The 72089-nt window shown below is 38.6% G+C and overlaps 2 protein-coding genes and 1 long non-coding RNA gene across 6 annotated transcripts; all 3 read left to right on the forward strand.

Annotated features, from left to right (window-relative positions):
• Window positions 1-10321: 10321 nt before the first annotated feature.
• On the forward strand, window positions 10322-23099 carry FABP9 (fatty acid binding protein 9). Of its 4 annotated transcripts, none has more exons than XR_011421201.1 (5): window positions 10322-10476; window positions 12532-12704; window positions 13195-13296; window positions 13457-13578; window positions 22960-23099. XR_011421201.1 is itself a non-coding variant. In XM_001489404.5 (4 exons), the coding sequence occupies exons 1-4, from the start codon at window positions 10404-10406 to the stop codon at window positions 13505-13507; spliced, it is 399 nt and encodes a 132-aa protein (XP_001489454.1). In that variant the 5' UTR covers window positions 10322-10403; the 3' UTR covers window positions 13508-13637. The 4 variants fall into 4 exon arrangements, 1 of the variants encoding a protein (XP_001489454.1); XR_011421200.1 differs by lacking the exon at window positions 22960-23099 and adding an exon at window positions 16982-17616; XR_011421202.1 differs by lacking the exon at window positions 22960-23099 and adding an exon at window positions 14506-16706.
• Window positions 23100-23106: 7 nt separating this feature from the next.
• On the forward strand, window positions 23107-30386 carry LOC100050470 (myelin P2 protein). The gene is made up of 5 exons (XM_023648391.2): window positions 23107-23125; window positions 25468-25567; window positions 27463-27635; window positions 27851-27952; window positions 29362-30386. The coding sequence occupies exons 2-5, from the start codon at window positions 25495-25497 to the stop codon at window positions 29410-29412; spliced, it is 399 nt and encodes a 132-aa protein (XP_023504159.1). The 5' UTR covers window positions 23107-23125; window positions 25468-25494; the 3' UTR covers window positions 29413-30386.
• Window positions 30387-34334: 3948 nt separating this feature from the next.
• LOC138915360 (uncharacterized) lies at window positions 34335-36996 on the forward strand. The gene is made up of 2 exons (XR_011421203.1): window positions 34335-34480; window positions 36810-36996. It is a non-coding gene; the product is annotated as an uncharacterized lncRNA (long non-coding RNA).
• Window positions 36997-72089: the final 35093 nt, after the last annotated feature.

Consider the following 72089-nt stretch of genomic DNA (forward strand, 5'->3'; position numbering starts at 1 on the left):
CTTTCAAAGTCCAAACCTTTACTTTCTTCATTTTTTACTTGAAAATAATGCATCAATTTTGTGTAGATGTCTTAGTTTAGAATAGTGATTTTCACCCAAGTCATTGTTGTGACTTGAAGCCTTGTGTGGTATGTCACAATAAGTTACTACTAATAATAAAGTACCCAAAATTTGTGAGTTATTTTAGTTTTAAAAATAAACTATTAAAATTCAATATTATCCTGTAAAGTATTCTTTTTCTTATTTCTTTCTTGAGTGGGAGAGAAAGAGGTTGAATTATCGCTCATACCCAAAGATTATTCAAGGGTTTGTGAAGCACTGCTGAAACCCTTGCTGCAGAGGAGAAAAACAGACTGTGAATTCTTGACTTGGAACGTGTAAGCCTTCCAGATGGCCTTCAGGTGGTGATGTTTTCCATCTTTACGGTCTAGCTTCTGAGCAACGTGTTTCTAGCACTCCTGACCAGAATCTATGGGTGCAGGAAATGGCACGGGGAGGGAGTGAGGGACAACACTTGGATAGCTTATCAGTGAGCATCCCTCTGGTCAGTAGTATGTGTGGAAAAAACCGTTTTGACCTCACATCCAATTACGGATCTATCCATCCATTTGTACACCGGCCCCATCTCAACCCAGAACTCATTAAAATGGGTTGTATATAGTTAAACAAACAGAAAAGGTTAGGCAACAACAAAAATATCAGTTATCGAGAGCATCTCAAAGGCAAGGATTATGTGGTATATTCCATGGACTGAAGGAAGCCAGAGGCGAGTAGGACCACTGGGTGCTGGAGTAGTCAGGCAGGTTTTCAGTCTAGAGGATGCATTTGAGCTGGGCCATGAAGGATAACTATAAAATTAATCAATTGCTGATTAACTTATTAATTGCTTATTAATTAATTTTACAGTAGAATAACTTGGCAAATATCATCTTAACCAAGTGATAAAAGTTAACATCACTAGTAATTGGGCAAATGAACATCATGTGCCTTCTGATATGACACAATGAGAAGAACACAGAATCATCACTATAATATTCTTGCCAAAAATGCATAACCTGAAATGAATCATGAAGAAACATCACCCTACTCCAACTGAGCTGTGTTCTATAAAGTAACCAGACTGTATGCTTCAAATCTGTCAAAAGAAAGACAGACATCATCTGTCTCCTCCATGTTGTCCTCCGTGAAAGACAAGGAAAGGCTAAAGATATGTTTCTGATTGAAGGAGACTAAAGAGCTGAATGCAATGAATGGTCATGGACAATTTCCTGGACCAGAAGGAAAAGGGGGAAAAAGAAGGGGTTTTTTTTTTTGCCTTGTGGCAAGAGGAAAAACTGTTGGGACAATTGCTAAGGTTTGAGAAGAGTCTGTGGATTGGATGATGATACTGTTATCAATGCTGATTTCCTGATTTTGATGAATGGTCTGTGCTAACATAGAAAAAGTTATTATTTGGGGAGTAGTGGGGCAACATTTCTGCAACTTACTCTCAAATCATTCAGAAAATGAAAGTATGTATATATGTATATATATATATATAAAATATATATGTAAATATATACATACATGTAAATGGAGGGCAAATGTGTTAGAATGTTGATAATTAGACAATCGGGGCAAAACCTTTATTTTTTCTGTTGTTCTTGCAAATTTTCTGTACCTTTGAAGAGAGATAAAAATTAAGAGCAACCAGAGAAACACATAAAATGACAAAAATTATGAATGTTAACTATTGCATCTATATAAAATTTGACAATTGAAATTTACTGAGAAACATAGTAAGGAATGTGATACTGAAGGGGCACCAATGTATGAGCAAGTAAAAATCTTAATATACTTTATAAAAACTGTGTGGAGAGAGGATTCTAGGAAGATGGAAGAGTATGAAGCACCAGAAATCTGTCTCCCCATCTAGAAAACAATTGCAGCAGCACAATCTGCCTCATATTTTGGAATGCTGGAGTCTATCAAAGGCTTACACTTTCCAGAGAAAAAGATTGGAGTATAAATGTGGTTAAATCCAGTCATTCAGCTCTTAGCAGAGTAACAGCCAGTCATACTCCACCCTTCAGCCCCTTGGCAGGCAACTGTGCATCTATTCCTGGAGGAGCTTGCACACATCTTGCATGAACCAGGGTGGGCCGTGGGGACCTTTTCCTCCAAGTATCAGGGATCTGTGCTCTAATCACTGCTGCTCCTGGTCACAGAGGTGCAGACAAAGAATTTGCAGCCATTGTTCTTGCACCTCCTCCCAGGTTGCAAGCTCTTTCCCCTCTGGCTGAAGTGACTTTCAGGGGATTTAAAGCCTTGGCATCTTTCTCCTCCTTTCAATTTTGCTTTTTCCTCCTTTGGGAGCCAGCCAATAAAGACTAGGACATTCAAATGCAACTGCATATACAGAGGAAATTAGAAAGTCACTGTGCATGCCCAGGGAAAGACATAGGCTCAGAAAAGACTTGAGAAGATGTTAAGTTTATACTCTAGGCTGAACCTTGGCATAGAGACAGCCTACAGCAATCAAGAAACAAAACAAAAACAGCAAAAGCTGGGGAAGGGGAATAATCTGATTTCCAGAGTTACTGCATCATTAGATTCAAATTTCCAGTTTTCAACAACAAAAATTACAAGGCTTACAAAGAAACAAGAAAGTATGGCTCATTTAAAGGAAAAATTAAACCAACAGAATCTGTCCCTGAGAAGGACCTGATGGTGGGTCTACTCAACACACAGTAAAACAAGTGTCTGAAAGATGCTCAAAGAACTAAAGAAAGATATGGTAAAAGTCAAGAAAACAATGTACGAACAAAATGGAAAATCAATAGATAGAAAACCTGAAAAGAAACCAAAAGGAAATTCTGGAGTTGAAAAGAACAATAGCTAAAATAAAATATATACTATAAGGATCCAAAGGCAGATTTAAGCAGAAAGAAGAAAGAACAAGGGAGCTTGAAGATAGGACAATGGAAATTATCAAATGTGAGACATAGAAAGAAAAATGATTGAAGAAAGTCATCAGAGCTAAAGAACATGTGAGGCACCATCAAGAGGACCAAGACATGCATTGTGGGAGTCCCAAAGGAGAAGAGAGAGACCAAGGGGCAGAGAGAATATTTGAAGAAATAATGGCTGAAAACTTCCAAAATTTGATGAAAGATATGAATATAAACATCCAGGAAGCTCAACAATTCCAGTCAGGCAGAACTCAAAAAGGCCTGCACTAAAACAATTAAAATCAATCTGTCAAACCCAAAGACAAACAGAAAATCTTGAAAGCAGCAAGTGAGAAGTGATTCATCAGTCAATAAGACTGTCAGCAGATCTCTCATCAGAATCTTTGGAGGCCAGGAGGGAATGGGTATTCAAAGTGCTAAAAGAAAATATGGTCAACCAAGAATCTTATATCCAGGAAAACTGTCCTTCAAAAGTGAGGGAGAAATTGAGACATTCCCAGATGAACAAAAGCTGAGAGAATTTGTTACCACTAGACCTACCCTGTAAGAAATGGTAAAGGAATCCTGCAAGTTGAAATTAAAGGACAAAAACAGTAATTCAAAGATGCATGAAGAAAATAAGATCTTAGTAAAGGTAAATACATGAGCAATTATAAAAGCTTGTATTAGGGGCTGGCCCGGTGGCGCAGCAGCTAAGTTTGCATATTCTGCTTCTTGGTGGCCTGGTGTTCGCCAGTTCGGATCCCAGGTGCGGACATGGCACCATTTGGCAAAAGTCATGCTGTGATAGTTGTCCCATGTATAAAGTGGAGGAAGATGGGCATGGATGTTAGCTCAGGGCCAGTCTTCCTCAGCAAAAAGAGGAGGATTGGCAGTGGTTAGCTCAAGGCTAATCTTCTTCTTCAAAAAAAAGCTTGTATTATTGTACAATGGTGTGTAACTTCTCTTTTTGTTTCCCACATGATTCATTGATGTTAGGATGTTCAGGATGTTAAATGTAATCTCCTTGGTAGCTACAAGGAAAATAATTGTAGAATATATACAAAAGGAAATGAGAAAGGAATTGCAGTGTTTCACTACAAAAAGTCAACTGAACACAAAAGAAAATAGAAATGCAGGAAATGAGGGACAAATAAAGCTGTAAGATATATTGAAAACAATAAATGACAGAAGTAAATTCCTCCTATCAGTAATTACTTCAAATGTAAATGGATTAAATGCTCCAATCAAAAGACAGAGGTTGGCATAAAAGATTAAAAAATAACGACCCAACTATATGATCTCTGCAAGAGACTCACTTTAGGTCCAAAGACACCAATAGGTTGGTATGGAAAGCAAAAGGATAGAAAAGATTTTATGCAAATAGTAACCAAAGAGAGTAGAGGTGGCTATACTAATAACAGACAGTATAGACCTATATTAATAAATGCTTCAATACAGCAAGAAGAGTTAATAATTATAAACATTTATATACCTCATAACAGATCATCAAAATACATGAAGCAAAAACTGACAGAATTGAAGGGAGAAATAGCTTTACAATAATAGTTGGGGACTTCAAAGCCCCTCTCTCAAAAATGGATAGAACAGTCAGATAGAAGATAAGTAAGGAAATAGAGGACTTGAAACACAGTAAATCAACTAGATCTAACAGATATATATGGAACACTCTGCCCAACAACAATGGAATACACATTCTTCTTAGGTGCACATGGAACATTCTTCAGGACAGAACACAAATTAAGTCTCACCAAACTTAAAAAGATCGATATCATACACAAGTACCTTCTCCAATCATGATGGGATAAAGTAAGAAATCAATAACAGAAGGAAAGTTGGAAAACCCACAAATTTGTGGGAATTAAACAACACACTCTTAAAAAACCCATGAATCAAAGAAGAAATCACAAAGGAAATTAGAAAATATTTAGAGATAAATAAAAACTAAAACACAATATACCAAAACTTATGGATGCATCGAAAGCAGAGCCAAGGGACAAACCTACAGCTATAAACATTTATATTATCAAAGAAGAAAGTTCTCAAATTAATAAGCTAAGTATACAGCTTAAGGAAAGACCCCTTCCCTCCCAAAAAATGTTAGAACCAATAAATGAATTCAGCAAAGTAGCAGGATACAAAGTCAACACACAAAAATCAGTTGCATTTCTATACACTAACAATGAACAATCTGAAAAGTAAATTAAGAAAACAATTCCATTTACAATAGCATCAGGAAGAATAAAATACTTAGGAAGTAAGCAAGGAAATCAAAGATTTGTACAACGAAAACTATAAAACATTTCTAAAAGAAACTTTAAAAAGACATAAATTTAAAAACAGACACCCCATATTCATAGATTCGAAGACTTAATATTGTTAATATGTCAATACTACTCAAAGCAACCTATGAACTTAATGGAATCTCTATCAAAATCCTAATGACATTTTTCAAAGAAATAGAAAAACCCATCCTAAAATTCATGTGGAATCTCAAGTGACCCTGAAGAGCCTTAACAATCCTGAAAAAGAAGAACAAAGTTGGAATACTCAAACTTCTTGATTTCAAACCTTACTACAAAGCTACTGTAATCAAAACAGTGTAGTACTGGCATAAAGACAGACATATAGACCTATGGAACAGAATAGAGACTCCAGAAATAAACCCTTGCATATATGGTCAAATGATGTTCAACAAGTGTGTCAAGACCATTCGATGAGTAAAATACACTCTTTTCAACAAATAGGGTTGGGAAAATTGCATATCCACATGCAAAAGAACCAAGTTGGAGCCTTACCTACCACTATATGCAAAAATTAACTCAAATGGACCCATCACCTAAATGTAAGAGGTAAAACTATAAAACTCTTAGAAGAAAACATAGGGCAAAAGTTTCAAGCCATTGGATTTGGCAATAATTTCTTGAATATGACACCAAAGGCAACAGGCAACAAAAGAAAAATAGACAAATTGGACATCTTGAAAATTAAAAATTTGTGCAACAGAAGACACAGTCAACAGAGTAAAAGGCAACTCACAGAATGGGGGAAAATATTTACAAATCATATATCTGATAAGGGATTAATACTCAGAATATAGAGAGAACCTGTAAAACTCAACAACAACAAAAAACCAAACGACCTGATTCAAAAATGGGCAAAGGACTTGAACAGATGTTTCTCCTCCAAAGAAGATGTATAAATGGCCAACAAGCACATGAAAAAATGTTCACTATCACTAATCATCAGTGATTATGCAAATCAAAATTACAATGAGATATCACCTCACACCCATTAAGATGGCTACTATAAAAAAAAGCAAACAGAAAATAACATGTTGATGAGGATGTGGAGAAATTGGAACGCTTTTGTACTGTTGCTGGGAACATAAAATGGTACAGCTGCTCTGGAAAACAGTATGGAATTTCCTCAAAAAGTTAAAAATAGAATTGTCATGTGATCCAGTAATTCTACTTCTGAGCATATGCCCAAAAGAATTGAAGGCAGAGTCCACGCACCCACGTTCATAGTAGCTTTAGTCACAAGAGCTAAAATATAGAAGAAATCCAAGTATCCACTGACAGATGAATGGAGAAGCAAAATGTGGTATTTACCCACAAAGGTATATTATTAAGTGTTAAAAAAGAAGGAAATTCTGAGATATGCTACAACATGGATGAACCTTGAGGATACTGTGCTAAGTAAAATAAGCCAGGCTCAAAAAGACAAATACTGTATGATTCAACTCATATGAGGTTCTTAGTGTAGTCGAAATCATGGAGACAGAAAGTAGAATGGTGATTGCCTGGGGCTAAGGGGAGGGCAGAATGGGGAGTTAGTGTTTAATGGGTAGAGAGTTTTAGTTTTGCAAGATGAAGAGTTCTGGAGATAGACGGCAGTGATGGTTGCACAATAATATGAACGTATATAACACGACCGAACTCTACAATTAAAAATGGTTACGATAGTTAATTTTATGTTATATGTATTTTACCTCAAAAAAATAGAAAAAATCTAGTGTGGCACCAGCTGAAACATTATATGTATAGCAGTAAGTTACCTGACATATTTCTGAATACTTTTGTAGCTTCCAGTATATACTTATCCTTACCAGTATCCCTCACCAATGGATAATGTAGCAACTCAAACTCAAAATTTATTAAAAACTACTTAATAGCTAAAACGTTACAGGAAAGTTAGCATAGAAAATAAGATATTAGAGAAGGATGTAAAATGAAATGACGGAGAAATAAACACTGCAGCTGTCATGAAAAGATGTGTAACGGTTCTATAACAAATTACTGTATTCTAGTTTCTTTACAAGGATTAATAATTCAGAACATTCAAAACTTTAAATTTTTTACTTGAGGAAATGGTGCTTTTTTTTTCTTTTAATAGTCAAACAAAGGTGGCAGGAGCTGGTAATGGGAGCAGCGGGAATAGCAGAGAACTTCCTTAATTGAGAAGGGAGCCTTGCAGGGTCATGATGAGATGCTTAGCAAAGAAGGGAATCTGAGAACCCTTCTTCCATCCGAGGACCACGATGGAAGGCCTGTCCTAGGAGCAGGGCAGGAGAGAAGAACGTGTTAAAACTTTGTGTTTAGTCACTGTTAGAGAGATTACGATCAGTAATGAGGGAAACTGTCAGTTAAAAAGAAGTAATCAGAGGCTGGCCTGCTGATGAAGTGGCATAGATGTTCATTCAGGGACAATCTTCCTCGCCAAAAAGAAAGAAAGAAAGAAAGAAACCCTGTTTCTTCCTTTTGTCATTCATTCATAAAACATTTTTTGAGCACCCACAATATACCAGGCACTGCCTGAGGGATATAGAGATGAGTAAGAAATATTTTCTTTGCTTGGCCCACTCATAAAATAGCTCAGGGGACAGCTGGAGGATAACTGGTTGCCACACTGTGAGAAAAATTCTCTAATATACTGCTCTTAAAGTGTAACTGTATCACACAGTGGGGCTCCACCAGCTCTGAACCAGTTTCACGGAGGAGGAGGTGTGAGTTGGATCTGAAAAGACGCAAGATGCTGTGCACAAGGCCAACGTCATAGGATACATAAAACTGGTTGTTTTAAGAGTCCAAATTAATCATATAGGGGAAGCTATTTACATAAACATATCAGTTACGAAGGCTTAAGCTGCAAGTAACAAAAACCGAGACACAAAATTGTTTAAATAATAATGGAACTTATTAAGTCACATAAAAATTCCAGAAAAAAAGTGGTCTTCAGTTGCTCCCCACTTTCCACTCTGCCATCTTCGGTTTGGCTTCCTCTTTGAGTTGATAACACAGTGGCTGCAGCAGTCCTAAACATCATTTATTAGTGTCCTCCAGTCCATTTAAGTCGATTCTGATTCTTTGCGCCCCTGTGTACAGCAAAGCAGAACCCTGTCCGGTCTTTCTGCGCCATCCTCTCACCTTCCAGTGCCGTATCAGACAATGCTCCATTGCTGGTCATAGGGTTTTCATGGTCAATTTTTTTGGAAGTGGTGGCCAAGTCGTTCTTCCTAATCTGTCTTAGTCTGGAAGTTACACTGAAACCTGTCCACCATGGGTGACTCTGCTGGGATTTCAAACACTGGTGGTGCAGCTTTCAGCAACACGCAACCACCACAGTATGATAGTCGACAGATGAGCGGTGTGGTTCCCTGACCAGGAAACAAACCTGGCCTTGGTGGTGAAGAGCAGTGAATCTTAACCACTAGGCCTCCAGGGCTGGCTTCTAAATATTATAGAAGAAAGCAAAACGTGCAGAGGAGAAGAGAGACCATCCCTCTGGCTCTCTCTGAGGGGTGAGGAAATTTTATAGAAGCCAGAAATTTGACTTTCCCTTTTGTCTCATGGGCCAACTGAGTTCTAAAATGGGGCCACCGGATTGATTTCTGAATCAATCAATGGCAAGAGAATTGGGACAAAGATGGTTACACAAATGGGAGACGTTTGTCACACTACCCCACTGGCGGTCATGCATAGCCATGTACGCTTGCTCTTTTAAACAGAGAGTGCATACACATCTAGAACCAGTAAAGCAAGATCCAGTCACTTGCTCTTTATTTGAACGTCACCTCTGAGTACACTGTCAATTGCTAAGGCACTTATTTTGAGCACGTCTCAGTTTTCTATTTCCCCTAGTTTTGCTCATTTTTTGTTCTCCACAGTTTCTTCCAGTTTTGCCTCCCCTGTTTTCCCCTCTAGATATTTTAATAAAAATAGAATGCTATAAAGATATTCCATTACAAATTTCTTCTTTATGTGTTTTCATCAAAAGAAACTCTTTATCTCACTCAAGTTATAACTTTGTGGTGCCAAGACATAAAACTTTTTTTTAAATTTGTTTTTTTCTATGAGAGGTAGTTTGAATAAGTATCTCTTTGAATTGAAGGAATATTTGCCACAGGCGGATAATAGTATAACTATTCTTCTCCTGGTGCCTGGCGCTCTCATCTTCCAGCCTTCTTCAAAACAACAGGAGCTCAAAGCTGTGATATAAATCTACGGCCTCTGAATCTAACCCTTTTTAGTAAATGCAGTACCCGCAAAGCCCACTGCCATTACTTGGGTTGCAGAAGACGATTTCAGAAGTCATTGCACAGAGGTTTGAAAGACCTGCTGCTTTTTTGTTTCTTTTAGAATGCAGATATCAAAACATCATATTTCTCCCTAAAACTTTTCCTCACAATTTCCGGTGCTACCTTTTAATATCAAGATTACTTTGTAAGCCTAAAAGAGGAATTTTCCAAGCATTAGTTCCACCTCCGTTTTAGGGCTTAAATCCCAAAACACTATTCAACGATAATTGTTACTTTTCTTCCCAGTCCACAATTACTCTTGATTAATAACAATGATAACGTTAATAATACCCTACACCTCAGTTCCAACAACTGCAGACGTTTCAGTTACATTAACTACTATCAGTTCATCAACCCTGCAAGGAAGGGAGGGGACGATATTATTTTAATGAAGAGGGGATTCTGGCACTGTGACCTGTCCAAACAAAAAACAGCTGAGGTGGACCACGCAAGGATGTTCTTGTATTAGGTGGGAGAACACCTCAGTCAAGTGTTCATTAGACACTTGTCCAGATATTCCTTTGGAGTTGACTCAGCAGTCATAGTTCAAAAGGCTGTTCTCTTTGAAAAATGTCTCCATTCCACAAGCAATATTTATCAGGTGACTCTTGGGGTGTAAACATCTTTGCTAGAAGCTATAATCATTGACTTAAATTCAACTTCACATGTTAATTTTCTGTTTCTTAATTTGGAGGTAAATAAAATGAGTCAATACTGGTGCCTGGAATCTTTGGTCCTGCTGCTGCCCATTGGCCATTTCAGAGGAGTCACGTGACAAACATGGCTATTAAATTAAGATACTGGGAGCACTGTATTTCCCAGGTTTCTTTGGGTTTTGCTTGTGAGTGCCTCTTCTCAGCAAGCTTTCCATCATGATTGAGCCCTTCTTGGGAACCTGGAAGCTGGTCTCCAGTGAAAATTTTGAAGAATACATGAAACAACTGGGTGAGAAATATCATAACAAGGTTTGGAAACTGGCAATGCATATTGTGATGTGGCTGGGTTTGCATTTTCAATGAATTTTCCTAGAATTCTTTTTTTCTTTTGTGATTCTAGGGCATGTTCATATGAGATTAACAAAGTTTATGTATCTACTTTTGCTTTTTTTAACTATGAGTAATAATTATCTCTTTTTGGAATAATAGGCTCACAGATACTTCCTTCTAGTCATTATCCATATATTTAAGCCCATTTACCCTTTTCAAAAATACTTCATCCTAACACCTCGATAGAGTTTCTTTTTAGCTTGGCCGTTACATCAAATAGCTTTTCCAAGCTTCAAATTTATAGACAGTAAGAACCATCTATAATTAAATTTACCAACTAAATTTGTTTCAAGGTTTTCTTTAAGTTATAACTTCAAAAGAGCAATAGCAACAAACGGAATTTCTAGTTGGTTAATTTTTAGGTTCTGCTATATGTGGGAGATACTGTCAAAGCATTATTTTGAAGAATTTCACACTTTTGATAGGAGAGATGGAACATTTTTCCTTGTGGAATGTCTCAACAGTGGATATTTCTCAGAAGTATAAACCCTATCCATCTTTAGCTCTTAATTGAGTTGATTAAACATCAGTTATAATGGCTCGGTTCTGACAACTAAATTATTCCAGAATGCTAGAAGAATGGTAATTATTTAATATTTAATTAAGCAATTTATAATATTTAATTAAGAGAAAACTTCCTTGCAATAAAAACTGTATAGAAAGTCAAGAATTTTTTTAACCTTACTTTTTTCTTTAACTTGGCAGAAACGACCACTGCATAATAAGAAGTCAATGTGCTTGTAGTGTAATATTTTTTCCTTTTTCATAGTCTGCATTAACTGTCTCAGGGAGTAATAGGGAACATATTTCCCTACCTCTTCATAGATTCACAGACGCACTGTTTAGGGTTTAAATTTGGGAGCATCTAAGAAACTTGGGGCTTATGGTGAGAGTAGCACTTGTTTGCATTGGGAGCTGGGCTTTGGCAGAGGGCAAGAGGGAATGAGCCGAGAACCTGCCATGTACCACTACAACGCTAAGTCCTTTTGTTTAAACTCCCAACACACCTACGAGGTGAGTACTGTAGTCATCCCCGTTTTACTATTGAGAAAGCTGAAGGTTAGAGAAGGGAAATAAGATCCCACGCTAGCATGGACGCCCTGGGTGCAGCCTAGGTTTTAACCACCTCACCGTTCACTCTTCTGTGATCCCCCTAACACTGCTGTTCTGCAGTCGGATGGTCCTGGCAGTTCCACAATCTGGATGTGAAATCAAGTTTGATATGGAAACAGAGAGGGTCAGCTCCTCCGCCCACCTGCTGCAGGAGTCAGGTTTGACAAGGGACCATCCCCAAACTGAACAACGGGGGTCATGCTCTAATAAGCCAGACTGTCCAGTTTGCCTACCTCCTCTTGACTCAGCCACATCTGAATTTAATCTGCAGATAAGAGAGGAGCTTGGACTTCAGAAGTCATATTCTTTTTATTTTGAAAGTTGGATTTCTTGTTTTTTTTTTAAGAAAATAATATGCCGAAGTTCTTGGAAATTAGAAAACTTGTGTTTAAGTCTCAACTCTGCTACCTACCAGACACATCACCTAGGATTGCCCTCTCTGGGACCCTGTGTGCTCATCTCTAAAATGAGGACAATAACACCCTGCATGTTGTTGTAACGCTTCACGAGGTACAGCTCAAGTATCTGATCGCCTGAGAGACACTATACAAATATACGTTTCAGATGAAGCACAAGCGCCTCAAAGATTTTAGATAAAGCACAATAGTCTCAAAAAGTGAATTTAGCTTTCAAAATGTCAAGTATAATTACTAGACATGCCTTCAGGTTGGGAGGGTCTGGCTTAATCCAACTAATACCAAGAGGATTGAAGAAATTACGACCCATTATCCAAAACTTCAAGGGGGGGAGGTACGTGCCCTTTTTAAATTGCTTTCCAGAATGATCTTAGCACTTCTTCCTAAATGACTTAAGAAGGTGTGGTGCTTTTTCTGCCTTACAGGAGTGAGTGACACACTCCGGAACCTGGCGGGGTTAGCAAAGCCGAGAATCATTATTAGCGCCGATGGGGCCGTGGTGAACATCAAAACAGAAAGTTCTCTGAAGAACACGGAGATCTCCTTCAAGCTGGGAGAACAATTTGATGAAACCACGGCAGACAACCGGAAAGTAAAAGTAAGAACTAAATCATCCTGATGTTCCACAGTCAGGAGAAGAACTAGACAGCGGTTATGCATGGTTTATTCGTATCTAATTTGATTAATTACCAAGTCACTCTGGGCTTGTTTAGTTCATTAACATTGCACATCTCTAAAGGCAATCCTTTCGCAAATTATTCTGATGGTAAACAGGGCCAAAAAACTCAACATGTTTTCACTTTTTTTCTGATCTCTCTTTGTCATTGTCATATAAAAGAGCATGTAGAAAAGAATAATTATTCACAAATAATTTAGGTATTGTTTGCCCGGGGGAGGGGAGCATAAATTGAATAATCTCTTGAGACTTCTCAGTTTGATGGTATTAAAATATTATTTTGACAAAATTGGTGGTGAGGATTTTGGAGAAAAGAGTTTTAAAATAGAAATTAGAAAGTAGATGCCTGGTCTTATGTAGGTTAGAACGCAGTGAATTGCTATTTCTAACTGATTCCTTTATGCATTTATAGAGCATCATAACATTACATGGTGGCTCAATGATTCATGTCCAAAAATGGCTTGGCAAAAAGACAACAATCAAGAGACAAATTGTAGATGGAAAAATGGTAGTGGTGAGTTTTCTCCAAATTGCATTTTTTAGATGCTCCTATTCGATGCATGCCTTTCAGATTACTCAGTTGCTTTGCATCTTGAATTGAGGGTCTGGGGAAAGAGGGCAGAGCAAGTTTACCTGTCATCTACCTACTCTAATAGATCCCTCTTTGCTTTTAGGAATATACCATAAATAATACCGTCAGCACTCGGATTTATGAAAAAGTGTGAAGAAAGTGTCTACATCAGTGAAAGCCTGGTCACTAGCAGGAAACTGGAACTTGAAGAAGATATGCCTCAGGGTCAGTGATTACAAAAAAATGGCTTAGCATAAATTTGCTCAATAAAACCATCAAATTAAGTGCAGTTTTGGAGCTATGCAATACTGAGGGTTAGTGACAATCTGATAAGTTGGTGAGGCAAGAAGCTACTTGGCTACAGTATTACTGTACGAGCATCGGAGTCCCCTTAGCCTCTGCCCACCTGACTTGCACAGTCCTTGAGTTCCTTCCAGTGGACCCACTCCATTTAGGTCAAGGCATTCTGTCCAAGGGCGCTCTGTTGAAATTCATGTGACCTCAAGGCGGGAGGCGTTAAAATCATTGGAACCTACTTTGGGCAGCACAGATTCCGAAAACCAACACTGCTGACTTTTTATTTTTGCAGAAGGCTGGCCCTGCTTAAAGTAGTTAGCATAAATAGATAGACAGATCGGGGTAGGTAGATAAACAGGGTACAAAAAAGAGCCTGGACATTATACCTTGTGGTTGAATTATTGTAGAAGAACATTGAAAACAATCACTGTTTTATTTATCCACAAACCCATTTAAAATAATCAGGCCAGTGCAACTGTCACCACTGTTTACAACTTAGTCTTTGCAGAATGACGTTATTAAATGCCAGACCTGAATTTCTAGATGCCTAAATAGAATATAATAGTCAGAGCTACACAGAGTCCATTATAGTTTCACTAAGTACTGCTGCTAGGAAGTACTCTCAGGGCTTAGAGCAAAACAGAGTAATATGGGTAAAATTAGAGAGTGAATCCTAAGACACTGATGGTATTTGTAGCAGTTGGAGAAAGAAAAGGAGAAAGAGGAAGAATTAGGCAAATATCATGCTGCACCTTAAATTTAAAAATAGATGGTAATGGGCCAAAAATAAGTCTGGAGAATTGTGTTTAATATGTGCTAAAGTAGACTGGCCACGCAATTTGTCCTCTAAACCAGGTGAGAAGTTGAAAGGGATGCTATCGATAACTGCACCTGGACAACAGGCACACCATGGGACTGTCCATCGCAAACGGAGGCGTATGGTCACCTCAGGAAGGATGAAATTGAAGGGTGATTTAGAAAAAGACTGAGCACAGGGTTGAGGCAAGAGCTGAATCCCTGGCCAAGGAAAGGAACCAGGGCACTCTTATTAAACTCGGAGACCTCTGAGCATACAGCTGTGCACCTGAGGAGATGGGCTTGGTGGTGGCCACACAGCTGCTGGATGTGGGCAATGACAGTTGTCCCCACATGACTTGTTCCTGTCCTTCCTAAAGGACTCACGTATGTACAAAATAAGGCCATGCGTGCTCTCCAGAAGTCAGAGGACTTCAACCCCCAAGGTAGTGTCTGTTCACAAGGGGAGCACAGGCCACTGCCTCCTTAATCAGAGGACAGTCTCCGTCCACAAGAGGCTGCAGGTGACAGTCCTTTAGCAACACCGTGGATCAGGGGTTGAAGTGCTTTCCTCAACCATTAGGAAGAAGTCTGTACTCTAAAATGCACCAGGCACTTACTCATTTAAATCTTTGGCTCTACAGACGCATAATTAAGAAAAGAATAACACAGTTCTGAATTCTTAAGACTTACTCGACTTCTCATAAATGTCACAGCTCAAAGTACAAAGAGGCTAAATGAGAAAAAAAATCCTGATGTTGAGTCTTTGGTAGATGGATTCAAACATACTACTCCTGAGGAAAGCATTCATTCAACAAGTTCTTACTTAGCGACCACTGTTTGTTCAATACCATATTGGGGGCTAAGAAATAGCTATGGCTCAGACGTGGAGTTCCCAACTGCCTTGTGATGTTACAAGTAGCAGAGGGCTCTTGAAACTCTATTGCTTTTATTTTTATTCTCAGTAAAATCATGTCAAAATTTCTAAGAAAGAAATTCACTAAAGTTTACACTTATAATCATTAATCTTTCCTAAAGACTTTCACATGATCAGTCTCTCGTCATACGTGACTTGCCTTCAAAAGTCATCATCTGTCTGTATATAAATGACAACAAGGCATATTTGTCAAGTAGTATTGGAAATAATGGAACTTTTCATTGTAGTTGAGCAACAAAAATCCATTATTTATTCACTTTCCCAAAAGTTTTGAAATAAAGGGAATGAGAGTCGTTTTTATAAGCCACACAGAAAATAGATTTTATTTTTGAAAATTTTAGACTGAATAACTTAGTAGTAAACCATTATATTTCAAATCCACACTAAAGTTTGTAGGAAAGTATTAATTATCCAAAGATTAATCATACTAAAACCATGATTAGTTCTATTATCAAAGAATAATTCACTAGATTTCTTTTTTTGCTATCCAATACTATTTAGTACATCACTGACAAAAAATAAGTTATTTTGAATAGTCTTAGTGTATCTAATATTTCATACTTTTTGCACAAAAATGCAATAAACATAAAAGGACATGCTTTTCTTTGCTGGCCATAAAAAGACAACTGACTATCCAAAGACAGTAACCAAAAATAGATGGAAAATTAGGATGAAGTATTAGGACATAATCTAATCCCCAAGTTACAGGTTCTTAAGATTTCTTCTTTGAACATTTAGAGGAAAATATAGTCTGTCCTTTTGGAAGTTTGGTATCTAGATCCCGAGTAAATTTTGGAGAGGGGCAAGATGGGGAGCGACTAGCCATCCACCAGCCCCATGGTAGAATGGGACTTTGTTGCCCCGGAGACACACTGCAGGAGAGTGGACTGAATGGGGTTTGAGAACCAGTCCTAGCAGGACTTGAATCCCACTTCTGCCATTGACAGCTATGTGAGCATGCATGAGCAGCTTAACCACTTCAGTTTTCTCCTTTGCAAAATAAAGATTGTCTACATCACAGCGTTGTGGTGAGGGTAAATGAGACCTTATGCAATGGACCAGCACAAGGAATTTGTCATGTCTTCTCGTGTTTCCCACATCTCCCTCCCAGATTACAGGCACACCTCAGAGATACTGTGGATTCAGTTCCAGATCACCACAATAAAGCTAATGTCACAACAAAGCTAGTCACATTAATTTTTTGGTTTCCCAGTACATTTAAAAGTTATGTTTACACTATACTGTAGTCTATTAAGTGTGTAATAGTATTACGTCTAAAAAAAATGTACACACCTTAATTAAAAGACACTTTATTGCTAAAAAATGCTAACTATTCTGTGAGCCTTCAATGAGTCATAACTTATTTTCTGAGAGATGTTGATGGCTGCTGACTGATCAGGGTGGTGGTAGCTAATGAAGTTTGCTGCACCGTTTGACTCTTCCTTTCATGAACAAGTTCTCTGTAGCATGCAGTGCTGTTTCATGACATTTTACCCACGGTAGAATTTCTTTCAAAATTGGAGTCAGTCCTCTCAAACCCTGCTGCTCCTTTCTCAACTAAGTTTATGTCATATTCTAAATCCTCTGTTGTCATTTCAGCAATCTTCACAGCATCTTCACCAGGAGTAAATTGTATCTCAAGAGACCGCTTTCTTTGCTCATCCATAAGAAGCAACTCCTCATTCATTAAAGCTTGATCATGAGATGGCAGCCATTCAGCCACATCTTCAGGCTCCACTTCTAATTCTAGTTCTCTTGCTATTTCCACCACATCTGCAGTTACTTCCTCCACTGAAGTCTTGAATTCCTCATTCATGAAGGTTGGAATCAATTTCTTCCAAACTCCCATTAATGTTGATATTTTGACCTCTTCCCGTGAATCACTAATGTTCTTAATGGCATCTACAATGGTGAATCCTTTCCAGAAGGTTTTCAATTTACTTTGCCCAGATCCATTGGAGGAATCACTGTCAATGGAAGCTACAGGCTTACAAAATGTATCTCTTAAATAATGTCTTAAAATTCAAAATTACTCCTTGATCCATGGGCTGAAGAATGGATGCTGTGTTAGCAGACATGAAAACAACATTAATCTCATTGTACATCTCCATCAGAGCTCTTGGTTGACCATGCGCATTGTCAATGAGCAGTAATATTTTGAAAGGAACCTTTTTTTTCTGAGCAATAGGTTTCAACAGTGGGCCTACAATATTCAGTAAACCATGTTGTAAACAGATGTGCTGTCATCCGGGCTCTGTTTTCCCATTTATAGAGCACAGGCAGAATCTATCTAGCATAATTCTCAAGGGCCCTAGGATTTTCAGAATGGTAAATGAGCATTGGCTTCCCCCTACAGTCACCAGCTGCATTAGCCCCTAACAAGAGAGTCAGCCTGTGCTTTGAAGCTTTGAAGCCAGGCATTGAGTTCTCCTCTCTAGCTGTGAAAGTCCAAGATGGCATCTTCTTCCAACAGAAGGCTGTTTCATCTACATTGAGAATCTGTTGTTTAGTGTAGCACCCTTCTTTATTGATCTCAGCTAGGTCTTCTGCTTGCCGCTTCACTTTGAGCTTTTATGTTATGGAGATGGCTTCTTTCCTTAAACCTCATGAACCACTACTGGCTTCACACTTAGCTTCTGCAGCTTCCTCTTCTCTCTCAGCCTTCGCAGAACTGAAGAGAGTTAGGGCCTTGCACTGGCTTAGGCTTTGGCTTAAGGGAATGTTGTAGCTGGTTTGAGCCTCTATCCAGACCACTAAAACTCTCTCCAAGTGAGTAACAAGGCTGTTTCACTTTCTTATCATTCGAGTGTTCACTAGAGTAATACTTCTAATTTCCATCAAGAACTTCTCCTTTGCATTCGCAACTTGGCTAACTGGCACAAGAGGCATGGCTTTCAGCTTATCTCAGCCTTCAACGTGCCTTCCTCACTAGGCTTAATCATTTCTAGCTTTTGACTTAAATTGAGAGATGTGTGACTCTTCCATTCCCTTGAATACTTAGAGGCCACTGTAGGGTTGTTAATTGGCCTAATTTCAGTACCGTGGTGTCTCAAGGAATAAGGAGGCCCAAGGCGAGGAGAGAGATGGGAAACAGCCAGTCAGAGCAACAGTCAGAACTCACACAACATTTATTGATTCAGTTCACTGTCTTATATGGGTGCCCCCAAACAGTTATAACAGTAAAATCAAAGATCGCTGATCACAGATCATCATAACAAATATAATACTAATGAAAAAGCTTGAAATATTGTGAGAAATACCAAAATGTGTCACAGAGACACTAAGTGAGCAAATGCTTTCGGAAAAATGGCGCTGATGACTTGCTTGATGCAGGGTTGCCACAAACCTTCCGTTTGTAAGAAATGCAATATCTGCGAAGTGCAATAAAGCGAAGCACAATAAAACTAGGCACCCTGTATAGGGCAACTGGAATGCAAAGAATAGGAACAACGTAACTGGAGGGCCGGTGCACGAAACCAGAGGGCAGAACAAGGTGGAGCAAAGGGCGTCTCCGCAGAGATAAGCTTTGAACAGGGTCTTGAAGCAACTAATTAGTTAAAAATGGGCTTTGAGGAAAATGAGCAGGAAAAATGGATTCTGGTTTACTTTGTAAAATAGGGTTCAGATTTCAGTAGATGCTCATTAAAAGTAATGCCTTTCAATATATAAGTTACAAAGCAATTTCACAAAGTGAAATATGTAAATTATACTTTCTCTCAAAGCCTTGATACCATCTCAATTATTGAAAAAAATTTGTAAGACATAATCAAGGAAATGAAGCAAGAAAGACAGGAGGCTCCCTGGATAGCACATGATTAGAAAATCACCTGAATTTTTATGAGTTTATATCTGTTCCTTATGAAATAAAGCTAAACACATGCACACTTTTCACTATGCTTTGCAAGTGAATTATTTTTAAGGGTTTCCTCTCTTCCATCAGCTGTAAAGGAGCAGGTGGCTGAGTCCTAAAAAGCATTTCCTACAGCTCTGTGTGCTAATGCCTGAAAAGTAGAGCCTACTTTAAAGCTGTTAATGGCACTTTCTCTCTAAGAGGAAATGCAAATGGAATAGAAAAACTGTGGCCAGCTCAGTATACGCTATAATGACTGGAGAAAGAAACTGAAATGCAGAAATTCAGTCCTCCATTTCCTCCCCAGTGAATGAGTAACTTCCATTCTCAGGTGTTCTATTAGGAATAATGATTTGAAATCTTAGACTAGACATTGGAAAAGACACCATGTACATTAGAGCCTAGTAAAAACAAAGCTAATTGCATTGTTTGCAGAAATCGCAACTACTTCTTCCCTCTCTTTATTACCATTCAACAAAAGAAAAGCTATTAACTACCTTTGGGCAGCGTAAATGCAACTGTCACCATAGTAACCAAAAGATCAAATATTCACTGGTGGCTAAGAAAGTTACAAGAAACGGTTTTCATTAAGAAGGAAACTTTTTGTATTCTCAGCATTGTTAAACTTAGAGAAAAACATTTATTTGAAACATGAAAGCAGAGGATGTCAAGCCTGAAATGCCATTGTCATCCTCTGTCAAATAGCAGTCTATGCTTTCTCCTAGTGCCTGAGTCCTGAAGATAAATCAGATCATCAGTCTCATGGCATCTGGTATCTAAGAAACCCCATAACATATCTTCCTATAGTAGTGGTTAATTGGCTTTTTAATGGCATTCTATCTCCATCTGCAAATGATAAAAAATAATAATTGGATATTCTAGATGTTCTACCATGTCTCTGAATGTTTTTTTAATGTCCACCTTCCTAACCAGAGTATAAGGTCCATGAGGGCAGAAATCGTTTCTGTTTCATGCTCCATGTTATTCCAGTGTTACCACAGTTAAATAAATTCATGCTAATTGTCTGCAGTAATGCAGGTGAGAATATATACAATGAATCGTGGAATTATCTTATTGCCCTTTCCTGGTGTTACAATAAGATCATGTCATCTCAAACAGGGAAAGAACCACCTGCTTTTACCAGCAGCTAAAGAAATGACCAGATAAAGGAATGAGTCTTATAACTAAGTTTCATACTTAGGTATGACTCACAGTCTTTGCTCTTTCCGTGCCTCCAGAGAAGAAAAGAAGGAAGGAAGAGAAGGGAGAAGAGAGGAGGAAGTTTAGGAGAATAATAATATTATTGATCATAAGTAGTAATTTTAGATGCTTTACTAATATTTATTATCTGATTTAATGCAAACAATAAACCTCATAAGTAGAAATTTTTATTTTGTCTTCATTCGTTCAGTCAGTCAACAAATGATTACCTACTGTGTACATGCTTGGTGTTAAGTACTTGGGACAAACACTACATGGGTAAAATGCCATGTTGTCCCCACTCACTCAAGACTTTAGTGTTTGATATACATATTGATCAAATAACATGCAAAATTAATAAAAATGGCCATTGCAGTAACTATTAAGTGATGATATACTAGAAAAGGTTAAGAAAGATGATCGAGTTGAAACCTAAAGGATGTCAACACAAAGGTAAGAAAGAATGATTGAGCTGAGATTTAAGGATTAAGCATATGGGAGTGGTTGGTAATGCTAGTTGGAAATTGCTACCTTCTTTCCTACTCTCTGGAAGATTTTCTGTAAGATCGGTGTTACCTTTTTCCTTAAATATTTGTAAGAATTCATTGGTGAGGCCTACAGTTCTAAAGTATCTTTGTGGGAGAAATTTTAATTACAGATTCAACGTTGACAGATTTGAGAATATTCACACTTTTTACATCTTTTATTATTTTTGGTAAGCTGTGTTTTCTAGTGAACTTATAAATTTCTTTTAAATTTTCAAATTTATTGGCATGAAGTAGTACTTAATATTTTCTTACGATTTAAAAATAACTATAGGATATATCAATACAATCTTTTTTATTCTTGCAATCCATAACTTTCACCTTTTCTATTTTTATATCCATCTTGCTAAGATTTTGTCAATTTTATTAGTCTTTAAAAAACTTGTTTTGATGATGTTTTTTGTAATATGCTTGTTTTTATTTTATTAATATCTGCTCTGTTGATCATCTGTTTCTGTTGTCTATTGTTCCTTTTGCTTTTTTTTTTTTTTTTTTGAGGAAGATTAGCACTCAGCTAACTACTGCCAGTCCTCCTCTTTTTGCTGAGGAAGACTGGCCCTGAGCTAACATCCATGCCCATCTTCCTCTGCTTTATATGTGGGATGCCTACCACAGCATGGCGTGCCAAGCGGTGCCATGTCCGCACCCGGGATCCGAACCAGTGAACCCCGGGCCGCTGAGAAGTGGAACATGCTAACTTAACCGCTGCGCCACCGGGCCGGCCCCTGTTCCTTTTGCTTTTTGAGCATATTTTCCTGTCTCTTCTTTTTCTATTTATTTTTGATTGGCAATGTGTATGGAAAATTGTAGACATAAATTTAGACCTCGGGTGGCATTATCTTCTTTTGGAGAGAGTTTATGCTGATTCTGACTGGTAGCTGGGTTCACCAGCTGTCCAAGATCACACTAAACTAATTTTAAGAATTGAATTGATATTAGCACGGGGCTACTCCCAGTTCATCTTTTCTCCTATGTTGTAGCCTTTCAAAATCTCAAACAAAAGTGTAGTGGTCGATCAGAACTCTCCATCATTGTCCCCTAACCCTTAACTCTGTCATAAATCTTCCTCAGACTTTTGCCCTTCACTGGCCTCTTTCTGAATTCGTAGATCCCTAGAGGGGCAGCAGCCTCAAATATTGGGCCTGTTTCTCTGGGCTTTCTTTTTTCACCCAAATCCTAGACCCTTAATTTTCTCTGCCTTTTTCTCTCTCTGATGCCTTGAAGAATTTTTTTCAAACTTCATCCATCTTTTCTAGTTGTCGCAGTTGGGAAGCTAGCTTAATTTCCTCATCTATAAATATTCTAAGAATAAAAATTTTAAGCTTCACTTTTATTTTCTCAATTATTTTTTTTAAATAGCCATTTTTATTGGTTAATCCTCCTAGTATTACATGGTAAGCTTGTCCAGCCACCAGTTATTATCAAATGTGTCTATTTTACAAATAAATTCAGACTCACTAGGATTAAAATTTCTTGCTTCAAATTTTTATCAGATCATGAGTAGAATGTAAGTTCCATGAGAACATGAAATTTTGTTCAATGATGTTTCCCCAGAACCTTGAAGAGTTCCGAGCACTTCGTGGGTTCTCAATACTTTTGCAATTAAATGGATGAAAGGCATGGACTCAGATTTTGGCATTTAAGTGGAGAACCATGAATTCTTTGTTTATGTGCTACAGGATGGTTGATTATAGCTTTTCCAAATACACAGTTGGATGTAGCTTGAAGATAATTTGTAAAGGATATTTACATGATGTCTTATATAGAGCGAGCTTTCCTTATCTATTTTGGTTGGACCTCTGGATGTTCTTTTCACTGTGTGGTTCAAGTAGCTTCTTTTATCTTGAGAATTTACATAGGCAATAAATCAGTGAAAGGTGAACCCATACTGTTGAGAGACTATGTCCATTTTATGAACATATAGTTCAAGTCTAAATATATGTGCCCAGTTATAATGTTTATTATCCATCCTTCCTCACTAGGATATTGATGACTTTCTTAGCAAGGAGTGACTTAGCATCTCAAGCCTGGTTCAGTCTGGATCTTGTCTCGTTGCTTTGATCTGTGCCTTCGATTCACATATGGGCCTCAGAATTTCATCTTGGTCCAAATACATCTGGTCAGTTCCAGGAGTCAGGTACATTGCTGGTAAGTCTCAAATAAAAAATTCCTTTCTTTGTCTAAAATTGCTTCAAAGTTATAAGATTTGCCAATGTATATCTCAACGTTTACATATTTTTCTCTAAAAGTAGATTTAGTATGCTTTTTGTTTGTTTTGTTTTGTTTGCTGGGAAAGATTCACCCCAAGCTAACATCTGTTGCCAATCTTCCCCTTGCCGTTTTTCCTCCCCAAAACCCCAGTACATAGCTGTATATACTCTAGTTGTGAGTCCTTCTAGTTCTTCTACGTGAGCCACGGCCACAGCCTGGCTACTGACAGATGAGTGGTGTGTTTCTACACTCGGGAACCAAATCCAGGCCACTGAAGCAGAGTGTGCCAAACTTTAATGACTAGGCCATCAGGGCTGGCTCTCAACGTTTATGTTTTAAACTCCATGGCTGTTCCTATTTGCAATACAGGGATTACTGAAAATTCATACAGCTCTCCTGTACCAGTCCCTCTGAATACAAGGGCTCAGCTCTAGTGAAAGGTTTGAGAGTCCTTCATAGATTTAGGCAGAACATGTAAATTTTCGTAGGCACAAGTGATAGCATCATTCATTTTAACTAAGTGTTTGGATAAGAAAGTAACACATCCTCTAATGAAAAGCCCTTTCTTTCATAGCTGTTTGTTCTATCCCAGTACAATGTACTCCCTCCAGTTACATTCTCTTGGGTCTAGGATTGGGTTAGCTGGTTAGCTGAGGAGTTTTTCTAGTCATGATTTCATTCCCACTTTGAGTTACCAAGCATGAGTGATGTAAGATGAGACTTGGACCCACTGTACCTGATTCCACATTTTTGACCCAACTTGGACTCAAACCACATAATTGCAATGGTTATGGCATAGCTCTGGCATTGGTAACCCAAGCCCTTGAGGCCAGCAATTATACCCATTGTGAGCCAATTGATCACGGGGTATTTTCATTTTTGTGAAGAGTACCAACCTGTGTACTAAATATATAAAACCTGGTAATATCAGTTGTCTCGTGGCCAGGATTAATGCCAATGTGGAAAACCTCCTGGGAAAATGTATGGCAGCAACTAGCTATTCCCAAGAGCAACACTTATATTTGAAGCGGCTTTACATTTTTTCCCCCTGGTCAAAGGCTGAGCCCTGATGTACTGGAGTAGCTCTGGATGTCTCATCTCTGGATTTTCACCTCTCTTGACTTTGAAGCAGAGAATGACTGTCTCTATCCAGTCATGGGGATGTTAGTATTGCCTGACCTTCAGCCAGGGCCTCTGTGCACGTGTGGCATAGCAGGAGCAGTGTAAGATAACCAACCAGAGTTAGCTACGGGGGAACAATGCCAGGTTCAAATCCTACCTCTCCTTATTCGAGTTTTGGAAGCAAGTTACCTAATCTCCCCCAAGCTCCAGCCTTCTCTTTGGCAAATGGGTATAATAATAGCACCGAACTCTTGGAATTGTTGGAAGGATTAAATGGAATAATCCACATTAAGCACTTAGCACTGTGACTGGTTCATCGTGAGATCTCAATATACATTAGTGTTATTATCATAGAACATTCTTTCTCTTTACAAAACTGTAGATTTGCTTTAAAGGACTTAAACTCAAAGTTATATTAACTAAGAACCTGCTTAATTTGGACGTAAGGTTTTTTTAGCTAGAAATCTTTGCTGCGGTCAAAGAGCGTGCTATAGTTCTATTTCTTGTCCATCCCATGAATACAATTTCTGTGCTCTGTTGTAATAGACTGACTGTATTGTCTGCCTACTCTGCCTGCCTGGGATATGTGAACTATGCCAAGCCTCCCTTACCTATGAATACTTCCTCACACTGCTCCCCTGCATTTCTCTCCCACAACATATTTGAGGCGGTGATCACAATACTCATGGACATTTTCCTCTCTTTTTTCTTTCAGTAAGAATTCTTAATTGTGCAGACTCAGGACTGAGGGTGACCAAGATGCCTAAACACACACACACACACTCACACACATACACACACACACACGCATATTCCTTCATTCGTGCTTATATAATTTAGTTCAGTATAGGACTTAATTTAAGGAATCTTCCAAAGCAGTAAGGACCTAAGTACTTCTTAAAAATGTAAGATTGACCAGAAGGTTTTTAAAGGTTCAAATAGTGCTCTCATTGATTTCTATAAAAATTTTTGGAGACTAAAGGAAACATTATGTGAAGTTTTCTTTTGTCCTAATGGATGATTGAAGAGCCATTCATTGCCCAGTCCTGACACTGCTTTTCTCCATTGGGTCTCTGTGAGAGTCACATGCTTCGGACATCTTTGAAAAGAATCTTCTGAGGCTTCAGCATCTCATTTGTCTTCTGTATCTCACCTAGAACTCTGTTGAATTCTCACCCATCACAATGAGCAACAGATTCCTGGGCACCTGGAAACTTGTCTCCAGTGAGAACTTTGATGACTACATGAAAGCTCTGGGTAAGAGATGTTCTTTGATGTTTGGGTTGAGAAGATCCTTTTTGAGAAAGCTGCATGCCTATTTCCTTCTAACTCTTTTTCCAGGAGTCTGGGAAAATTTGCACAGGCTAAAGTACAATCCTATTCTAGAATTAATCTTCGGTTGTGTCATTCAGAGAGTTTATTTGCATTTTATTCATGGCAATTTTAATATATTTTAACCTAAAGGAGAGTTGCTTAAATGCATGGAACTCCCACCAATTTTAAAAGCAGTTTCATATCAATAGGGCTTTGGTTTCAGACCTGGAGGAAAGAAATCTTAGAAGTTCAGTCTATCCATTCTCTGACTTTCCTGAGAGCTAGTTTTGTAACAACCAAGGTGCTCATGAAATAAAGAGTTGAATTTACTAAAGTTAATAGAAAACCTCAATTTAAAATTTTGATAGTTAGCTAAACCAGAAGTTTTCTCTCTAGACCTCTAGGCTTTCTGTTATTACATAATTATGTAGACAGTTTTTAAAAAGTAAATGCTTCATAAATGAGGATGTTCACAGTCTAGGGAAGTTACACAGAGAAAAAGAACTGGTTTGTGTCAGTGAATTCAAGTCAGTGACACTAACATCAGGCGTTTCTGGAGTTGGAGCAGTGGATGAAGATGGAAAGCCCAGTCATTAATTACATCAACTTTATTTTATACTATTTTAGAGAATGTTCTGTAGATATGAGCAAAACAGGTGTGAAGAGTCTGGAAATTTCCAGATTTGTATAAATATAATAGAGAGTGATGCCAATGACCTCAGGTTGCCATGCTAGTCAGAGTGCCTGTAGCTTTACTCACTTGTTCAGAAAGCTTGTGAGAAAAGTTCTATTTTTAGATAAAATGAATAAAATCACGTCATGTTGCCTAGAAAACTATGAGAATTTATGGGGATAAATCCATACTATGAGATTGGTTAGATTTATGGACTTTACAGCTGAGGAAGAAGCAAAATATAGCAAAATCTCAATGAAAGACTCCCTGGGTCTGTCATTTTCAAATTTTAAAGTGCGTAAAAAGACCTGGGGGTTAGCAAATTCTCAGGCTCTCTGCAGAGATTATAATTTAGTTTGAAATACATTATCCTAAATCATATACAATAACACAAGATTAATCAGAATCAGGAGGAAGAATAGAGTTCACAATTCTTTATTAGCACTGACTCTTCACTTTTTATTTAATATACATATATACACACACACACACACACAAAACTGATACATTTTCTTAGTCTTGGTAGTAGTAGTAGTAATAAAACTTGAGTCTAATTTTGTTTTTCAAATGCATAAATTTTTTTAAAAGTCATTTTATTTATCTATGATCATCTGTAATTGGAGAGATCTTGAAGGGCAATGGATGGTTTTTTCCTACCAGCTATACTTAGGAGCCACAACAAAATTTCAGAAATGAGATTCTATCAAGGATATGGGGGGAGTTATTTTCTATACCCATAATATATTACTGAGAAAAAAATACAAAACAGTGAGTATCTGTCATGGACTCATTTAAATAATCTATAATATCTATATATACAAACTAAAATGTCTAGAAAAATCCATACAAAACTTTAGTGATTTTCAATGGAGTGTGGGATTGGATGTGGTAAAAGTGGGTGATGTGCACTCTTTAGTCTGAACAGTTTTATCTATAAAATCCACAGACATTACTTTCATAATAGCAAAACCTAAAATATTTGAATCCATGGACATGTATTTCCATTAGGTGGTGAAACCTAATTTCCATTAGGTCGTTAGTGGTAAGTGACGCTACCTGCCATCTGCACACCTGAGGCGCAATTGAGCAGGGACTGTGGCCACCCAGAGCCTCTCTAGGTAAGGTTTTTTGGGCAACATAATTCTACCACCATCTTGATTTTCAGGTGTGGGGTTAGCCACCAGAAAACTGGGAAATTTGGCCAAACCCACTGTGATCATCAGCAAGAAAGGAGATGTTATAACTATAAGAACTGAAAGTGCCTTCAAAAATACAGAGATCTCCTTCAAGCTAGGCCGAGAATTTGAAGAAACCACAGCTGACAATAGGAAAGCCAAGGTAAACTTCACTGTTTCTCTTCAAAGTTGGCTCAGTCTACCGCTTGAGAGAGAGGCTTAGTCCTGCTAGTGTTCAAAACGGTGAACTACTCCATTCTGTTGAAAATGAATGTGCCTCATAAGACATGCATTATGAAAACAACTCAATATTGAATGAACTGCTTCTTTAGTCAACCAAAGTCCAAGCAAGTCAATTCTGTGAACTTTTCTTTCCAGAGCACTGTAACCTTGGCAAGAGGTTCACTGAATCAAGTGCAGAAATGGGATGGCAACGAGACAACAATAAAGAGAAAGTTGGTGGATGGGAAAATGGTAGTGGTAAGAGTATTTTCACTTCAACTACAGTAATAGTGCTACTCAAATAGAGAAATTGGTTATATTATTTTCAAAATATTCTTTTTTCTTTGGAATACAAATGGGTCAGAATGGCTAAAAATAAAGTCAAAGTTAATGCCTGGATGATATTTAAACCATAAGGACTCATCTTCAAGTATAGGTCCAAGATTTTGGAAATAACAAAGCCTATTTGTTATTTTGGGAAATCACCACTCCTAAAAATGATAATAAAGAAAGTATGAATAAATCTCACTAGTTTGGATTCACAAAAAGAAAAGCAAATCTAAGTTTTAAAAGCAATTCAATACCCAAAACAAAGGATAATTAAAAAAATAAGAAGGCCAGCCCCAGTGGCCTAGTGGTTAAGCTCAGTGCACTCTGCTTTGGCAGCCCACATTTGGTTCCCCAGCACAGACTTACACCACCTGTCTGTCTGTGGCTGTGCTGTGGCAGCAACCCTCATACAAAAAGAGGGAGATTGGCAGCAGATGCTAGTTCAGGGTGAATCTTCCTCAGTAAAAAAAATGATAATAAATAAGGTATGGTATATTCATATTTGAATATTGTATAGCAATTAAAATCAAGTTTCCAAACAATATTTAAGGACGTGAATGAGCCTTAATACGTCAAAAAAACTGAATGTAATAAAAATCCCATTTGATTCAGAAAAATAAAATAAAAGCAAAACAAACCCTAAAAGGCTCAAGTGTAGAGTATTTGTAGATTTATAAGCATTTTGCTTTCAAGAATCTATACTAACTTAGACTAAACAATGTCAATAATTCAGGTTTGGCAAATTGGAGACCTCTTTTAGCCAGCAGATACGAGTGATGACCAAAGCTACATGAGATGACCTATAATGATTTTTTTAAAGTATTAAGTTCCGTGCTTACTAATTAAACACGTACATGGAATAGAAATAGATTCATATAACATTTTAAATGTTCCTTCCCTTTAGTTCAGAGGTTCCTATCCTTAGCTGCACAATAAATTTACAGGAAGATTAAGTCCCCCTGTGGGGGCCCCAACACAGATCAACTGAATGCACATCTCTTGGGGGAGGAGGGGCCATCATTATTTTTAAATGTTCCCCAGGTAATGCAAAGGCACAGATAGTTTTGAAAACCACTGTTTTAGTAGATTTAAATGCATGCAAATTAAAACTGGCCACTTGAAAAAATTCTTCTGCTGTAACATAGATCAACTTTAAAACCGTTTCTCCTATTTTAACGGTCGTGAATTCTGTACTACTGGAAACTGACACACTGATATTTTATTCCTTTCTAAATTTAATCTTATGAGTTCGCTCTTAATTTCCGTTAATATTACAAATTCGCTGTCCCCTAATTAGAGTTTTAGATGTTCAATTAATCTCTCTCTCTCTTTTTAAGGAATGTAAGATGAAGGACGTGGTTTGTACCAGGGTTTATGAGAAGGTTTGAGAAGATCCTCACTGAAGTGGTATTTGACCATTTGATGTTGGAAGTCAATTGCTTCCGTGCCAAGGCCTCACTACATACTGCAGTTTGCTTGTCTGTTTTTGCTTTTGTCTTAATAGATCCGATAGGCAAAGGCCTAAACTGAGCATTAAGCTAAAATTCAGTGTTATTTAAACATTTTCAATTTGCATGCACATCTTTACTATATTAAAGTATGTATATTGGCCAGTCCTCAATAGTTGATAATGTCGTTTAATTATCTGCGAAATTCTAACCTATGTCGTACTTTGTATATTTGAAATGACAGTAAAAGGAAGTCAGAAGACAGTAGAAGGAAGTAAATATATTGACCTCAAATGCTTTCAGGGGCCAGGAGAATAGGAGGGAGGGGGATCCGAATGAGGCAATCTAGAAGAAGGAGCTGGTTTAAAATGACGAGTTCTAGTTTCAACTAAAAGGTGCAGCCTGTACTATACTCCAGCCAATTCTTTTTAAATTGAGAGCTAATTTACAGACGGTGAAATACACCGATATCAAAGGTAGAGTTCCTTTAATCCATTGCGACAAACGCCTTCACCCATAGAATTCACATCCTGATCGAGATACAGTACATTTCCTTAATCCCAGAATGCTTTCTCTGCTCCTTCCCAGCCAATGTCCTGCCGTGTCCTACCTCCAACCAAAGCAAATGGTGATTTGGTTTCTATCACCACAGGTTAGTTTTGCCTGTTCTCAAACTTCATAGAAATGGAATCATACATTCTGTGTTCTTTTCAGTCTGGCTTTTAAACCTCAGCATGATGTTTTTGAGATTCACCCGTGTTGTTGCATGCAGCAGTAATTTGTTCCTTTTTATTGCTGAGCAGTATTCCATTGCATGAATATATCACAGTTTATTTACCCGTTCTCTTAAGACAACTGGGCTGTTTCCAATTTTTGGCTACTATGAATAAAGCTGCTATAAAATTCTTGTACAAGGCTATTGTGGATATACGAGTTTCTTTCTTTTGGATAAATAACGAGGCATGGAATTATTGGGTCCAGTTGATTTTTGACAGGCAGGAATAGGGGACCACTGTGCCTAAGCAATAGTGAAACTATTTCAGATGTGTTGATGTTGTTAGGAGCCAGGATTTTCACCGTGGAAATATGGAATGAGGGAAGGCAAGAAAGAACCATGTGAGAATGGATTGGAATAGATATAAACCCATGGTTTCTAAGGCATGTGTATGTGTGTGTATATAATTGCACATGCATACCTGCATGTATTTATGTGTGTGTATATATATGTATTTGTGTGTATGTATATGTGTATATACATGCATATATTTCCTAGCTCTATCTACCCAAAGAGCTTAGCTGCAAAGATACCTCAATAGGAATGAGTACATCTACCACCCAGATCTGGGTGTCTAATATCATTCCCCATTGAAAGGAATGAGGGTTCTTTGGAGAAATGGCTGATTCCAATGTGAAGGCAGGGTAAGTACGAGATGAGACTGAAACATCTCATCATACCAGAAAGTAAGATAGTGTTCAAAAAAAAAAAAAGAGGCACATCACCGAAATATGAGAGCCAACTTGAAGGTGCTCCCATTGGCCAAATCTGGAACAATTTGAGAAGAAAAATAATTAAGAAAAATAGCAAATTATAAACTATTAGGGGGGAAAGTAAGAATGCATAAATCCATAATGATAATGACCGAGAAAGAGAGAAGGGAGAAGGATGTATCTTCTTCACAATAGAACGCCATGGACTGACTGGTAAGTGTGGAAGGAGTGCTGAAATTGGAAAATCATCACTTTTTAACCATCACAGTAAATATTGGCTCAGTCAAGAATGATCAATGGATGCTAAAGCTAGGAGCAGGTTATTAGTTCGTCTTAAATATCTCCTCCCAGATTGCTTATTATTGTTGAGGAGAAAGACTTTTCCTCTACGGTTCAAAGGTTCTTTCGTCTGGTCTAATAATCAAATAGACATGAGTCAGAGTAATAGGAGAAAAACAGAGTTAATTTCATACATAAGGGGACCCCACACACATGAGAGGTTTGAAGATAGACAAGTAAAATGAAGTATACATGCCATCTCCAGCCAAGCAATGGGATAGGGACCAGGGGCTTCAGAGGACAGGAGGGTAACTCTCAGGACAAGGCAATAAGAAGAGCAGATGTGCAATAATTAGAGGCCTGCCCTGCCATACAGATAGGTCATTCAAATTTATTTCTGGTAATAACTCTCATTATGGGCAGGGTCCCAATTTAAATGATTTAGCGGAGAGGTAAAAGATCCTCGTGAGCCCACAGGGTCTCGATTGCCTTTAGCTCAAAATAATCCACATGCCAAAGTGGCACATCCTGGGGAGGCCTGTCCTGAACCCTTTCATTACTTACAAGTGAAAAAATAGTAACTATGCAGTGGAAAAATTGAACAATCTCTTGACTGAGTAATCAAAATTAACCTGACCCATGAAGGGTGGATGAGCAACACGCGCCTTCAAATGTGATACTCTGAAAAGGAAGCGACATCACTTGTGTAGTCATCTGGCCTGGAATCCATATCTGGATCTAATCATGAGGAAACACCAGACAAATTCCAAATGAAGAATGTTCTATTAAAAAACGGGAGGGGGTGTTGCTTGAATTCTTCAAAAATGTCAATGTCATAGAAGACAAAGGAAGGCTCTGTGGAAACGTTCCAGATTAAATTATACTAAAAATACATGACAACTAAATACAGTAAGTGATCCTAGATGAGATCTTGTTATAGAGGTAAAATAAATGCTCCAGAGGACGATATTAGGTTAATTGGCAAATTGAAATAGACATGGTAAATTAGATTAGAAATATACTGTAATTATGTAAGAGAATCTCCCTATTCTTTGGAAATATCCACTGAGGTATTTTGGGGTAATGGGCCATAACGAATGCATTGTACTCTCAAAAAATTCAGAAAAAAGTATTCTGTGTGTCTGTGTGTGTGTGTGTGTGTGTGTATGTTACACACATTACGTACATACATAAAGACAGCAATGGAAAAAGCAAATGGGGTAAAATTTAATAATAGATGAATCCTGGGAAAAGCTACATGTGTCTTATTTGAATTAATCTGATTGTTGCAACTTTTCTGCAAGGTTGAAGTTATTCCAAATAAAAGTTTTTTAAAAAGCTGCCCTGGTCAAGTCCTTCTCTCACTGTGGGCATTCAGTCAACACATGTCTGGGGGGGCGTCATAACTGAGGTGTGGTTTTCTATTTATTTTTTGGCTCCCCAGGTAAACCCACAAAAAGGAGAGTTTAAAAACTGTGGTGCTATTTTTAAAAGTTTGTGGTCACATGACTTGCTATAAAATGTATTCCTCAATCAATATAATTGCTTTACAAAAATTGTGGGTCCTTTTTGTTTTCACAACAGGAAAAGTGGAACCACACTGATAATGAGGAACCAAACAATCATTTAGACAGGGGACACACGTTGCTAGATTTGAAAAAGATTTTCAAGCAAGCAGAAGAGGGTAGGGGTAAGGGGGGAACTGGAGTTCCACAGTATTCAAAAACAGTCTCAGAAAATAACTTTGATTCTGCAGATCTTTTCGATGTAACGTGGTCGTTAAGAGCAGTCAGACTGCCCAGTTCAAATTCCAATTCGCTACTTACTAGCTGTGTGTCATTGGGCAAGTGGGTTACTTCTCCTCTTTGCCCCTCAGTTCCTTTATCCGTAAAAATGGAGATAATGGAATATACCTTAAAGAGTTGTAAAGAATAACTAAGTTTGTATATGTGAAGGACTTAGAACAGTGCCTGGCACAGAAAAAGCATTATACAAGTGTCTTTTGTTATTATTCTTTATTTAATAATATACATGATGTTCAAATAGATCATTTTTATGCCTCAAAACAGACCTTTATAAGATCTCAGAGCTGTTGATGTTGATTTGCACACCAAGTGACTAAATTTATTAAGAATGTTATTTACACAAAAATAAAAACAATTGAGAAATCTACAAAGAGGAATCCGTAGGAAAGCCAACAACCATTGCTACATAACTCTGCTAATCTAAGCAACTTCTAAAAATGGCAATTGGTGATTATCTACTCTAACACAAATAAGGTCTTAAGAAATACGTCTACTCCCCAAAGGATGAGCAACTTACCTGATCTCAGTTAGACAGCGATTGGGGCTGGAATTGCCTCAAATGGTCTCCTAAGTGCTGAGAGATTTTCAGGAATTTAGCAAGCCGGTTGTTAAACAATTGGTAGCTTAAAATCAGCCATGATAGAAGAATTTACACCACCAGAGGTCAAAACACAACCAATTAGGGCTTTGGTTCTTGAGGAGCTGGTTGTAAACACTTGTTGGCACACCACTGACTAGAGGTAGCATCATTCTTGGATTTTATCAATGAAAATCTTAGCTTCATGTTGACCATAATATTTCTAATTTTGGACTAAAGACTTCCTTTCCAAGTTCTTAAAAAGTCACTCCTGTTTAGCTTTTAGGACGATTTCTTCTAAACCAGGTTGTACCTCTCCAAATACAGCTGTACATTAAAATCATCTGCAAGTTTTTAAACATCCCAATAGCAAGATTGTACCACAGACCCATTGAGTCTACGCTATGGGTGATGGATGAGACTGGGTTCTCAGTATTTTTCTTAAAACAACCCCATGTGATTCCAGTGTGTGGCCAGTTTGAGAACCCATTGTGCCAAAGTCTTCCAAAGTTAGAAATTTAATGTGGGCTATTTTCATTTGATGTCAATGAAAATGGAGTGGAAGGTCATCAAAGTCAGGGGTACCAAATGTCTCCAACGTCACACTAAGTAACAGTGGGCAGTCAAAATACTACCATAAAATCAACACAGATGTAATCAAGTCCTGTGTTAGGGAAGTAAGTGTTTACCTCTTATCTTTGTTATTTCCCCAGGAGGTGACACAAGTGGCCATTATCCATGACATATGGAAAAGCGAAGGTTTAAAAACAGCAAAATGTGGATCAACAGGAAAAACAAAGCCACAAAATAATGCTAAACCTCTGCAAAATATAAATCATCTTTCAGGAGAATTTAGAAAGTAAGTTCAAATTACTCAAAAAATGTAGCATGGGACTAAGTTTTGAAATAGTATTTCCTACATTTTCTATCTATTAAAAAAAAATCAGTGTTGGAATGCAAAATTTTTAGGTCCCAGTTATATGCATCGGGATTTTGGCACTATCTTTGAAACATAAGAGCGCCTGTTTAGCTAACTGACTGTTGTGCAACGATTTTAATTGGTCTGGTGGTATAAAGTGAATATCCCAGTAGCTCCAAGGATTGATGCTTCTACAGCTAAAGGGTTTTGAAAACTAGATCTGTGGCAAGTCTAAGTTTCACATTCCATTAAGAAGACCAAATAATATCATTCCCTCGTTGGAATCTCAGATGAACGTGAATTTTTGCACAATCTTGCATTTGGCATTATAGTACTATTATTCTTGATCTTCTATAATTGCCTTTTTTTCAGATTATTAATGCATCATTAATGCATGTAAATTGCATTAAATAAGTTAAATAATGTAGAGTGAGTTGACAAGAGAGTTCAGTTTTAGGATTTCCAAAATAAATCATCAGTGGGCTTGTGTTTCCTCAATGTAATTTGGCAGCTGGGGAATACTTACTGTGCCGACAGCCAGCACGAATTTAGATTTGTATTAAAACCTGTCTTGTAATATGGCGCATTGTATTCATTGCAGCACCATCTCCCTCAGCTAGATTGCGTGCTGTTGAAGGTGAGGACACATCCTAAGCCACTTCGTGTCCATGAAATTTTCCAAGAAAAGTGCTAGTTTGCAGCAACTACTGATTGAATTCCTGACTGACGTGGGAAGGTGCAGAGCATCTATTGCCTATTTCATGCATTAGGGAGTATGCATAGGATGGGATGGGGAATATAAATTTAATATAAATATAATAGCAAGAAACCCACAAGGGTAGTGGGGAAATATGGATTTGAACCCCGGCTTTTTTTTTTAAATTGAGATTCATAATAGTTTACATCATTGTGAAATTTCAGTTGGACATTATTTCTTGTCCATCACCACATAAGTGCTCCCCTTCACCTCCTGTGCCCGCCCCCCGCCCCCCTTCTCCTGAACTCTTTTCTTTGTCCATGTGTTTGTTCATACTCCACATACGAGTGAAATCATATGGTATTTGTCCTTCTCAGTTTGGCTTATTTCCCTTAGCACAATACCCTAGAGGCCCAACCATGCTGCAAATGGGATGAATTTGTCTTTTGTTATGGCTGAGTGGTATTCCATTGAATATATATATACCACATCTTCTTTATCCAATCATTGGTCGATGGGCACTTGGATTGTTACCATGTCTTGGCTATTGTGAATAGTGCTGCAATGAACATAGGGGTGCATGTTACTTTGGATTCTTGATTTCAAGTTGTTTGGATAGATACCCAGTAGTGGGATAGCTGGGTCATATGCTATTTCTATTTTTAGTTTTTTGAGGAATCTCCATACTGTTTTCCATGGTGGCTGCACCAGTTTGCATTCCACCAGCAGTGTATGAGGGTTCCCTTTTCTCCACATCCTCTCTAACATTTGTTGTTTTTTGTCTTCGTAATTACAGCCACTTATTACCTGTGTGACATTGTGTCACAAACTCTAACTTGCAATTTCCTAATTTGTACAACGGAGGCAGTAATGGCTACCCCAGACGGTTCATGATATGATGCATGTGAAAGCACTTTGTAAAGCGTAAAGCATTTTTCATACATAAAATATAATAATGATTATGTCTATGAACACATAAATATGAATCTTTCTTTTCATCATATAGGTTTTTTGTTTGGGGTTTGTTTTGTTTGTTTGTTTTTGTGTGATGCTCCAACCCCATACAAACTTTTCTGTTTACCAGGCTCCTGAATGATTAATTATAAAAAAAAATAGAGTGAATAGAGTCAAACATATTACAGTCTTGATTCATCCCACCAATAGAGGGAAATAGATAAGATGCTGTTAACTAGAGTGTTATTCAGCCTCTGAAGTCATGCACTTGGATCCTGGTTCTCTTGCCCCACAGCTGGGAGACCTTGTGTAACTCATTTACCATCACATAACTCCACTTTCTCCACCTTTAAAAGAGGGAGCCCAACTGGATGATCTCTAAGATCTCAATTATTTCTAAATTCTATATCATATCTAATAGAATTGGCTATTGAATATTGAAATAACCTTATTATGTTCACAAGCTTTTGTATTTTAATAACTGCCTGCTCCCCAACTTCCAGAAGTTCCATGCACACAAATAATCATTTTATATTTATTTTATATTATAATATAAATTTATATATATTATATTTATATAGTTATATTCTCCATCCAATCCTATCTCCCATCCAATAGATTCCTCGTCATCCTTCAAGAGACATCAATCCCATACTGACTTCTCTAACCTGCCTCTGAGGAGGAGAATTTGGTAACTCCCTCCACTGCGTTACCACTGCAATATAACAATGTATTGGCATCTCTAACTCGAGACTGAGAGCTCAATTGAAGAAATTTTAAATTAAAAATTTTTTAATTAAAAAAATTTCCAGCCCACTGTGATTGATTCCCAGAAAAGTCTTTGTAAATGTTCGCTAAGTAAATGAATGTGGGAATGTATACCACTTCACCTGTTGACCACAGTATCCTACACACCAAGGCCCCATCCAATGCGGAGTTTGGAAACAAATGGATGGATTTCACCCAGGTGAGTTGAGGTAAATTCTTTTTCTCAGAATTTCACAGACAATGAACAATGTGATTATTGTTGGCCACTATAATATGCCATCACATACAACTTTCCCTTCTTTCCTCTTGACATGTTGAGGTCTGGAATGTTAAACTATAAACAGGAAGTCTGTCTGCTTCTGCTTTTCTGGTAAGTGACATGCATAACCCAGGGATGGTCAAATACCTGACGTAGCCGGATTCCTGTTACATTCCTGAGTCTATAGGAAAGCCAAGGAATTTTCTTATCTAGAAAAAGTCAGGGAAGTCCATGAATTAGTAATATGATTAAGATTTATCTGCTTGCAACATGGAGTATAGATTAGATCTACCACTCCCAGCTGCACACTCTGTATTTATCTTGCATAGAATTCAAGTTAATTTTAGGTTTTTGAATGGCTGATATGAGGGCAGACACATTTGGGTGGAGAGGATGCAGGAAATATTCAGAAAAGCATAGAAGGGAACCTCTCTCAGTTCCTTGCGTATCTATGACCTAGGTTTGTGGCTCACTGAATCTAGAACTCCTGCAGGATTCGTCAGAGATCCACAGTCTTTTGCTGATTTATATTTGTTTTGCTGATTCAGCTGGTAGATGTATGAGATTAGTTTTAGGAAGACCATTCCATAGTGGGCAAATGTTTAAACTGAAGCGTCTTTGCCTTCTTTGGGTGAAAACTCTCTGCTCATTCGTAAGCAGTGGGTGAGAAACGGAGAGAAGATATTTGAAATAATTCCCAGGTAAACAATGACATAACTCCCCGGTAAACAGAAAGGACCAGAAATATATCCTGATGAAAAAGTCTCTCCTTCCTGGGGCAAGTAGAACAAAGGTATTATCATCAAATATTCAATTAGGTCTATCACTATTTGCAGCATTTACTCCAGAAAGTAAAAGGATGCTTCACAAGCCACAGGAACACCAAACAATTTCCCCACCCAGCTTTCTTGATCCCAGTGAATACAGCAAAACAACACATTATTTCTAGACGGTAATTCTTAACAACAGCAATATGTTAGACACCACCTTAAGCAAGTACCCTGCTCAGAAAATCACAATCTAAATTCAAAGGACAGAGTCATTCATTCAACAAACACGACTGCTGAAGAAAGATGAATGAGAAAAGGCCCAGCCTTCAGGGAACTCAGAAGCTCCTCAGCGAGCGGGAGGCCAGAAGAGAGTGGAGGACAGGAACATATGGAGGGAGGCTAATGGAGAGCAAAAAGTAGAATGTGAATGAGTTTTATGTTGTTCTTTGAGGATAAGTTTAAGAAAGGTAGCTGATATGGTCTCTTAAGCATAAACGTTGAGCGGCCCTGTGTTATGTCATCCACTCTCCTTCGTTAAGAATTAAACCTGAAGGGCAAAGAAGACTCCTTCGAGGGTGGATCATTGGCATTTCTAGAGCATGGACATTCATAACACAATCTAAACCAACGTTTCTCTTATGACTGCTGTGTGGTCCAGCAGGGCCTGATATGAGGGCAAATTACCTGCCCTGCCCTTGTGCTCATAGACAGGATGCTGGAGAGTCTTTGTTACTGAAACCAAAGTGGATTCGCCTCCTGTCAAGTTAAGTCAGACCCTCCAGCAGAAGAAGTTGTCTCACAAAGTAAAGTATATTTGCGGCAAACAGGAGACCACCAGGAATCATTTCCAGAGTCATGGCGTCCTCGAAAAAAGGGAAGCAGGGACACTTATTTGCGATGGGGAATGAATATTCAAAAGGGAGAGGTGGTATTAGCTCCAGCGGGCTCAGTTGGAAAACATCCTTCCACACACACTGCAGGTTATGATAATAAGGCCTAAGCTCCTTCCTGGAGAGATCTTACCACTAAAAATAAGGCAAAGGTCACAGGCATAGCTCTCATAGTGAGGCTTAGTCTGGTTCAGAGTGGTTGGTGATGGCATTCCTTAACATAACAAAAGGAAAAACCATTTGGCAAAACAGTTAAATGCTTCCAAACCCACCCTTGAATTCCTCAGGACAACTAGTCCGTGACATCTTCATGCTGACAATCGTCTCTCACCTGGTTGTCAGCGGTCTCATTGACAATCATTACCAGACAGATCTGACAAGGTCAGGGCTCTCTGAGGACGTGGGAAATCTTCCTGTGATAGAAGAGGGCATCTGGCCGTTCCTGTTTTTTGGCAAAGTAGAAACCCTTATGAGGTCAGTATGGGTCTTTTTTGTTTTTACCAAATGACCTTGGTCTGGGAAGCCACTTAAGTACAAAGGTCAAATTCTAATTTTTCTTTTTGAAATAATTTACATGATTAGTAAAAGACATTAACAGAGAAGGTCTGAAAAAGCAGGCTGAACCAATATCAAGATAGATTTTAAATTTTTAAAAAAGAATTTAATTAAAACTTACACCTGCAGCCTTACCTTAAGCACATTCCTTGGTGACACTATACTTTATTAATAGGGTAGGTTCTGGAAAGGAAATAAATCCTTTTTATAGAATAATACAGAATAAGTTGTTTTAGCTGGTACTTTTCAGTGTTTTAAAAGTAATATTTTCTTTTATTTCTACTCTCAAGCATCAGATGGAGCAAAGGAAAGATTTCTTTGTTAGTGCCTTAGAGTTTAAAGCCATTAGATTGCAAACAACTTGACAGAACCCACAACGCTCTGGGAAGGGGCAGTCCCCGAGCTGTTTGGCTCAGATGCTTTGGTCCCCGGCCGCCCGGCCGCCCGACAAATCAAAGCACTTCCTCCAGTGATTCCATATCAACGTTGTGAAGAGAGAAACCGAGGCGTATTAAAAATTTTAAGTTTATTTGAGCAAAAATAGATTCCAACTGGACAGTGCCAAACCGGAATTAGGAGTTCTCCAACAAGAGCTAAGGGAAAGACTTTTATAGAGAAAAAGCAGAAGCAAAGTAAGGAAATTACTCATTGGCTATAGCTTAAGCGTTTGCCTTATTTGGGAAAGTGAGTTGGCTGTTTGTGGTTGGCTGTCCTTAGGTCTCGATTTCTTAAGCTTGAGGCATTTACAGGCTTAGCTTTGAGCTTGCTACTTAGGCTGCTAAGGCATTAAAACCACCTCAGTCTAATAGCCTCCTTGTTTAACTAATGTAACAACACATATGGAATAAAGGAGGGGGAAAAATAACTTAAAATGGATTGTAATTTTTTATTATTATTATTATTATTTTTGTGAGAAAGATTGGCCCTGAGCTACATCTGTGCCAGTCTTCCTCTATCTTGTATGTGGCACACTGCCACAGCATGGCTTGATGAGCAGTGCATAGGTCCACACCCAGGCTATGAACCCCCAAACTCCAGGCTGCCGAAATTATATCACTTCTCCTAAGTTACAGAAAGGTCAGTTTCAGTAGACAATTACTCACTTTTCTATTTCACTTTGCCTGTGTAAAAAAAAAGTGTTAAATAATAATATTGAACTATAAGCTAGGCAAGATTCTTAGTGCATTGTATGCATAATCCTATTTTATTCTCCTAATAATGTATAAAGTAAGTCCTTTTAAAAAATTCCTATTTTATAGATAGAGCAACTGAGGCCCAGAGTGGTTAAGATCTTGTTCAAGGTCATACAACTAGTTAGCAGTGGATCTGGAGTTTGAATCAGGGAAGCTTCCTCAAAACCAGTGCTCATGACCACCACACATACAGTCAAATGCCAGCTTTCTCTCATCTGCATTCAAATATGATTATTAAACTGCATTTTTAGTCAACTTAAGCTAAGCTGAGCTATTTAAATAGCTTAAATTGAGCTCCTAAAAATACTTACTTTCAAAAATGTTGCATTGTTTGAACTTCTATCCTAATTCTAGGAACTCAGTCTAAGGAAATTTGCAAATACGTGCCAGTCAGGAAGATCAAGGAAAAGCCAGATTTTTATAACATTTGAGTGCATTTGTATAATAGAATATTATGCAGCAATTTAAAATAATGGCACAGATCTGTATTTACTGACATGGAAAGATGACCTGAACATATTACTGGGTGAAGACAGGTTACAAGGTAACGTGCATAGTTTTATCCCATTTTTGGAAATAATATACATACTAGTTGTAAATAGGGATATAGACTGATTATATTAATAAACATTTATTAACTGTTTATTGTCATGCATGGTTATATGTTTTATATATAACCATGTTTTATATATATATATATTCATGTATAACCATGTTTTATATATATACTAATTCATGTAAATCTCAAAAAAAAACCCAGATGATAGGTACTATTTTGCTCCCATTTTACAGATGAGGGAAAAGTGAAAGGTTGAATAACTTGCCCAAGAATATGAAGAAAGCAATATCTTTAGCGTGCTCACAAAATGTTAATGATGATTATTTCTGGATGATGGAATTTAGGGGGAACTCAAGCATAATTTTTTGCATTTTAAATTTTTCCCAAGTGACTATTAGTTATTGATATTTCATGAAAATATTTTTACTTTGAGAAAAAAGCTTTTTGTTGTTTAATTTGTTTATTCTACAGACATCACAGAAAACTTTTACTAACACCAGATAATCTCTGGCAAAAAGAAAACTAGTCAAAATAAACCATTTCCTCTACTGGGTCTCCCACTAGAGCCTATTCCACTGTGGCCGTGAAACGAAAGCGACACTTCATAGGTAGGGCAAGTGAGAGGTTTAATGGGTTTATCCAGAGACTTTGTGTCTTACAGCAGAAGAAATGAGGGCTTCAACTCGTAATCAGTTTGGAAATTGTTCTTTCTGTCACATTCCATCCCTGGCTCCTGGCATCAGGTGAAGCATTGCAGGGGAGAGGCCATGCCAGCTGGTAAACAATTGTTGGCAGTCATCCCTCGACGCCTTTTGGAGGCATAGGGTCCCTTTTCAGTTCTGTGCCGTCAAGAACAGAGATGGCTAAAGCCAGAGAAACACACTTAGCGAAGGCTCAGTGGCAGACCTGTGAGCAATCACAGACTGAGAGACTGAGAATTTGTCACAATCATTAAAAATCCCCGTACATGAACGCTGATCATTCCAGGACAGCAAAGCTTGACATTGAACTTGAAACAGATATGGGTGCCAGTAACAACTATCGGGATAAATAGAGACTGCACCATTGCACAGACTTGCCCTTCAGCCACACTCAGCTGAGAGCCTCAAGGATTCTTTTGAAAGGAAATAGGAAGTTAATGATAGAACTAAACTGTTGAGTATTTCTGGCTTTTTATGTTCACCATATTAATGATTTTTCAAACTTTTATTGTAAAGTTTAGAAACAGAAGTATAGAATCAGGATAGAGTTCTCATTATATAGTCGAGATTCACTTAACAAACTGAGTTCTTTTCTGATTTTCTTCTTTTTTTAATACAAAACAGCAATCTAAAGGATCCCATTGGTTATGGGCGCAAATATATATTTCACCATATGTTCCCCTATAGGCAATTTTAACCATGATTCTGGTTATCCAACTGGAGTGAGTAGATAAGCAGCAGATTGCAGAGAATGGTGCCTCAACAAAGTTTATGCCTGTTTAGCTTTACTACAAATCACAACAGCACATTTCCATGAGTGGTTATTTTGCTAGCCAAGAAAGAGCCAAGACATCACTGTATCTCAAAAAAAAAGAAAAAAAAAAGTTTAACAGGTGCACATTTGAATTGGTCCAGCAAGAGCTACATGTCATAGTGATACTTTTATAGAATTATTACACTATCTTACGAATTTCACCATCAGCATTTTGTTCAGAGTGGTTTATCATAAAATTATTTTCTTCTTGCCTTCTCCCTCCCTTTTGAGAGCCAGCTTTCACAAATAGCTGTAAATCATGTGAATCAACCTCAGTGACATGGAAAATTATTCTGAACAATACATAATATCATGGCAGTCTACCAAATCGCTGTGAAAATGCCAGAAGGAAGTCATTTGGTTCTAAATGTGAATGATAAGGATGTTAGTTTACAATGTCCAATCAAGGCATGTTATCCCAGGGTCTCAAGAGAATACTCTTTAAATATGGCTAAGGTCACAGGAGCTAATGATCTTATCATCACTGGATCGGGTCCCAGTTGGCCGACAGCAGACTGCTTCTTTTACAAGCTGAATTTCCTTGGTTTGCTCCCATGTAGGTAGAAGATCATGAGCAGGGCTGGCTTGTTCCTAGCTAGGCACAATTTCTTCTCTGTATCTCTTGCACTAGATTTTCTCCCCATGAAATACGTTCAATTAAGGACAGCAAGCCAGGTTCAGATACTTACCAGTATTAGCAGAAAGATTTCTTAACAAGTTCCTGTTACGCTCATTTCACAAGTACGGTACCCAGATGAAGGGGGAACAGACAGGAAGGCTCTGTCTTCATCACTGCCTTCACCTGTGTTACTCCCTCCCTTTACTCCATCCTCTTGGATCCATTGGTACTCAACATGTAGTCTAGGGACCAGCAGTATGAGCATCCCCTCGGGGCTTTTAGAAACACAGAAGCTCAGTCCCCACCCAGATCTACTGAGTCAGAATCTGCATTTAACAAGATCCTCCAGGGGATTTCTGTGCACATGAAAGCATATAGGACATCCTCGTAAAGATACGCTCTGTGCTGCTGACAGGGAAACTTAGGGCGATGGTTAGCTGGAGTCAGGCAGTCACCTGTAGCCCCACCGTAAGTCCTCCCGCAGATTTTTGGCCCCTTTTCCACCTAGTCCACGTTTCACATCAGTCAATCTGATATGACGTGACCACCATGTTTTCTGAAGATATCTCTTTCTAGGCAAAAGCCATATTTCCTTTATATATATTTCTACATTTGTCTGATTTTTCCAAAGCTTATATATCACCCTTCCAAAATAGGAAAGTTTCAGCTTCACTCTCTGGGATTTCCTTACTAGGAAAAGATAGGCAAATTTTTCTGAAAAGAGTTTCTCTACCAAAGCCTTTGCCAGGCTTGGTCACTGGTCTTCATGTGCTGGGAGGCAGGTCCACCATGACTGGAGCTGCACGCGCAGCTCACGTCAAAGGTCAGATGCTTACCAGGGGCCGCAGCCTCTGTGCCCAGGTCTTCTGTTCCAAGCAGTATGTAAGTCTTCAGTAGATCATCCACTAAAGGACAAAAGAATGAAAACGTCTCTGAAAACACAAGATTCATCATCAACTCTCTCTAGGTTTTCCTTCCAAGCGTTTCAGGGTGAAAGGTGATTTGGCAATTTAGGAAGTTGCAGAGTGAGTTTAGGACGCAAACCTCCTTGATACAATTTTCAAAATGTTTTCCTCAATATTAGAAGAAAGGGTCAGAACACAAAAGGGGTGGTCAAGTTCTCAAACCGTATCTCGAGGATCTGTTCTGTAAGTGAGGGGACACATTGAAAGCACGGAAGAGGCGACGCCATGGCGATGTGCTCAGCGCGATGGGTTTCCCGATATAACCATGCACCGCTCTCTGGGGATTCGAGCTGGAAGAGAGCCCTGTACTCGAGATGGAGAAAACAATCTTATTTCAATCCAGCAGAACTAGGAATGGATAATTCTTCCAATTATGAAGTAAACACATTCCCAGCTAAATATGGGAGAAACGGCATGTCCATAAAATTAAAGTGAGGTCTGTTTTAGAAGCGCTCAAAGACTGGCAACAGCCGGGTCTACCTAAAGAAGCTTAAAATCAATCATGTTATAGATCTGTTTTTGCTCTTTACAGTTCAGTAATTTGTTCTATACATTTCTGAAGTACATTATTCTAGCAGCTTCTAGGTGTATTCTCTCTTGGCCATCAAACTCTAATACTTGGGATTGGTTCATTTTAATTTCCATTATTTAGCTAATAAAAAATAATGGAAGCTACAGTGAACAGGAGGTGATGTGGGTCGCAATTCTAAACCATGGAGACTTTTCAGAGAATCATGCTGCAAACAAATATATTGGTTCCTCTTGTTAACGTTACTATTTGTACTGAATAAGCCAACAGATTTTCTGCCCGAGGCCTCTGTTCTCTCTGTCTGGAATTCTCTTCTCCCTCCTCTCTCCAAGTCTTGTGTCTTCTCCTCTTGGTCTCTGCTTGAATGTTACCCTTTTAGAGAGGCCTTTCTTGACCACCTTATCTAAACTAGATGCCCCCTGTTATTCTTTATGAGAATATACCATTTACTTATTTAATAGCATTTATCATGATCTGCTATTACACGTTTTATTTCCATGTTTATTGCCCATCTCCTCCCACATCGTGGAAAGTCTTGAGGGCAGGAATCTTGTCTGCCTTTACTCTCCTTGTATATCCAGCCTCTAGTTTAGAACAAAGTAGGTGCGCAATACATATACGTTGAATGAATGAATGAATGAATGAATGTTTGACTTTTCCTTATTTGTTTAGCCCTAATATCAAGGCTTTAAAATTTTTCTCACTCCATTTTCTTTAGTATTCTTTAAACCAAACCCAAATTTTTCATCAAAATTTCTTTCTCCTACACATACATGTTATCATTCAACATGGCCATTTTAGCCTGAGAGACAGCTCCTGAATTTGAAAAATATATAGTCCTCTTGATTCTGAAATCTGACTTAAAAATGGAAACGGTCACCTTTCTCCAAAAGATAAAGTTGCAGATGAAGAAGGAAACATTCACTTTTAACCCCTGGCTACAATCAGTGGCAAAAAACCAACTGTTTAAAAAAATAATGCTAACTTTAGGATTTAGTTGATTTTAAAGAATATTTCAGTGATTTTAAAACTCCAATCTAAGAGTCCTCAAGTCAACAAATATTCCTTAAGCCTTATTGTAGTTAATGTGACTGCTCCCACTTTGCAACTGTGGAGGTTCAGACACAGACAGATTAGGCAAGTCCTCAGATTAAAATTACACCGAACATCAGGAATAGATTTCCTCTGTCTAATTCACAATACACGTCCATTGACGAGCCTGGCATAGTTTATGAAATGCTGCCAGTATCAGTGTTGCATAGAGCTGTCACCCAGCACTCTGTCTCCTACTGAACCGGGAGCTATCCATCCTCCTCTAACATCTGTTCTTTCCTTTCCTCTACTAGTAATGAAATTGATTTTTAGTTGGGCACATGACCACCAAGAATAAAGATGACATTTGCCAGCTCCTGTGGTCACATGACTGAGTTCTGACCAATGGGATGGGAGTGAGTATGGCCCACCTTATCTAAAGCAGGGGCACCATTAAAGAAAGGCGTGCCATCCCTCCCTTTTCTCAACTCTTCCCTGCTGTCTGGAATGCGGACGTGGTAGTAAGCCATTTTGTACCAGAGAGATGAGGGCAAGAACCCAGAAATAAAGAAGCCAGGAAATGAAGGGACCCGGAGTCCCTGCTGTCTTCATGGAGGAAAACTGCTATATGGCTTGGATTTTAGCAAGAGAGAGAAATAAATGTGCATCTTGTTTAAGCCACTGTTGTTATAGCTGCCAAATCTATGTCCCAATTTGCCTACCTAGAATATGTCCACAGGGAATTCTGATACGTATCTTTTCCAAAATTCCAAATAAAAGAATGTGTTTGATTTTTAAGTTCAAATTGCTTTTTTTCCCCCCGGCTTCTATTCTCCTTGGAATCTGTGGGCATTTCCAAGGACGCAGAATAACTGAATACACCTCGGAATGAATGAGAGCTAGCTCCAATGCAGTCACGGAGTGACTATACGTGCTGGAAAGTGGTTTAAGATAACAGTCTAAGTTAGCTTGGGCTTTATCACGAGGAGTTGTTTTAATGTTGGGGGCAACTCTTCAGTAGGAGAAAATTCTTTTCTCTGAAAAAAGGTTGAGAAGAATGAACTGACAAGTATTGAAAGGTGACTTCCGTTATTTCAGAACACACCAGGAGACCTAAATTCTGAACTCGAGTCTTTGTGAACAAACCTTCTGAGTTTCAGAACACAGAAGTATTTTGAGACTTTTGAAGTCAAACCTTTGCAGAAAGTGCTGGAGGAGCAGGGAAAAATGCTTCCATATTATCTGTTCCAAGAACATCTTTAACTGAATCAACCATTTGAGAATCCTTCCTTACTCACAATATAGAAGTAATATTGCTCTGGATATCATATTCCTCAGAAACTGATGATTTCTCAACCCAAAACCTAATGTGGTTTAGGGACTTCCTATGGACTGAGTGCTTTGCATGAGGTAACATGTTTATGTATGAAGAAACTGAGGCACAGGGAGATTAAATAATTGCCCACGGTCCCACCACTGAAAGGCTGCAGAGCCAGGCTGTCAGAACGACTCTAGAACTTTTAGCCTAGAAGATTAAACTTCTGCAAGATATAATCATAAGTCAGGAACTTGTTAGATTTCAAGAACCTGAAGACTCTGAAAAAAGAGTCACAGTTAGTGCCACATGCACGTCAAGCACTATTCTGTCACAGCTCGGTCACTCCTTTCCCCAAACTCTGAGGTTGCACGTTGTCCTACTGAAAGCAATTATCTCCATTATTCTGCCTGTGGGCTTGTGGGTTTCACGTTAGGGGAAAAAAAATCTTCATTTTTTTACCTGAAGTCTAATAACTATAACTATAACCATTTGCACATTTAACCACAGGGTGTGACATTTATTTTCTCTCATTCCCTGCTCATGTCCGTTCCCTTGCTGTGCAGCACAAAGGAATGACAGAACTGGAGCGTGTTCCCGGCTACCCATTGTGCCAGCCATCTTTTGCTTCAGTATATGGGCTGAGAAACTTTTGCACAATGAAGCTACAGTGTTTTCCAGTTTGAACATCAATCAACATGCTTAAAATACCTTATACCATCACCAAACAAAGATGCCTCTGTTCTTGACTGCTGGTTCAGAAATCCCCTCAGAACTGCTGGGAATGGAGGTAAGTGGAAAATTGGCTGCTGACAAATTCGCTGCTGTCAGCGCTGGCCAACACACTGGACAAGAACCAACTGAGAGTGCCATGTCCTTTTCCAACCCTGACTTGAGGCTTTGCTGGAATTGACTACTTTGTCCCAGAGAAACCAGGGCACCGAAGGAGTAGCTGGGGAGCCGTGAGCTGGGTGTAGACAGAGCTAGTACGCTTTCTGCTAGAGTCATGATTAGATACCTTCAGTCACCGGTGCTGAAAGTTGAGCAAACTTTATGGATCGTGGAATATTTCTTTAAATGTGAAATTTTTTTATGCATGTATGATTATCTTTCTGTGGCCTAGGGTTGTCACCCAAAGAGTTCCTTGGACCATGGTAAGAATAACATCATCGTGTAATTTTATGAGTGGAAGGGACCAGCTTGTGCTGGTCATCAGTGCTTTTCGTCAGATATTTGCAAGTTCCCCCTTTCTGGTCACACAGTAAGTCTGTTTGGTGGGGATATGTGACTTTTTCTTGCCCCTGAGTTCTGAGTAGAAGAAACACATGAAGTCTCAAGCTGTGTGTTTAATTGCTGGTGTGAGACCCCCTGGAATTCCCTTTACTCTTTGGTGCAGCAATCAACAATCAACAATGTGTGACGTGGTGGCTCCATTTTGTTGAACTTGGATCCTCGAGGAGCTGTAATGAGTAATTGCCCAAGCAATGCTTAAGAGAATGTGTCTTGAGTGAGAAATAATCCTTTATTGTTTTAAGTCATTAACTTTTTTGGGGGGAGGTTATTTGCTATCACAGCATAATCCATACTAACATGATGTTTCTAGAAATTATCATATATAATTAGGATGGTGCCCCAAACTGAAATATATAGCATTGGTTTAGGAACCAAGCAGTGGCTGGTGAGGAAACTGTTCATGGCAGGCCTAAAAGATGGCATTCTGCCTTTTAGTGGCAAAACATTTAGTAACTCCTCACCTGAAATAAATTAGAAGCAAATGCTGGACTTAATAAACTCAAGGTCTCGGGAAGAGGTTTAAAAACTGAATACCAGGAGCACGTGTTGGCTGCTTTGAGAAGCATTTGATGAGGTGTGGAGTCGGAATCCCTAAGCAAATACCCAGACCCAAGATCTCCTGCCGATCCATGTGGAACGCGTAAAAACCTTTGCCCTTTTATACAACTGAAATTTGGGGCATGCTTGTTATCATTGCAAAATCAGACCTATCCTGACCAAAGTGTAGTTTAATTAACCTCATTTTACAAATGAAAAAGATCTTTGAAGAGATTTGGTGAATATTCCAATTTTCAAAGAGATTAAAGGCAGAGCTGACACAAACAAGGGTGTTTCATCGCTGTACACCAGGCTGTGTTCTTTTTGGCACCAAACAGGACATTCTCCAAACAGAGAGAGCTTTCTCCTTGAACCTCTGTCAGAGCTTGTGCACAAAGGCTGTCTCACCCATGAAGACTCTGAAGAGGAGATACAGGACATGCTCAAGAAGACCAGAAGAGGAGGTCACAGCCTAACGTTACAGTTCAAGGAGAAGGAAGATGAAACGGAAACCCCCAGGACACACACAGGGAATACACCCTTCTTAATTCTTCAGAAATGAACCCCTGAAAATGGCAAGGAGAAATCTGAACTGTTTACATGACTTCCAAAATCAACCCTGAAGGGTGGAGAGTTTACATACAGGAAACAAACCACCTTCAAAAATTAAATATCCACCTTGTACTTGGCAAGTAGCATCTCAGACTCTGCTAACTGTTTCAAAAGAACTTGTGTCTCTCCATGTTTTCATGTCTTAGCTCTTGAGTAAAACCACAACAAAAGTTTGGGGTCAAATGAGCAGGAGTGCTTGATACAGCTTAGCCTGTCTTGATTTGTGAACTGGAATAATGGAAGTCTTTTCAGGAGGTCAAAGGACCGTTTTGAGGGGATGTCTGCTGGTTTCTCACGCAAAATGTATGTTTCCCAGGAGAATGTTTAACAAAGTCTTCACTGCAACGTGCTCCTACCGTTCCATGTGTAGAGAGATTCTTCATGTACTAGCAGCAGAACGACAAGTAATCATTCAGTCAGCAGCAAGCTATTTCATTCAAACACATGGGTCCTCACAGGAACCAGGAAAACCACCAAAAAGCGAGCTCTCAGAAGAGATTTTTCAGATTCTAATTTTCCTCTCCAAAATGAGAGGAATTTATGCTCCTTGAGAGTTCCAGCGAATGAATAGGACTGAAAATATCTGAAATTGACACACACAAAAAAATAGGGGTCCCGTAATGAAATGACTTTAACTTTCTCACTGTCTCCTCAGTCCCCCTCCAACCACAATGACCTGTGAATGAATGAATACAAACATTCTTATCCTAAATTTCCATTTTTTCATGCAGTTTCTCACAAAACATGATAGGTTATCTTATAGCCATGGTCTGATGGTACTTCGGCATTTTAATAAGCCCTTCTAACAATACTAATGCAATGCACAGCCAAGGAGAAGCCCAGCTCCTCTCTTTCTGCATCAGTGAAGCCTCACCTTCTTGTCCCTCTAACTTTGGAAATATCTCCCTTCTTCCACCACTCCTTCTCCCTTCCCCCGGGAGCATTTCTGTATCTTTTTCCTCAAATTTGTTTCTCATTTCCCTATAGAAACTGGGCATGATGTCTATGTTCTCCCCAAAACATATGTCAGTCTTTGAGATTTGTTCTTGTCATTGACTGTAAATATGCCAGGATAGACACATCAGTCTTCAAACAAAAAATATTTTGTTTTAAAAAAAATAGCATGTTTTGTGTTTTCAGGCAGGAAAACTTTCCTTTTGTTAGTATTTTCTTTCCTGAAGGCCTAGGTAAGTTCAACACTGACATAATCCTGAACCAAGTTCAAATCACCAAACTGTAGAAATGTACAGAAGGGTTCTTTGGAAATTCTTTCTTTTCTTTGCCATCCCCCTGCCACTCTTTCTCACTCAGTTATCCCAAATGAAATAATATTATACCACTGACAGCTTTTCCCTACTTAAACCTGTTCCCATTTAGGTAGCATTAAAGAGAAATCAACTGAGAAAATTCAAATAAATGTTCTTTCACTTGATACACACATTCACCAACAGAAGAACGAATGGACTGATTTTATTGAAATACTAGAAAAGACAGTCAAGCTCTTCTCATTATTGTTACCATCATTATTTAAACCAGAAATTGGCCAACTAAGACCTGTGAACCAAATCTAGTCTGCTGGCTGTTTTTGTTGGGCTCACAAGCTAAGAATAGCTTCTACACTTTCAAATGGTTTTAGAAAACTAAAAGAAGAATAATATTTTGTGACACCAGAAAATTTTATGAAATTGATATATTAGTGTTCCTCAATAAAGTTTTATTGGAACACAGGCACACTCATTCATTCCGTGTTGTCTGTGATTGTTTTCCTCCTGCCATGACGGAGCTGAGGAGGTGCACCAGAGACCACATGGCCCGCAAAGCCGAAAATATTTACTATCTTGTCCTTTACATAGAAGTCTGCCAACATCTGATTTAAGCTATCTAACTTCGCTGTTTAAAAATAATAAAAGAGATTGTGTGTTCTGAATAAGTCATCAGATTTTGTTTTGAAATCAGAGTAAAAGAGAAAATATATACAGTAAAGACTTGACTATTTCTCTATAGAAAAGTTGGAAGCTAAAATTATAAAAGGTACAAAGGATTTGAAACCAGAAGACCAAGATTGAACCCAAGTGCCTCTTCGCACTGGTGGTTTTGACCGAGTCACTTTACCTTTCTTTCATTCGTTCATTCATTCAAAAATTTCCCGAGTGCTTCCTGCAAGCCAGGCAGGGTAAAGACATGGAGAATACCTCTGTGAACAAAATAGAGAACTTGTCCTCAAAAGGCCTCAGGTTTGTTGTGAGAGCTAAATACAAAATGTGCTTGGAAGCATTGTAAAATTTAAAGCACTATTTAAAAATTAGTAATCGTTCATATATTTTGAAGTGGTTAAGTAGGTAGGATTTTTGTCTTAGGTCTGACCTAGAGCTTGCAAAGCTGAGGAGAGCTCTAGAATCCTTCTGCTGCCTTTTCCTAGGCAAGAGTGTCCTCTTCCACTCTCTAACCTTTAATAACTTCATCTTAATGTCATCTCAGCTATGCAATCCCCATTCTTTAATAACTTGTTATTTGTTTAGCATTTGATTCAAACACATTACTCTACTCATCCTGCACACAGCATGCAATTCAAGAGACAAACGCAGTAAGAATGTTGGTTGTAACTGGCTTCTTGCTTATCTTTTGATAGGCTAATGTGTGGATTTTCTTTAAAAAAAATTATTGGGAGAACACATTTATCTTAGAAAAATAAACAGCTAAGGTATGCTGCTGTTTAAGGACGGAGCAATATCATCGTAATGCAATAGCTGCTGAGCAAACACTTTTATCTAAGGAGTATTTAGGTTTTATATTAAACTTTTTGATAAGAGTGGTGGAGTAAAAGCCAAGCTTATATTTTCTGGTAAAGAAATACTTATTAAATACTAATTGCTTAAAATATGCACTCTGCATTAATGATGCTTTTAATTATTGAATAAGAAATAGTATTATGCTGAAAAGCACTATAAAATATTCTTATTTTTAATTCCTTTGGCTTCCTTGTCAAATTAGTCAACAAAACCCAATATGTCAAGTTGATTTTCTGGATAACATTGGTTTTCCTTTCAAACTTTTACATATTTTGAAGTGAATTTCTAATATGCTACCCACAGGATCTGTGTTTTATTTCCCATGTAAAGAATAATTTCATTGGAAATTATTACCTATAATAAAATTTGCATTATGAATTAATTTTTTACGCCAAACCATTTTGATTTTTCTCCTTTTAAATGAAAAGCAATAAGCCACTGGGGCCGGCTCCGTGGCCGAGTAGTTAAGTTCGCGAGCTCCACTATGGTGGCCCAGGGTTCAGATCCTAGGCGCGGACATGGCACCGCTCGTCAGGCCACGTTGAGGTGGCGTCCCACATCCCACAACTGGAAGGACCTGCAACTAGGATATACAACTGTGTAGGGGAGGGGGGGCGGGGGGGGGGTTGGGGAGATAAAGCAGAAAAAAAATTGGCAACAGTTGTTAGCCCAGATGTCAATCTTTGGGAAAAGAAAAAGGAAGATTGGCAACAGTTGTTAGCCCAGATGTCAATCTTTGGGAAAAGAAAAAGGAAGATTGGCAACAGTTGTTAGCCCAGGTGCCAATCTTAAAAAAAATAATAATAATAAGCCACTGATGTTTTCTGGTAAGTGGTTTTACAAACATGGTAATTTCATAGCTCTCTTCATATTATTTTCCCATAACCTCTGTTAAAGGGAATAATAATCATGAAATGCTGTTAAGTTAGAATATTACATGCTACACGACTAGGGGAAAGATGGGAGGATGATAAGGAATTCTACTCAGGACTTGGCCAATATCCTCACCTCCCCCTCTACGAAAACCATACCAGCTTTTTTTTTTTTTTGAGGAAGATTAGCCCTGAGCTAACATCTGCTGCCAATCCTGCTCTTTTTGCTGAGGAAGACTGGCCCTGAGCTAACATCCATACCCATCTTCCTCCATTCTACATGTGGGACATCCGCCACAGCATGGCTTGCCAAGCGGTGCCCTGTCCGCAGCCGGGATCCGAGCGGGCAAACCCAGGGCTGCTGAAGTGGAACGTGCGCACTTAACCGCTGCACCACCGGGCCGGCCCCCATACCAGCTCTCTTTTAACCATCAAAACCAACACAAATAAATAGCCCCGGGAGGAGTTAAGTGACTAAGAATTCTATGATTCATTCATATTTTAGTGCTGGGTATTAGAAAGGCAATCATTTAAACGAACATAAAAAGAAGCAGCGGAAATTTTTATTTCACCAAGAGCCCTTCCCTTAAATCACACCGCTCGGACCCCACCAGCTTTAAGAACATCCCTGACTCCTGTTAGAGAAGTAACTTTCAGGAAGGCGTCAGATCAGCTTCCATTCTCTCAAATGCCCAAAACTGTGCAAATTACATCAACGTGGAGTTCTGTGTACCATTCAGGAGCTAAGTGGCTGTGCATATTAGTAAGAATCAAACCAATTATGATTGTGCATTCTTGTGTCTGTATTATGCACTGTTGCACAAGAGGATGTTATTAAACTGTGTTCATTATAAATTCTTCCTTTACAGACCTTTCCACCTCAAAGCAGAGTCACTGGCCCAAAGCTTTACCTCTTCTGTGATAGCACTTAACCTTTCCGGGGTCATAGTTTCATTTGAGAAGCTGATGAAAAATATGAACTCTTTCCCACAGGAAGGGCACATATATATGCTTATACTCATAAAATTCTCAGTACCGCATCAGTGCATTCACGGACCTCACCTGTGCAGCCAGCTCCACTTAGTGACTTCCACCTGAGGGGATTTCATGCCTCCACTCCATTTTAGGTACATAATTAAGGCATATTGAGGAAGCAAGTAAATGCTTCTGCTCATAGTTTCCTCTGTGTGCTTTTTCAGCAAAACATTTGAACAGAACAGCAGGGTGGAGCCCATACCTGATAACGTGCAGGAAGAAAGCTGTCATTTTTGGAGCTTTTCCATGACCTGGGGGAACTAGTGTAGCACCAATGGATTGGTTCTTTGCCAATTTTTATCCGAATGGAACCTCAATCTTGGGAACGCTTTTTCAAGAAATAAAAATAATGCTGGATAACTTCTTTACTCTTCCACCCTGATAATCCCCAGATTTGATTTCCTAGGAGCAAAATTGATGAGACTTTTCTCCTTCTAAGACTGGAGTAGTATAGAATACTAAAATTTATACTCACTAAAGAGTAGCAGAGGAGATGGAACTATGCAAAAATTCTTGCAGCATTCGAGTGTCCCATCTACTCCCTTCCCAGGCACGTATTGTGATCACCTTTGACCCAGGACTTACCCTCTAGAACAGGGCTTGAAAATGTTTTGTTTTCTCCTAGAAAATATTCTTTGGTACAAGCTGATAAGAAAGGGTCAAATGGCCATACAGAGATGATGTACCTATCTAATGTGTTATTAGCACTAATATTGAAGTTTTACATTTGTGGGAGAGGTATGTTGGGGAAGATGAGATTTCTGGCATTTTCAAATCTGGTTAGCAGCCCCATATGTGAGGTGAGCACTTGTCCCTCCAACTAGATCAAGAGAATCTTGATACCAAAGGAGAGAGGGTTATACTGTTGATTGCATGATTTCCATGCCAGTGCCAAGAATAAATCTAGAAGGCACGGAAGAAGTTTGGGGTACTTCTTTTCCTACCATTTTGAGAAAATACGTCAATGTTGCTTCTCCAAATGGAAAAGAAGCCCTGAGCTCCTACACCTTATTAAGCATCCTTAAGATTCCCTTCATCTGCCTCATTTTATAGTAACACTGGAAAATATTTCCATTTCATGGAAACACACCATGTCAGTTTCTCCCCTTTCCTCTGATGACTACCCCATCTCTGCTCTGTATCTTCCAATCAAACAGCTCATAGCTCTTTCAATGTACCATCGTTCTTTTAGCTTTCGTCACTCTCTACCCACTACAGGCCATTTTTCAAAAGGCGAGGTAACAAAACCTTGACTCGCTTCCCTTTGGTTCAGAAAAACATGTCCTGTGTCACGCAAACCCCAGAGATCTCACTAGAGCTGCCTGCCAGAAGTCATCATCATCATTGCAATTGAACTCTCAGGATCCGTCATCACATCAAGTGGACGAGAACAATACCCCTGCAGCTGCAGAATCAAAACACGCCCCCAGAGTTTTTTGTTATTGTTTAAAAATAGTAAAATGAAAAAAAAAAAAAAGACTGTGCACAGTATGGTTTATCAAGAGAGAAGGGAAGTTTGGAAGGGAACCGGCAATATAATTGCACAGGAAGCCTCATAGAGTTCTTAAATTACTCAACTTTTGTGTTTGAATAAGAAAATGATAATCAGCTCATAAAATTTGCATCTCCAGACTCACACTTAAGGTCGTGTCCTTTCCTTTCAAACCACACCATTGCTTTATTTTCCCTCTCACTGCTCCCTATTGCTTAACCTCAATGTCTAATCTAGCAATGAAACCCAGGAGATCTTCTTTGAATTATTTCACTTGACCAGGAAAACACAAGTGCCACTCAGTAAATGTTCCCTATGTGCCCCCTCTATTATATTTCCCCTAAATACAAACTTTCAAGAAAACCAAATGAAAGGAGAATTAAAAACACTTTGAAACAAGAATCTTTGTTTAAGCTATTCCATATACCAGCATACGGTAATAAGTGTGACATTGGGTTTCTTAATTTAAGATAAATTAATAAATAATTTTGTTGTTTATTAGTAGAGTACAAATTAATAAAATCAGTTTCTAATTATTTCAACAGCTTCAAAAATTAGCTTTAGGAAAGTAAAACGCTGACTTTCAGATTCCAAGATTTGTTCCTGCAAGTTTGACAGGTTCTTATAAACTGCATCAACTTCATGATTTTTCATGACACTTGTTGCCTGGTTTTATTTAGGCTTCTCTGGATTTATTATAGGACCTACTAATGGCATGAATTTAGTTTTCATGTCTGGTTTAAATTTTTCCCGTCACATCAATTCATAATAATTTTTGATAGAATTCCTAGTAACACAGTATCAGAGATGTATGGTTTTTTTTGAGTGAATTTCTACCAGCAGCATTATGTAGTTTCTGCTAAAAGTTCCTTAATTGTTCCTTAAATGCTATGGAATAGCCCCAGAGACTAAAATCACCTATTCATGTTTTCAGCATCAAACGAAGGAACTCATGATGCTAAGCCATCCTTTTACAGAGTAGATTTTATCACTTGACCAATTCAAACTTCCCTTACAGATTTTCCTTGGAAAGCAAGGATGCCCATGTTACAAGGACTATTTACACGTGCTAAGTATGGATGCTGAGATTCAGTAAATAAATCAGTCAATCTATCTTGAAGAAATGGCCTGAATCCTCAACTGAAAAAGAAGCATCTACGTGGACCCAATGTGCTAAAGAAATCTCCATTTCTGCCAATATCTGAAGTAATTTTCTTCAACATTGTAGAGAGATAGTTGAACAATTTGCCTCTTTCTTTCTCCTCCCAACCCCACCTCCAAGCTGGAATTCTTCCCGCGGTGCAGGGGGTTTCTCAGAATCAGAATGTGGGCTTGGCTCCCTTCCTTGTTGTTTACTCTGCCTGTCGTATCCCAAAAGAGTTCCCAGAAAACTAAGTGGCTAAGACTAAGTGAATTAAGAAAAAAGGAGCTCTAAGGAGCTGGCAAGGAGTATGCATGGCCTCTGAATCCAGCTTCTGAATGAAATGGAGGGAAAACAACCTCCTGGGGCTGAACCACCAGGACAGTTCCAGGATCCCTGGAACGTTTAAAGTCCATAAAGTTAATCCAACGTAACTGGGCTATTCCTACAGCAAGTGAGTGGAAGACAAGTGTAGTAAGATTTACAGCCTGCCAAATGATTTGGAGAAGAGTGACGGAACAGTAGGGCAGGGAGAGAGAGAACTGCGTCATATGCTCCTCAGGGCACGGGACTGCAGAACTGGAAACAGCAGCACTAAGCCCATTTCTTCGTTTATAGCATTGAGGCACACAGATTATTTGATAAAAACCAACCAGTACCAAATTTAACCTGTCTTTGAGAGAGAGAAACTATTGAGTTTTTTAAATTATTTTTTTCTTTGAGAAGGAAATATTTCAATCAAACATTCTTCTGATACAGATTAAGCTAAATTTACTGCGGTCTCAAGGAAATAGGTAACAGCTGAATTTACTTACTGCCAGGAATAACCTATCTGAGAACCGCAAACAGATGCCTAAATTTAGGGAGGTTGAGCAAGTAACTTTGTGTTTCTGAAAAAATCAAACATGATTCTTCGCAGCTCGGTTGGTGGAAATATAAGCTATAACTAATTTTATGATAGAATTTGGAGAAATTTTGTGGAAAAGTTTAAGGCAGCTTTCTCTAAAGCAGTCAACCGAAAATGTAACCAATGAGAATGATTCTATGAACATGGGACTTATGACTTGTTTTTAAATTATGTTGGAATGAAAACAGAGTGATGTTTGAATCATCAGTGCACTCAGAAGGATAAGTGGCCCTCCTCATGAAGACACACACACAAGAATTAGGTAATTAAATTGCCAGTGCATCATTCGTACTTCCTAGGGGCCATCTGTCCTCTGACTGTCCAGTCTGTTGTCCTGAGAGTAGGGAGCGTCACCAGGCTCTCTCAGTGTCCCGCCCTGACCACAAAGCCATCAGCTCCCTTAGCCTTGCTTCCTGGATTAACATGTCCCCTGCAAACCCTCACTTGCTTTCTTAGCAGCAGTTTATTTAATTATTCTAATCTGCTTCTGTGACACTTTTAAACAACAATTCTTAGGTAGCATTTCTCATATTGTATTATAGTCACTTTCTTCTTAAAGTATTGTTATTGTAAATCATATCACATATATGAAAAATCATACAGATTTATATGTATAGTTAGAAAATAAACTTTTTTAAAAGTACCCACCATATAGGTTAGAGACCCCTTGGTCACATCCCCCCTCATGCCAACTCACCCCAGAGATAACCATCATCTTGCGTTTTAAGTTAATCATTCCCTTGCCTTTCTTTGTAGTTTTATCGCTTCTGTGTGTATCCCTAAATTGTCTATTCTACATACTTCATACTTTACATATTCTTTGGTGACTGCTTCTTCCTTTCACGGTGTCTTTCTGAGATTTCTCCGTGTTGATGCGGGTACTGAAGTTAGTTCCGTCCCACTGCCGTGTATCTCCCATCATATGAATATCACATAAGTGACTTACCCAGGCTATCAGGGACAGGCACTCAGTTTGTTTCTAGGTTTTCAGTTAACAAATAATGCTGCTGTGAACATTCTTGTGTATGCCTTCTGGTGTACGTGTGCAAGAGTTCTTAGGAGGTCTATTTCTAGGAATTGAATTTACTGGGTCAGAGAGTTCACACTTACTAGGCAATGCCAAACCTTTCTAAACTAGTTTTATCACTCTACACTCTCACCAGCTGTGGTAAACCTATCTATTGTTTCACACCTGTGTAAACAACTGATATTATCTGGCTTTCTAATTTTGCCAACTTGGTGGATGTGAAATGGCTTTATCATGCATTACTACGACTGATGAGGTAGTGCATCTTTTCACATTTATATAGGCCAGAATAGAGAGCCCCAGAAACAGACTCACTCCTGTATGGAAACCTGATTTATGACAGCATGGGCATTGCAAATCAGTGCGGCAAAGAAGGCCTGTAACAATCGATTCTCCTTGTGGAAAAAATAAACAAGTTAAAATGGATCGCCACCTCACATCGTGCACAAAATCTCAGTTTGAAGTGAGTTGAAGATACAAATTAAAAGGAAACACTATAAAACTTCTGGAAGATAATTTAAGAGAATACTTTTATATCATAGAGTCTTAAAGGATTTCTTTAACAAGACATAAGAGGCACAAATGTTATCAGAAAAAAATGGATAAATTCAACTACATTAAAATGAAGTATATCCTTGACTCACCGATCTGCATTAGCCACTCCATCATAAATCCATTTTCCATACACGTGTGAGTTTGTTTCCGGACCCTCAGTTTTATTTGTTAACTTGGCTATCTCTTCACCAGTATCATACCATCTTAATTAAAATAGCTCTATAGTGATTTCTGATAAGGAAAGTCCCTCGGCCTTGTTCTTTTTCTCTTGAAGTGGTTATTCTCAGCCTTTTTGTCTTCCATTTAAATTTTAAAATCAATTTGTCATATTTCCTCAAAGAGAACCCTGCTGGAACTTTTCTTGGAATTACTTTGGAATCTGAAGGTCAGTTCGGGATGAGGTGAAGTCTTTATCCTGTTGAGTTTCTGTCAAAGGACACAGTATATCGACTCATTTATTTCAGTCTTATTTTATGCCTTTAACAATAGTTTACAGTTTTTACCATAAAAGTCCTAAGTCCTTTAAATTTGTTGTTACTTTTATAAGAAATTATTTTTTCCAAATTATATTTTCTACCTGATTTGTGTTGCAGAGAAATTCAAGTAACTTTCTATATTGATTTTGTGTTAAGCAACTTTTCTAAACTCTTACTCATTCTAATAATAGAATCTTTTGGATTTTCTGCATTGATTTTATTCAATTATTTAATAAATATTTATTAAATGCCTCCTCTGTTACAGGCACCGTTCAAGACCCGGGGGATTCAATAGTGAATAAAAAAGAAAAAAAATCCTTGCTGAAATGGAGTTTTATGTTCTGGTAGGAAGAGACAGACAACAAACAAACAAAATAAACACCTGTTAGATGGCAAGCAATGCTTTAGAGAAAATAGACTAAGAAACAGGGAAGGAGAATGAAGAAGGAAGAGGAAGGGAGACATGTCTGATTTTTAAATAGGATGGTCAGAGAAGGCCACCCTGAGAAAGAGACGTTTCTGTAGGGATCTGAAGGAGTGAGTTATACAGGGAACCCTGGAGGAGTGCTGTAGGCAGAGAGACAGCAAGAGCAAAGGCTCCGAGGTAGGAGCTTGACTAGTTTCTTTGAGAGACAGCAAGACGGCAGTGAGGCTGGGCACAACACAAAGAAATCAGGTCAGAGGTGTAACCCAGGACCAGACAGTGCAGGGCCTCCTAGACTGGCATATTGTTGTCACTTCATCTTTTCTCATCTGAGTATTTGTTAATATCTTTTTCTTATCATTCTGCATTGCCCAGGACACCCGGTAGAATGTTGAAGAACAGTGATAGAGGCCATCCTTGCTTTATTCTCAATCTTAAAAGCAATGTTTTCAATACATCCCGTTAATTATGGTGTTGGCTGCACATTTTTCTGGAGACCCTTTATCTGCTTAAGAAGATTTTCTTCCAATTCCTAGTTTACTAAGAGTTATTTTAAAATCATAATTGGGTATTAAACTTTATCAATGTTTTTTGCACATGAGGTTATGATCATCTGTTAAAGTGTGAATTAAATCAATTAATTTTCTAATACTAAACCAACTTTGCATTCCTCAGATGAACCCAACTTGTCATGATGTCTTAAACACACACACACACACACACACACACACCCCTTGCTAGATTTAAATGGTTTCGGGTTATGCATTTGAATTCATGAGTGAGGTTGATCTGGAATACGTGTTTCCTGTTCTGTTTGGGGGTTTTGTGTAAATGGTGTGCTAATCTCACAAATTGGGAAATGTTCACTATTTCTCATCCTCTGCAAGTGTTTTTTGTTAGATAAGTGACATGTGCTTCTTGAACGGTTGGTAGAACTTGTCAGTGGAACTACTTGACACTAAAATTTTTCTTTATGAAAAAATTTATGGATGATTTGCAAATACTGTTTGCATATAGTAATTATTAAGTTATTCAGATTTTCCTTTGTTATGTTATAAAAAATTTTGGATTTTCTGTCTTTTTCTATATTCTAAAACAGTTTCCATGTTATGGGGGACATCTGTTTCCTAAATATCTGGACCTAGTAACAATTTGTACATGAGAGGGCTGTGAAGCAGGGTACAATTTCTTGACAACTTTCTCTATTTTGTATAACTGTTCTTTTAAATTTTAATTTTTTTAATGAGGTCTATTTCTACTGGTTTCTGTTTTCTTTGTTTACCCATTTAGTTTTTAAAATATATTTTCATAAAATTACACATAATATCTCTAATGACTGATTTCTTTTATATTTATGGTTATATTGCCATTTTTATATCTTACTTTTGCATATTTAATTTTGAATATGTTAACTGATAGTTTGTCTTATTTTTGTAAATAATCAGAACTTTGACATGAATTTTCCAATTTTTCAAGTATTTTGTTAAATTCTCATTTATTATTAATAAATAATTTTGTTTTTCTATTTATCTTAAGTTTATTTCATTATTATTCTTTTTTTGGTGAAGAAGATTGGCTCTGAGCAAACATCTGTTGCCAACCTTACTCTTTTTTCTTTTTTTCTCCCTAAAGCCCCAGGACGTGGTTGTGTCTGCTAGTTGTAAGTCATTCTGGTTCTTCTATGTGGGATGCTGCCATATCATGGCTTGATTAGTGGTATACAGGTCTGCACTCAGGATCCGAACTGGCAAACCCTGGGCCACCAAAGCAGAGCGCGTGAACCCAGCCACTCAGCCTTGGGGCCGGCCCTATTTTATTATTTTAATTTATTGAATTGACTACTTCATTTATTTTCATTTATTCTTGTTTATCAACATCATTTTTTAAGACCATGAATTTTTCCATAAACACTTTAGAATTATCACACAGCTTCAGATGTGTATGGTTTTATTAATACTGTTTTATAGAGACTCTTCAATGTGGGTTTTGAATTCCTCTTTTATCTGAGTTTCATATTAATTTTCAGACTATGGGTATTATTGCCTCAGTTTTTTTGTTTTATGGTTAATTTTTTGTTTTATTACAGTCTGATAAGAGAATGTTCTTGTGCTCTTTCTACCTTTGGGAATTAATCATGATAGTGTTTGCAGCAAAATTAATGGTCAAGCTCTATCATTGTTTTGTGAACTCTTAGGTTTTTCATACCGTTATTTTTTGATGAGTTGATCGGTCACGAGCTGCAAGAGCCTCCTGCTACTATGTTTCCAGCTCTTTCTCCTTGTAGTTCTGGTGGTTCTTAACTTATGCTTTATGTGATGCTGTGTTGATTGGTGCATACATATTCTTCATTGTGCATCGTAATGTTTATCACTATAAAATTCCCTCCATTGCCTCATTTAATTCATTTTGCTCTGAATTCAGATGTGACTGATATAATTGTGACAAACCTTAATTTCCTCTTGGTTGCATTTGCTTAGGTGGCATTTTCTCTTCCTTTTACTGTCAGCCTTTCTGAAAGACTTTGTCAATCTCTTCTTCAAGCAATGGATTTGCCTAATGTATGTAACAGATATTTGATTAGAAATAAACCACAAATATGTTTTAGCTATTAAAAGGACAGCCAGAGTTCTTGAGAAAATTTCCTAGTTCAGACTTCTTCCTTGTAAGGAATAAAGTAAAATGGCTCAGAGCCATCAAAGCATATTTCCTATGCCCCAAAGGGACAGAGAAGCTAAAGGTTACACGATTTTCCCACAAAGAAATATGGAGGAAACTCTCTTCATGAATGTATATTTGGTTTTTTTGAGCAAAATTGATCATTCCATTTCCTTTTAATTACTGCAAAGTAGAAAATGACTTGTCAGACCAATTTTGACTAATGGTAATATACCAGCATGCTGGGTTAAGTTTGGTTTCTTATGGTCTCTCCTGGCTAAAATATCTATTTTTGAAGATAACAAACCAAATTCTTGGGATCTGTTGACATAGTATTTAATCACTATCCTCTACCTGTTTCTGTCCTTCTGTCAATATTTTTCTCCTAAAGAAATTATCATTGCCATCATCATAGTCACGTTCTATGAGGGCCCATTCATTTATTCATTTAAAAATATTTTTGGAGCTGTGCACTACCAGATGCTGAATATAAATTCATCATCTCATTTAATCCTCACAAATTTGTGACCGGTGTTACCAAACCATTCTTACAAGGGAGGCTCCCTAGACTCAGAGATCTGAAGAATGTTACAGATCCTCTCAGTTCATGCAGTTCATAAACGACAGGGCCATGATTTGCACCCAGATCTGTCCACCCCCAGACTTTTTCCTTTTTCAATACCTTGCATCTTCCCTAACACACAGAGAGAAATGATTTAGAAATGTCGGTAGAAACTATCAATACTCCAGGTTATAATCTGAGATTTTATAATCTTCTGTGATGGTATTTTAGCTATTCCATGCTTAAGACAAAAAAGGTCTATATGAATAAAATGGTACTAAATGGTACTTAGAGAGACCATGAGTATCCATTTTTCTGACTACTCTAATTTCTCTCTTGGGATCTAAATAGACCAAATTGCCTTTTCCCCTAACAGGAGAGCTTTGCTGGAGTGGTTTTTTTCACGGGACACTCTTTGCCTCTCTCAAAGTGTCACAACAATGGCCAAATAGCTCATATTTCTGCATCTATGGAAAGACACCAAGCAACCAAATACATTAAAGTGGATGTGTAAGGGCTGTGGAAGAGAGGGATGAGGGCTCAGGAAAAATGCGGGAAGATAGTAAAAAATAAAATAAACCAAAATAGAACTTGCACAGCCTGATGAAAAACAAACAAAGCTAAAAACAATGAGGACATTGCCCAACTGCCCAGCAGGGCACTCAGCACCCAAAGCTGACTCTGGGCTGAGGAAACACACAAGCGCCCACACACTCACGGACACCCACACATACAATCTCCTTTGAGGATCATTCTGATAATAACTGCTCTATGTAATTTTTAGCATCTTCCCCGTTTGCCCTGACAACCAAGAAGAGCAAAGTCCATCATGGCAACTATATTAACTCTCCCAATAAACATATTTTATGTTTACTTGTTGTCTTGAAATAGATTTTCTATTTGTGTTTTTAATAGTTATCTCTGTGTCTTTAGGTACAAGGCATGACAATTCCTTTATGAAAATGTTACAGACACATAAGATGATTTCATATGTCTGCTACAATAAAGTTATCAGGTGGTATTAATTTCCCCATTTCACAGATAAATGGCTGATCAAAATTTCTGATGCTAGGAAATTTTTTTTTCCTAACTTTTTTTTTCTTCCCCTTTTTCTCCCCAAAGCCCCCCGGCACATAGTTGTATAATTTTTAGTTGTGGGTCCTTCTAGTTGTGGCATGTGGGACGCTGCCTCGGTATGGCTTGAAGAGTGGTGCCATGTCCACACCCGAGATCTGAACCAGTGAAACCCTGAGTGGCCGCAGTGGAGGCTGTGAACTTAATCACTCTGCCATGGGGCTGGCCCCTGATGCCAGGAAATTTTATATACTTTCTCTCTTCGTCCATTTAGGCTGCTGTAACAAAACACGACAAATTGAGTGGCTTTTAAACAACAATCATTTATTTCCCACAGTTCTGGAGGCTGGGAAGTCTGAGATCAGGGTGCAGGCAGATGTGGTGTCTGGTGAGACCCCCTTCCACACAGACCGATGTCTTCTCACTGTGTCCTCACGTGGCAGAAGGGGCAAGAGGCTTTCTCAGGTCTTGTTATGAGGACTCTAACCCCATCTATGAGGGCTCCACCCTCATGACTTAATCACTTCCCAAGGGCTCCACCTCCTAACACCATCCCCTTGGGGGTTCGGATTTCAACATATGGATTTTGTGGCGGGACACAGACATTCAGACCATGGCACTTTCCTTTCAGCAAAGATCTTGCTCGGTCCAATCCAGAATGGCAGGCACCAAAGGGTTGTTGAAGGAGGCGGCCCTCAGTTTCCTCGCTGGCATACATAGGCCAGAGAGAGGTAAGAAATGTGTCAAAGTATCTTGTGGATTCCACAATCTCTGTCACATGAGTACTATACCTAAAAGTCCTCTAAACATTGCATCAACCCTGACCCATTGGATCTTACAAAGTAGGTTAAATTAGTTTACATATTACTAAATAATCAAAGTATGTGATAGCCTATTAGATTATTTTACTGCCTAGAAAAGCATGTGTCACTATACTCCACTCAATAATATAAAATGTGTATTCATGGCTCTCTTCCAACAGGGCTAGAGGATGCCGTCGGCTACCTTTGGTGGAGTTTTGTGTGTGTCACTTCAGCTGATGGTGTTTACATATTTCAGAATAATATTGTTCATAGTTCACAGCTGGAGAACATTGAGTGCTGTATCGTGTCATCAGCTTGGGCTGGCATAAAATACCATAGACTGGGTGGCTTAAAACAAGAGAAATTTATTTTCTCACACTTGGGGAGGCTGAAAGTCTGAGGTCAGGGTGGCCGACATGGTTGGGTTCTGATAAGGGCTCTCTCCATGCCTTGTAGATGGCGCCCTTCTCACTATGTCCTCACACGGCAGAGAGAGAGCCAGAGACAGAGAAAGACAGAGAGCAAGTGAGCAAGGGACCTCCAGTGTCTCTTCTTATAAGGATGCCAGTCCCATCATGAGGGCCCCAACTCCTAGCCTCATCTGAACCTAATTGCCTCCCAAAGGCCGCATCTCCAAGTACCATCACATTGGGGGTTGAGTTTCAAACATGAACTGGGGGTGGGGGAGGACACAATTCAGTCTATAGCAATTGATTACCAAGAATTAGAATTTTCTCCCTTCCTCTGCCTGGTGCCATTCCCAAACCCTGGGTAATGATCCTCCTTATTAAGATCCCCTGTTTGACATCCATATTGCTTTGTACTTTGTTCTTAAACATAAATATCTTGCTCCCCTATACTTCTTATCTTTGCATCATCCATTTATCTTTTTTCTGTAAACAGCAACCTGACTTTCCCTTGGAAAATCCACCTCTCTATTCACAGGCAACGTGGTGTGGACTAGCCTGACTCTACTCTGACTCCAGAGTTAGATGCTTGACTCTGGTATAATTCGGTCAGTGTATTCCATCTCTCTCCTCATACTAATTAAAACAGAGTTAGGCATGGACTAAATTCAGGTCAATGAATTTATGCCAATTTCCATCAGAAAAACTAGGGAAGAATAGCTCTTTTTGGGTTGGCATTTGCTAAGAGAATATAGTCTACAACTGGGTTGCTGGGAACCATCTTGTCCCCTTAATGGAAGCCAGTGGGTGAGAACGAAGCTAAGATAAAGGACTGAAGAGATAAACAAGAGAAATATACTCTCAGTAACATCATTTAAACCCCTGGATCCAGCAGTACCTGAAGTTTACCATTGGATTTCTCTCTTAGAAAAGCCAATTACTTTAGTGTTCCTTCACCTTGAAATAGTCCTTGAGGCAAGGACTACAGTGCAAGTAGTTTATTTAGGGAGTGATCCCAGAAAATACCAGTAGGGAGCAAAGAAGTGAGATGGGGGAGAGAGAAGAGATAATAAGGGGTCCATTATCAAGCGAGCTGTCATTTTGGGCAACTGAAACTCAGTCCCACGAGGGAACTCTGGGACCTGGTATAAAACACAGGCCTCAGTTGTCCTGTCTGAGAGGCAAGGGCACTGGGGTGTTTATCCACCAACTCCTGTCACTGGTTGATGAATGCTCCTAATTGTTAATTCTTGAGCACTTCCAGCCTCCTCCACATGAGACCAAAACAGCCGGCAGGCAGAGCCACAGGTGCTGGAAATCAGCAGCCAGCCCAGTGAGAACGGAAGCAGAGGGGTTGCTGCGCAGGGAGCTAAACAATCAGCTCCCTATTTTCCTTAAGTCTGCTTGAATTGGGTTTCTGTTACTGAAACTGAAGAGCTCTGGTTAACACCATACACCAGCTAGATATAAGTTCCCAAGGTCAAGGCTCCTGTCTCTGGTGCTCTCCTTAATTCGATTTTTTATGTATCAACGACACAGTAAAACTTCCACAGCTGATTTTTGCGAGTACATTTTAACCATTAATTCCAGCAATATTTTTTTTTAAGAAGCAAGAAAATCTCACATAAGCAGAGTTATAGTTAACCAGAAATATAAACTATTTTCCCTCTGGGCCCTCAAAATTTATGGGAAAGAGACAAAATGTTCACCCAAAAAGCTGATAACGAGAATTTGTTCTTAAAAGCATCTGCACAAATTTGTCTTGGGGTTGGTATACAATGTGTTCAACCTGCTAGTACATCTAAAACTGAAAACACATTGATTTCAATACAACAGTTTACCTGCAGAAGGGCTAATTATATCCATTGTTTAAAAGTTAAGAAAAAAATCAGAGAATTTTTTTCAATTTTTTTATTGTGATAAAATACACACAACATAAAATTTACCATCTTAACCATTTTTAAGTGGACACTTCAGTGGCCGTAAAACACATCTATACTGTTGTACAACCATCACCAGCATCTGTCTCTGAATTGTTATCATCCTGTAAAGCTGAAACTCTATACCTGTTAAATAGTAACTCCCCAATCCCCCCTCCCGCCAGCCCCTGGCAACCACACTCTTCTTTCTGTCTCTCATTTTGACTACTCGAAGTGCCTCCTACAAGCAGAGTTATACAGTGTTTGTATTTTTCTGATTATTTCACACAGTGTAATGTCCTCAAGCATCATCCGTGCTGTAGCATACGTCAAAATTTCCTTCCTTTTCAGGGATGAATAATGTCTCATTCAATGTGTCTCTTTTTTGGTTACTATTTGCATGGAATATCTTTTACATTATTTCACTTTTAACCTATTTGTGTCTTTGGATCTAAAGTGAGTCTCTTGTAAAGATAGCACATAGTTGGATCATGGTTTTTTTTGTAATCTACTCTGCCAATCTCTATCTTTTAATTGGAGAGTTTAATTCATTTATATTTAAAGTAATTACTGATAAGAGGGGACTTACTTCTGCCATTCCACTATTTGTTTCTGTGTACCTTATAGCTTTTTCCTCTCACCTTCTGCATCGTCTTCTTTTGTTTTTAGTTGATTTTTTCATAGAGAAACATTTTAATTCTATTCTCATTTCCTTTTGTGTATATTCTATAGCTATTTTCTTTGTGGTTTCCATGGGGTTATAGTTAACATCCTAAAGTTATAACACTCTACCTTGAACTTATACTAGCTTAACTTCAATAATATACAAAAACTCCGCTCCTTTCTAGCTCCATCCCCAACCTTTCAGTTGTTGATGTCACAGAATTACATCTTCATATACTGTGTGTCAGAAACACAAATAATTGTTTTTTAATGCATTAGTTCATTAAATTATGTAAAAAACAAAATGTGGAGTTACAAACCAAAGTTTCAAGACTAGCTTTTATAATTGCCCATGTATTTACCTCTGCTGAAATCTTTATTTCTTTATGCAGCTTCAAGCTAAAGTCTGGTGTCCTTTCATTTCATCTTGCAGGATTCCCTTGAGTATTTCTTTCAGGTCGAATCGAGCTGTAACAAACTCCCTCAGCTTTTCTTTATCTGGAAATGTCTCAATTTCTCCTTCACTTTTGAAAGACAGTTTTGCCAGATACATCATTATTCGTGGACAGTTTTGTTTTTCGTTTTAGCACTTTAAATATATCAGCCCATTGTCTTCTAGGCTTTAAAGTTTTCTGATGAGAAATCTGCTTATTATTATGTTGAGAATCTTTTGCATGTGAAGAGTCACTTCCCTCTTATTGCTTTTAAGATTCTCTCTCTGCCTTTGGCTTTTGACAGTTTGATTATAATGTGTTTCAGTGTGGGTCTCTTTGAGTTCATCTTATTTGGAATTCATTGAAATTCTTAGATGTTTGTATGCGTGTATTTCATCAAATTTAGGAAATTCTCAGCCATTATCTCTTCAAATATCCTCTCTGCCCCTTCCTCTCTCTCTCTCCTCCTTCTGGGACTTCTAAGATGCGTATGTTGGTCCACTTGCTGGTGTCCCACAGACCCCTTAGGCTCTGTTCTTTTTTCTTCAATCATTTTTCCTTCTGTTCCCCGGACTTGATAATTTCCATTGTCCTATCTCAAGTTTGCTGGTTCTTTCTTCAGCTGGCTCAAATCTGACTTTGAATTCTTCTAGTGAATTTTTCATTTCAGTTATTGTACTTTTAGCTCTAGAATTTATTTTTGGACTCTTCTTAGGTTTTCTATCTCTTTGCTGATCTTTCCATTTTGTTTGTACATCATTTTTCTTTACTTTCTCTATGTCTTCCTCTAGTTGTTTGAGCATCTTTCAGACACTTGTTTTAGTCTTTATCTACTAAATCTGCCATCTCAGGGACAGTTTCTGTGGGTTAAATTTTTTCCTTTGAATGGAATATACTTTCATGTTTCTTTGTATGCCCTGTAATTTTTTGTTTAAACCTGAACATTTGAATCTAATAATGTGGTAACTCTGGAAATCAGATTCTCCCCCTTCCCCAGGGTTTGCTGTTTGTTGTTGTTGTTTTATTTTGATTGCTGTACAGTGTCTCTGTGCCCAGGATCAGCCTGAGGTGTAAACTTAAGGCCTTTTCGTGTCTTTTCTGAGCCCATGCCTTTCTCTGGGCATGGATGGGGACTGTCTAATTTTCCCCATACACGCACTGAATGTCTTCAATGTCTGGCTCCCAAAAGAGAAAAATGAGAGGGGTAGGGAAGGTGCTGGCCCTTTAAATCTCCTGGAAGTCCCTTGAGCCTGAGGGGGATGGGCTTACAACAATGGGGGGAGGTGTAACAACAATGGTTGCCTGCCGGTCTGTGACTGGAACTAACATCTGAAGAAACAATCAGAGATCAGAACACAGATCCCTGGCATTTGGCCGCTAGGCTCTTCTTTCCCATTCTGGCTCCTGGAGCTGTATGCAAGCTGCTCCAGGAACACAGGACCTGCTCTCCGCCACAGGCTGGGGGGCAGGGGTTGGATAACTGCAGCCAAGCTAAGCCTTCAATAGACTCGAGAGTTCCAAACTAGTCACATCAGACATATTCCGCCAGTGCCATTGCCTGGGTGGGGAGATGATTCCTGATGCTTCCTCCTCCACCATCTTCCCAGAATCCTCCCCCCAGAGGGTATCTTTTAATGCAAGATAATAGATGGGTATAATCAGAATAGCAGTGCACACAGTATGTAAAATTTCAACATAAGATTATATTATTTCAAGCATTTGTGCCCAAGCACACACAGCCTCCCCGTCAGCAGTGTTCTCCAATGACTCAGAAGTGGTGAGGGGTCTATCCAAATTAGGCACATTTGACTAGCTTTGTTTAGTAGGGTTTTTTGTTTTTTTTTTTTTACATTTAGGGGTCAGCAGTTAGTTGAGATACATAACTCTACTTTTAATCATTGGAGGAATACAATAGGAGCTATAGCAATGGAGGTTTTAGTAAACAAGCATTCAGTGTAGGTGTTGCCTCAGTACTCCGGGGCTTATCAAGCGAACCTGGCCTGTGTACTAGCCCCGTATTCTGCAGGGCAATCGAGCCTTGGGGAAGGCATGCACTGCTCAACATTGTTGGGACTGCTTTCTCCAGAAAAACAGTTGAAGACCCACAGTTAGAACTCCATTCTCTGTGAGAAATGAGATTAAGGCCAGAAGGGTTAATAGATAAATCTGTGTAGTCAGAGACTGGTTCGGTGCTCCTCTTGGCTGCCTGTCCCACAGCTGACGGCAAAGACATTATCAACACTGCCTTCTTTTCTGAATGCTCCTAGAATGTGTTTTCACATCTGATCACTCAGCTTTTTCTACAATTGGCCTGCATGAAAAAGACAGCCTCCAGCAGGCCATTATTTGTTTTGTGGTTTCTAATAATTAGAAATCAAGAACACTTCAGTTTGACGGACAAATTGAAGGAGTTCCTAATTTATTGCCCATCTGGATCCCCAGTAATTAAAAAAAAGTCAGTTGTTTAAATTGCTTTTCCTATAGGTGTAATGAGATACATGCAGGTTAGATTACAGACAGCCCTAAAAGCTTTATTAACCAATATGTTAATTTCTGACTGTAGAACTCGACCCAGTCACCTCACACTATTTCCTTGAGAAAATATGACAAAAAGACCAAACTTCAGATGCTACAGGCCCAACTCCCAGGGGACAGGGAGCTCTGAGATCCATTTTCTATGAGTTGGTGCATGCACCTGAGGAGGTTGGGAGCTCAGGAGAAAATGAGAACTCGGGTCAAATTCTTGAGTGGGACAGAAGAGTTTAAATAGGGGCTGGTGGGGCCGGCTCCGTGGCCGAGTGGTTAAGTTCGCGCGCTCCTCTTCGGCGGCCCAGGGTTCAGATCCTTGGTGCGGACATGGTACCGCTCATCAGGCCACGTTGAGGTGGCGTCCCACATCCCACAACTAGAAGGACGTGCAACTAAGATATGCAACTGTGTACAAGGGGTGCTTGGGGAGATAAAGCAGAAAAAAAAAAAGATTGGCAACAGTTGTTAGCCCAGGTGCCAATCTTTGGGAAAAAATAAATAAATAAATCAATAGGGGCTGGTGCTTGAATAGAGAATAAGAGCTTTATAAAGAGACTTGGGGGCCCAGTTTTGTATGACAACCTAAGATAATTTTTTAATGCTTAGGCCTATTCTTTAATCTCCCCCTTTCTTTTAGTCTTCTTGGGACTTGGCAGAAAGCCTTGTTGTTACCGAAAACATAGACACTTTAAGACAAGACGGAAGAAAGGAAGCACTTTAGGC

The sequence above is a fragment of the Equus caballus genome, chromosome 9 (genome assembly GCF_041296265.1).
Source record: "Equus caballus isolate H_3958 breed thoroughbred chromosome 9, TB-T2T, whole genome shotgun sequence".
Taxonomy (NCBI): domain Eukaryota; kingdom Metazoa; phylum Chordata; class Mammalia; order Perissodactyla; family Equidae; genus Equus; species Equus caballus.

What these genes read in the sequence shown, in the direction of transcription:
- FABP9 (XM_001489404.5), top strand. Translation starts at nt 10,404, where the DNA reads ATGATTGAGCCCTTCTTGGGAACCTGGAAGCTGGTCTCCAGTGAAAAT. An exon ending in AGAATACATGAAACAACTGG is followed by an intron (nt 10,477 to 12,531) that starts GTGAGAAATATC and finishes TCTGCCTTACAG; the next exon opens with GAGTGAGTGACACACTCCGG. An exon ending in CAGACAACCGGAAAGTAAAA is followed by an intron (nt 12,705 to 13,194) that starts GTAAGAACTAAA and finishes ATGCATTTATAG; the next exon opens with AGCATCATAACATTACATGG.
- LOC100050470 (XM_023648391.2), top strand. Translation starts at nt 25,495, where the DNA reads ATGAGCAACAGATTCCTGGGCACCTGGAAACTTGTCTCCAGTGAGAAC. An exon ending in CTGACAATAGGAAAGCCAAG is followed by an intron (nt 27,636 to 27,850) that starts GTAAACTTCACT and finishes TTTTCTTTCCAG; the next exon opens with AGCACTGTAACCTTGGCAAG. An exon ending in TGGATGGGAAAATGGTAGTG is followed by an intron (nt 27,953 to 29,361) that starts GTAAGAGTATTT and finishes TCTCTTTTTAAG; the next exon opens with GAATGTAAGATGAAGGACGT.